Below are 67,610 nucleotides of genomic sequence, written 5' to 3'. Positions count from 1 at the left end.
AATACAAAATTGTTGAAACCGCTTTGTTTCTCAAATCTCTCCACATGATCGCATAACTAAAATGACTATCTAAATAATCTAATCTAAATTTGGATCAAAAAGTCCCAGAAGCAGCGTTATGTGGAAGCAGTCTGTCTGCTTCCTATGAGTCAACAGATGCCAGCCCTTGACTCATTATGAGGAAGAAATGGAATCTAAAAAAAATGGCAGGAAAAACAATTATTCAATTATTATTCAACATTACATGCATAACATTTGAATAACAAAGCAAGATCTAGGAAGCAGTCTCGTCTTGTAATTAGACTAGGATGAAATGTAAGGAATTTAAATGTGGTAACAATATGTCATGGAGTTGTTTTCTAAATTGGGTTAGGTGGATAAAAATCCAAGCAGAAATCATTTGTCTAAATAAAATGCAGAGACCTTTATATGATCACCAGGAGGCTCGGCTCCTGGCTGGAACAGACAAGCTACTGGGGCTGTGTTCTGGGGGGGCCTAAAGCACATAAGAGAAAGTGGATCACAAAAAATGACAGGGCTTTCAGGAAAGCAATCAAACAATGTATTTACAATATTGACTAATGGAAGAAAAAAATATTCTACCGATTGGATAAGTTTCAGAGCTGATATACTCTCTGGTTTCTGTGGGAATATTAAGATCAATTGTTCAGCCTTTGATCGCTCTGGGTATAATTCTTGGAACAATGTATATTGTTTTGTATAATGTAGAATCTGGTCTTACCATCTGTATCTCTGGTGTTTCCTACTGCAGGCAGTCTGCCATTGTTGTCCTCCGCACTGTCCCAGTCTTGCATTTCTCTGCTTTGGCCTGGGGCCAACACACCAATCAACCCATTAACTCTCCTCACCTTTCCTTGGAGATTGGCACCTTGACTGGCACTGTCAATCACTTTGTCTCCGCTTAAACGGATAACTTGTTTTCCTGACAAATTTCCATCCTCCTGAGCAACCACCGTCATTCCTTCCTCACTGTCAAGATCAGTCGGTTCTCTGCTCCCGAGGTCCTGAACCAGTCTTCCTCTCACATCCACTGGCCCCACACTGTCTTTGCCCACTCCTTTTTTCCTCCCTGATGGTGTGTTATCATCCACCATAACTTCGGGAATCCAGATCTCATGACTTTCAAGGCCTTTGTCTGTATATGGGAAGAATAAAAGGCATAACATCTGCATCAATATATGTTATAGCTCAGATTTAAGGTACTGCAGCTCTGCATACACCACTATTTTTTATCAGATACTTCAGGTTCTGAAATATTAACAAAACTTTTAGTTCTATTTATAAGAAAATTAAGATTTTTTTTTCTACATTTGCATGTAAAATAAAGCCCACACACCTGTAAACCCAATGGTGTCAAAACTCTCTGCAGACTTTGCATCTGACATATCTGTGAAAGAGTTTGCTGCTATTTAAAATGAAATCCCACTGATGAAAAACACATACATTGTATGTTTGAGATGCTTAAATGTATATATAACCAGTCCACTACTGTGCACTACCTTACACATTTCTTTCAACAGTATGAAAAAGTATGAAAATGTACCTTCAGAGTCTTTATCTGTCACAGGTTTATTTGTAGGGTTTCTATTTGCTGCAGACATGAGAAAATATGTGTTGATAATCACTGAGGTAGTTCTACATGGTCACAATCAGATACTGTCAAAAATGCTTGCTTCAGTTCACCCTGAAGATTAAGCTAGAAAATAAAGCAACACAAACACACACATACAATGTCTCAGTTCTGTTTTGTGACCTCACATCTCCATTCTTGGGGAACTAAAAGTAATTTGAGGATCTGGTGAGATAAGTTGTCACCTGTCACTGAACCAAATGTATCTCACTATGTTTGACTGATCCATTTTGAATCACAGACCTGTTGCATATGCAGGTGTGGTCATTGCGCCAAGTGCATCTATAACAGTAATGAAAAAAATATGAGATAAAGGTTCACAGTAATGATTTAAACAGTCATTTGTCAGATTTCAAACACCATCACAAGCACTATTTTGCATGTAAGAAAACATTAATTGACATTTAAAAATGACATAAATAATCTCACCATTCAGGAAGCTTATGAAATTTTCTCTTCGATCTTGAAAAGACAGAAAGACAGAAAAGGTGTGATTGCTACTGTCCTATTTAATAAATATTAAACATATACTATAAAAGCCGAGTAAGCTCAAAACAACATTTGATAATTTTTTCTTTCTGCAGATGGGTTTACCTCTGACTGGGGCTGTCAACACCACAGTTGCAAATGGAAGAAGCAGGAGACACCACACGATGCTGAAACAAATAAAATCACAATTCACTCAAGGTTTTGGTGGGAAATTCATGTTCATATCAAATTTATGGCGTTATGTCATTTATAGCTCAGAAATAAAATATATTTCAATGACAGGTGATTGAAAAGACAAATATTTATATGACAAAATATTAAAACTTACAGCTTCATTGTTGACTGCAGGCTCCAGCGGTGTCTGCTGTTTGACAGCAAGAGTGCTGTTTGGCTTTTAAGTACTTCCACTTTATCCTGCTTTTTAACCTTGAATAGGTCTTGCCCTGGTTAATTACAGATTCTGACACTGTGTATCAAATTGAGATTTCATCAAAGGCTATTTCTGTGTGTTCAACAGTCTGTGTCTTGTAGGCAGAGGAGCAACAATTAGGCTAAAGGTCCTAATTAGTTTACAAAGATCTATTCATTATATCACTACAAGATGAAACTAAAATCTCTAAACGTTCAAACGCACAAAAAGAATTACGGTAGTCTGTCTCTCTACTATGTGCTGATTATAGGTGAGCGGTTACTTCAGGAAAATGCCTCTGGCTTTTTTTTCTGACTGAGGTAGCTTTTTAAATGATGCCACAGACCATGTATTGTTTTCTGTCACTATTACACCATTGTCCATTTAACCAGTGTGGCTCTATATTTTGCCTAAACAAAGACCTTTTAAAAAAACAGGCCCCACTGAACATCAGTGTATAGAAATGTCTCTGGGTAGAAATATCCTGAAATGAAGAGCACAACAATTTGAATTGCAGTCTCATGCGTGTCTCTGTAGAGTGAAAGGTGGGGCTGGGGACTGTTATTTTAGGTTAGCAGAGGAATTAATATGTTAAACCCTGACTCTTATAACTGATGTACTCCTACTATTAAAATTGAAATGATGTAGTCATTTATCATAAACATACTAAATCATATCCGGTGTCTGCAGGGCCTGTGATGGTCAAAAGAGCATGTTGCATGTAGAAATTAGCCGTGTGTTTGGGTTAGGATAATACAACGTTATCACACAAAACAGCTGTCTGAGCATACAGACAGATACAGACTGAAGTTTCTGTTTCAATCAGACCTGTTGGTGGCAGAGAGCGCTACGATCTCCCCTCCATGAAAAAGAAAAGGGAGAGCGCCCTCTGCGGGAAAGGCTGTTCGCACTAAGCTCTTGATCCCAAGCATCGCCATATTGACGTCCCAACAGCGCCGAGAGGTAATCGTGTTATTTAACCGTAAATCGTCGTAGGTTTGGAACAGCCGTTTAGTGTTTTACCTGTCAGGGAAAGCTGGGAACAAGTATCACAACAGCCGTGCCGTTCTGCTGCTCGACCACGGTGTTTGTAGGATGTTTTTTCAAGGCGTTGTCAGCCAGTTGCCTCGCCAGCCAGCAGCTATTCACTCCCCTAGCCTGTTAGCTTAGCACTTTTTTAGCTTTAGGAAATATATTTTTCGAAGATAGTTGTTTAGCTCTACGTTAGTAATGGTCGCTGGAATGGTGATTTGACTATTTTTACGCGGACTGTTCGTTTATTTCCGTTACAGGCCCATACTGTGGTCGAGAGCTAGTTGTGACTTTCCAACCGGCTTTTCCCTCTGCTGTTGCCGAGCTAATGCTAACTAGCTAGCAGCCAGCTGCCCGGTTCGCCTCATAGCTAGCTGTTAGCTCCACTGCACTTGTACAGGCCTTGGGCCACAGAAGGTTTCTGCGTACAGTCTTCTTTTCATTAAAGTATTAAGCGGGCAAATTGGGCATAACTGAACGAGTATCTTGTATCAGAGAGACCATTTGTCGATTAAATGCTTCTCATAAATGCAGTAATTTAATGCAGCCTTATTAGCTGTATTGGTTAGCGTACGTTGGCTCACATAGTTCACTCATGTTTGCTTAATTGAGAGCATTGATTTAATCAACCTACTTTCTGTCTCTTTTCAACAGGAGATACTGCCTTGGTGTAGCCCCCAGTGATGACTGTATTGAACCCTGTACCTCCTGATTAGACTGGTTGGATGCCCCCATTTAACATTCAGGTTTCTCCATTTCACAAGCCACCATATTTAGACACGCTAGCCACCAATAATTTAATTTTGTTTGAATTGTTTTTCGTTTAGTTATTATCTGTATTCTTTTTAACACATATGCTGTTGTTTTACTTTTTACCGTACTGTTGCCGCCTTCTCGTAGCACGTGAGAAACATTTGCATTTTCTTTTGAAACGCTCATATTCAGATGAACATCCTGAGAAAGTGGGAAAAACATTTTCAAGTGAAAACTTGTCTAAAGCTATGATTTTCATTTTTCGGTTTTACATATGGCGTTGAAACAATTTTAATGGATGGTCAGTAATTCGCTCTAAGTGTCTTTTTATTTTTGTGTGCCCATGTAGCTTTCTTACCATAAAGGCATCTCAACCACTCCTGTTCCAATTCATCTATCACCAACATCCTGGAGGGATACTCCCAGGTATTGTGTTATCTTATACCTGATTATATACACTATATCACCTATGGTTACCATAAGGATGCTCTGAAACATGATTAATTAGAATATAAAATACTTAAGTACTTATTAATATTTGTAATATCTTTGTCTTCTACTGTGAAATTAAGCTGCTGAAATTTCACTTTTCTCTTTGTTGTTTTTCTTGTCCTGTTATGTTTATAGGAGATTTAGAGAAGATCTTGTGTAGAATATGTCTGGCCCTGTTCCAAGCCGTTCTCGAGTTTACCCTGATGTAAACACACAGAGACCTCGGGAATACTGGGACTATGAGTCCCATGTTGTTGAATGGGGGTAAGGCAAAGGGGAATTGTTGGGGCTTTAGTTGTATTTGTTTTATTTTGCTTTGTTGGGTAAACCATGTCAGGATTGTTAACTGTTTTAATTTTTCCCTTTTTTTTTAGAAACCAAGATGACTATCAGCTAGTCAGAAAACTAGGGAGAGGAAAATATAGCGAAGTGTTTGAAGCCATAAACATCACAAACAATGAAAAGGTGGTCGTCAAAATACTGAAGGTATGGCGATAATCATTTGATTAGCCAGATAATTTGTGTTTTGCCAATGTTTTTTGGTAAAACTCAGTCTATTATTATACTATATTTTGTCACTACAATGGAGATTTTACGTACCTCACAAGACTGTCATTGTTCACAGCCGGTCAAGAAAAAGAAAATCAAGAGAGAAATAAAGATCTTGGAGAATCTGCGGGGTGGCCCAAATATCATCTCACTGTTAGATATCGTCAAGGATCCTGTGGTAATTTTGTTCTCCTTATTGCATTTTAACAATTCAGGACTTGTGTATAAATGCATAAACACGTACATTGTTTTTCTCTCTCTATCTTTTTAGTCACGAACCCCTGCTCTGGTCTTTGAACATGTGAACAACACAGACTTCAAGGTAAAGATCAGGGTTCTTTTGACTTGTAATTTAAGAGAAGCTAATACAAAGTTATTTTTATTCTGATGGCCCATACGTTCTTTGTTTTTACAGCAATTGTACCAAACCCTATCTGACTTTGACATACGGTTCTACATGTACGAAATCTTGAAGGTAAGACACAGTTTTTGATACTTACACTTGATATTTACACTTTATTTTATAGTCCACATTGTTTCTTTTAATATTTGTCAGAGACATTATATCAAACTGTATTTAAATCAGTTGAACAGTCAGAGAATACTTTTAACATATATTTTCCTGGTATCTTGGTAGGCTCTGGATTACTGCCACAGTATGGGGATAATGCACAGAGATGTCAAGCCACACAATGTAATGATTGACCATGAACACAGGAAGGTATGATCTCAATTGGTGAAATTTTCTTCATGTCTTGTCTTTTCCCTTTGACAACAGGTAATTACATTTTGTAATATGTATTCACCTTTTTTTAACTTCCAGCTCCGTCTAATTGATTGGGGTTTGGCAGAATTCTACCACCCAAACCAAGAATACAACGTGAGAGTGGCATCCAGGTACTTCAAAGGACCTGAACTGCTGGTAGACTACCAGGTGAGGCTCTTTTATCCCTACATGTCTAGTCATGCCAGGGTTTTTACAGTCATGAAGTTAGTTAAAACCTTTTCACCTCTCTGTATTATTTGTAGATGTATGACTACAGCTTGGACATGTGGAGTTTGGGTTGCATGCTCGCCAGCATGATCTTCAGAAAGGAACCTTTCTTTCATGGTCATGACAACTACGATCAGGTATGCAGACTTTTTTTTAACACCTTGTACTACATAGTATTGTTGTTTTTACACAGTCAAACCACATTCTTCTGACACTAGACATTAGCAACACAGCAACTCTGCTAGGCCTCATGTGATATGTCTTTCTCAAAGTTGTCTCAACAGTTGTTGTGTGAGGGTAGGCATTTATTAACTTTTTGGCAGTTTAGTGTACTGAATGGAAAAGAAAATGAGTAAAAAAACAAATGTGAGACTGTAGTAGTGGACACAGTCATAACACATTTTACTCCCACGTTCCCTGCCTACACTAGGACATTGACCATACAGCATTCCAGTTGTTTCCATGGCTCATTTGGGCCTATGCAACAGTACTGTTGAATGGTTTCCATTGGTACACAATAACAGATGTTGATTTATTTTTCAGAAAATCATCCTGTACAACATTCACACTGTGCTCAGTGATTGAACTCATAATTATTTCTCTAGAAGTTAGAGATAGTTGTAGTTTATTACTGCTTTACACTGGATATAAAATTGTTTTGCTTCTTAAATGAAGGAAAGTTTACTGTAATCAGAACATCAAAATGAAACAAAATTGAGCTTTATCTTACGATGGATTTATAATGTTTATTTTGCAAAATAGTATAGGTCATTAAATGTGAGTTAACAGTTACAGAGCGAAGCCCATTGGTTCAGTTAGCTTTGATTATTTAAAAAAAAAAAAAAAAACGTTTGCAAACTGTAAATGTACTATACAGATATTTAATGAAACATGCACACTGTTCATATCTGTTTTTAAACACAATAACCACTTTATTGACATCATGTATACATGTCATAAAAAATCCACTACCTAATTGATTATAAATATACTGCAATGGAATCCAGTCCACATTCCTCAGTATGCTTCACAGCCTTTAACAAATGCCTAACTCTATCTTTTAATTGTTGAATTATGTTTCTTCTACCTTGCAGCTTGTGCGGATTGCAAAAGTACTTGGCACCGAGGACCTGTACGACTACATTGACAAGTACAACATTGAATTGGATCCACGGTTCAATGACATTCTGGGAAGGTAAAACATTGCGGCTGTTTGACCTCAATACAGTATTAATATTTTTTCCTAATGAATACACTCAACACTTAATCCCTGGTTTGTTCTCTAGACACTCCCGCAAAAGGTGGGAGAGGTTTGTGCACAGTGAGAACCAGCACCTGGTCAGCACCGAGGCTCTAGACTTCTTGGACAAACTGCTGCGCTATGACCATCAAGCCCGCCTCACGGCCAGAGAGGCCATGGATCATCCCTACTTCTGTAAGATTGCTTTTTTTTTTTTCTTCAAAAAAGCAGAATTTGTGCGCGCTACTTGTGGTGGCTTAATTTTGTCAACACATGTATTTGGTTTATGAGGTGCTCAAATCTGTCCGCAGATCCCATCGTTAAAGATCAGGGAAGGGGGGCCACTCCTGGGGGGATGGCTGCCAGCTCTACACCAGTCAGCTCCTCAAGTATGATGGCCGGTGAGTAATACTTCTTGGAATGAACAACCCTAATCAAAGAAATAGTCTATATTTGCAGATGCCATTTGTTTGGCTGCATATTAGAGGCGTAACTTTCTTTGGAGCCAACAAATAGGCAGATTGCAACAGGGGCATCGGCAAATGGCAGCAAAGAAAGTTATATCTCTAAATTTAGATTGTGGTGACATGTAAATATGAGCATTTCCAAATGATAAATGAGCTCCCTGTCTCTTCTAGGCATCACCTCAATGTCCTCCTCACAGCCACTGGCTAACATTGCTGGATCACCTGTCATCTCTGCCCCCAACACTCTGGCCACACAAGTCCCTGCAGCCACTGGGGCCCAACCCTGAAGCCACTTCCTCACCTGTGTTTATGTGTGCTCATGGCCATGTCCTGCCTAGCTCTCACTGCGGCCCAGGGCCATGGCTCCCCTTTTTATGTTAAAAATAACAAAAGAAGAAGATTTAAATTGCTTTTCACATTCAGTTATATTTTGACACCTGGACTTGACAGAAATGTATTGTTGCACCTGTCAGGATTATTAGAATTAATTTGGGTGTGTTATTTGACAATGCCATTGTCTAGAAATTCTAATAAGATGTAGACATGAAGAGAATGGATAATAAAATTTATTTTGTATGTTCCAAATATACAGTCTTGCTTGAAACTGTTTGATGGGGATCCTGCTGTATTACACTGTGAACCTTACACGACTTCACAAAACAGAGTCAGGAGTCTGGTGTGCCCCAACTAACAGTGCTCGCTGGTTGCACACGATGTAATGTGCAGGAGTTGTTGGTGTTTTGAAGTTGTTAGATGCTATCATTCTTTAATTGGACTTTTGTAGATATTCTACAGTTACTGTCAGGTTGCATGCACCCAATGCTGAATATCACAGGGTCAATAGTTTGCCAATTTTATGTTACTTTCACTTCTGTATGTGTATGTATGTGTTCATGTTTGTTTTTTATGAAGTCTCTTACACATGATTTTGATTACATAGACAATTTTGTAACTTTTTGTTTTATGTTGGGAGGAGTCATCACCTACAAAAAACAACTTCAAAAATAAACAATTTAAACAGGGCTTTGCAGGCACTACATGTTATTGAGTATACCATCTGTTGACTGGTTGCATTGGCAGTTTATAAGTGAATTTAAAACAGAACAGCATAGTCAGATAATCCCACAGGATCATTTTCCTTTGATAAAATGAATGAATTTTGGCACCAAATGACTTACGGTGTGTTTAGAACAAAGTGGATTCCCCAAGTTTGTGTTCATACATTCACAGCCCTATTATTCTGGTCAGCTTGAACAAAGTGAATGTGTGACTAATATGTTTTTTTTCACTATTTGTACAGATGTGTGTAAGGGAGCATGTGGATGAAAATGCATATATCCTTAATCATTTTGGAGGCAAAAAGTGTAAATGTACATATTTCTAGATAGCTTGAAAAAAATAAAAGCTGATTGTGTGAATGAGAAATGAACCACATTCAGAGCACACGTTTCTGTCAGTGTTGGTCAAAATGGGGGTAGCACATGTAGCCTGCACCCCAGGTCATTTCAGGTTCCAGTTAATTACAGTAAAATAAAAGGTGAGTTCATCACTCACATGTATGTGCTCTTTTGAAAATATGAAGGCCAATGCAAGGCAGGCAGTGTTCCCACTTGTAGTGGTTTGACAGAGGTTCAAACTATACACAAAAACGACTCCTGCCATTACATGTGCAAAGGGACCTACGGTGAAGATGTCAATCGTCAATTATGGTACAACCACTCACAGCATCTGATACACACTCATTCACAAGGACGGAACTGCTTGTACAGCTACTAGTCGACAACGACTGAACCTGCAGTGCAATAGAAAAACATCCATCCAACAACCCTCTGCTCACTACCGAGATCAGAATAAATCCATAACTTCCGTGCAGACAATTTAATTTGTGGCATTTCAGCTGTAACTTTTTTCCAGTTAGAGCGGCTCCAACCAATCGGGATCATGCTACATTCGGGTGCTTCTCAAATGTCGGAAATCAAAAACACGAAAAACTTGTCTCGCTTGTACGTGCGTTTAATAGGCCTATGAAATTAAATGTGCTTTGTTTTATCTTATTAATCAAGAGATGAGTAAACAAAGGCGTATATTGTCCTAGAGCTCCAAGAAGAAGAGGTTGAAATCAATCAAGTCCACTGCCGATGTTTACATTGCAAGATGTCGTTGTTCGTAATTAAAGTATTTGTATAAAGATACTAAGACTAGTCTTTTTGTTAATCAACAAAACAAACTTAAGTTGACATAATGTCCGATAGTCTTGAAGGCAGCATTAGTTGCGCCTGCTGTGGCACGCCTCAGCTGCAGGGCTCAGCCGGTTGTGCTGTTTGTAAAGTTTGCCATTTTCGCTTTCCAAATGGGAAAGTTAGGCTTCATCTCACTTGTAATAGCTGCCTTTTCGGCGCTGTTAGGAGAGAGGATTGTCAACTTAAGGTAGTACAGAAAGCAACGCCGTTTGTGTTTAAACAACGAGGCTATGTTTCAGCTTCTGTTTCCTCGTTTTTCTTTAGGAAAAATAAAAGTTCTGTTGTGGCCACCTGCCTCTAAGTGACTTCTGTGTTGAAAACGTTGCAGGAAAAGGACTCTCGCCTCTCGGGAGCTGGTCCAGAATCACCTCCCTAACTGTGTTGCACTTAAAAATTTGGGTGAGTAACGCCAAAACAAAATAAAACTGAAAAATGAACACGAGAGGACATTAGAATTAACTTCGCAACTGTGTGCTTGCAGATTATGGCTCGGAGGATATAACGATCCTTGGAGATGGACTTGCTTTCATCAGCGCTGTGAGTATTTGAGTTGAAGAGCTGCCAAACCTATGCTTCTAAGGTTAAACAAACTTGTAACAACGGTGCAACTAAGAATAAAAGTCCTGTCAATAAAACGTGTCCAGCTTGTCCAACTTGTTTTATGTTTCAGTCAGGGATTTTAATCAGTGGCTAACGCTGTTGTCATGTGAGAAAGAAAACTAACTCAACTCCAAATGAATCCCTCTGGTGGTCTTCAAAGATAAAAATAAATCCGTCTTGATCCTACTTAAAACCATGAACGTTCCATAAAGGTCAATAGCTTATGTGCTTTTCTCTTAAAATGGACTTGACCAGCTTGTCTTAAAATGCAGAAAAGATGTTATTTAGCTACTCTAGAGAAGAAAAACCCTCTTATACAAAGCTTATATGTATCCAATTCTGGGCTATGTACTGGTCCTTTACAATCCACTCTCCCTGATAATTTTTACTTAATGTATGGTGTCATTTTTTTTTGTGCAATATTTTTTATAGTCTGTTAATCTATTTCTAATATCTCAAGGGTCTCAAGTATCCTGGAATGCCATCCTCAGATGTGACGGGGAAGATCTTCTCCCTTGATCTACAAGATTCTCGGATAAAACCAGTGGAGCTGCGCATGCCAAGAAACTTTGATCTGGAGTCATTCAACCCTCATGGCATCAGTGTATACACTGATCCAAGTGGTAAAAGCACTTATCACTTAAGTCACACAAGTCTGCCTGAAAGGGCAAAAACCCTAGTCTAGTGACTTTACTGTTTTCTCAATTTGATCCAGATTTAACATTTCTATTTCTCAACCGATCTGCATTGATAGCACAAAATAAAGTACATTTTGTGATGGAAAAATCAAATCTGACTGTATAACTGCTGAAGATGGTTTATATTTGGTGCTCAGTGTGTGTGTGTGTGTGTGTGTGTGTGTGTGTGTGTGTGTGTGTGTGTGTGTGTGTGTGTGTGTGTGTAGAGTATCTGGACATTTCCCTTTTTAATATGTCAGTGTTAAAAAAGCGAGTAGTGTTTACTTATTTTTTTACAATGCTTTCCTTGTTTCTCATCAGATGACACAATATATCTGTTTGTTGTCAATCATCCTCAACACAAAAGCCAAGTAGAGGTCTTCAGATTTGTTGAAGACGACCACTCCCTGGTGTATCTGAAAACTATAAAGCACGAACTTCTCTACAGGTAGTGTATGGTGACAAATTTAAACTGTACCTACTGTGAACTGCATTTGAGATTTACTGAGTACGGAGCTGTAGTCAGTCTGATAAAGTGTTTGCAAAACTATCCCATGTCCTAAGTTAACATGTTTATGCAAAACATATATATTGTAGTCAATAATAATTATTTTATGTCATTAAAATAATTTGTCATTTGTGGTTTTTCTTTCCAGTGTAAACGATATTGTCGCCGTGGGTGTGGATAGCTTCTATGCAACCAATGATCACTATTTTACCCATGAGATCATTAAAAGTTTGGTGGAGCCTCTTCTCGCTCAGCCTTGGACTAATGTTGTGTACTACAGTCCCAAGGAAGTGAAAATAGTCTCTGAGGGTTACTACTTTGCAAATGGCATCAATATCTCACCAGATAAAAGGTAGGAAGGATCAGCAGGGACATGCATAAGGTCATTCATGCTTCACATGTCTGAATTTCTTCATTGTACCATTGTCTTTCATTTACAGACATATATATGTGGCAGATCTATTTGACCACAATGTGCACGTGTTGGAGCGGAAAGAGGACAATACACTGGCCACTGTGAAGGTGAATGCAACAACATTTCAGTAATATTTTTATATAGAATTTGTTTTTCCATTGATCACTCAGTATGCTTCAACATCAATAATTAAACATATAACTTCTGGAATTATCCTATAACTATTATTTTTGAAGGGAAAAATCTTTATATTTCTAAAATTGTTCATAATTGTAACTTAGATTATGATATTTTTAAGACAATTTACATATAAATGCAGGTGATTCCAAAGGGTTTACTTACTTTTTCTTGCCACCGTAACTACAAAAACAGGTCATGCAAAAATTGCAGTTCAGGGTAATCAAGACACCATGATCACTGTATTATCATAACCTTGTCTATGACGTCTCACCAGTCTGTGGCTGTGGGTTCCCTCTGTGACAACATTGAAGTTGACCCTGAAACAGGTGACCTGTGGCTTGGCTGTCACCCTAATGGATGGAAAGCTTTCATGTTTGACCCCAAAGACCCACCTGGATCAGAGGTTTGTCCATTCACTTTTACCAGATAGTAAATTGTGAGAACCTTGACAAACATCACAAAAACAGACATAAAATATATTATGCTTTATGTGTTGGAATTTTCACACCAATATTGTCTTTACCCAAACAGATGAGCTATCGTTTTAGACTTATTCATTTTGTTATAATTGTCTCTGTCTTGCGATTATGTTTTCTCCAGGTCATCCGCATCCAGAAGATTCATTCTGATCAGCCAGTGGTGACTCAGGTGTACGCGGACGATGGTCATGTGATCATGGGTTCCTCTGTAGCAGCTACCTATGGGGGGAAGTTGCTCATTGGCTCCGTGTTCCATAAAGCCTTGGTCTGTGATCTGAAGTAGGCAATGACTTTGTAAACTATGATTCTCAGTGAGCAGAAAAAAATAATGTTCAATAAAGAAAAAAGAAATCAAGATTTTGCTCTTTGTAAGGGTCTCAATCAGGCACGGCAATGGTGATTTGAACGATGATATACATAGATCTTGCAGCACTTGTGGCCTATGTGAAAAAGTGCAGTTTACCCCATTGAACTAAGCAGGATGTGGTAATAGACCCTCAAGTCTCTCAGGTGGTGTAAGAGTATCCCTCAGGAGCTGGAGGAAGATAGATGCATAGTGTTAACTTGAATTCATAGGAATGAGTAATGAGCACCTTTGAAACCGGTTTAAGACATTGAATTGACTAGATACATGAACCACTGTGAAATAAATGCTTGAATAACTATATTTTCAATCAAACATAAAAAGTTCATGTAGTTGCTTTGCTGTGTATCACAAAAAGAATATTTTTCACTGGTCACCTGAAAATGTGAACTTTTAGATTTTACATGTTCCATTTGCTATTTAAAAAAATGTCACATTTCTCTGTTGTATTTGAAAGGAATAAAACAGAGTCACGCTACAACTCTAGCTTGTCTTGTGCTGTGTTGGTGACAGCATACAAAATGACTGAATATGAGTGAGGATTTTTTATTATGCAGCTTGACAAACAGTATACCAATACTTCCTCCAGTATTTCTTACATAACTCAAGTTACACAAGTCTTATCTTGTTTTTTTTATCAGAAACTCTGGACAGACAGAACTGTCTGTCCAGCCTCCTCCTTATTATTGTGTACCCACTATATTGTGTGGGTACACTGTATTCATATTGCACATAATGTCATATCTGACTTTTTGTACTTATATTTATATGTCAGTTGCTTTTAATGTTTTGTTCTTCTATAGCCCCAATTTTTTTTCCAAGGTGTGTTGACACAATCGCATGAGTGTGATTAAGATCCCTAAATAAATACTGACTTGACTTCTTAAAAAAGTAACCAAAAGAAAGATGCCCCACATCAGTTGCTGGGTGAGAGTTTTTCTTTGGGGTATTTATGATGTCAATCAGGAATAACACATCCAGATTTCCTGAAGTAATGAGGGTAAATCTAATTCTGCTCCTTGGTATAAACACTTTAGCTCCATCTTTGGTGCAGCTATGTAAATGCACTCTGAAAGAGTTCCTGTGTAACCTTTGACTTCTGAACATGGCTGCCATGAGGAAAGTGCTGCTTGCTGCTCTTGTTGCTGCTTTTGCTGCTTTCATTGGACACAGATTTCTTAAACTAAAGTAAGTATTTATTATTCTTAGAGATAAGATAGAGACCATATTTGGATGTAGAGGTTTAGTAAAACAGCTCCTCAATGTTCACATGTGCTGTTTTCTACACTAAGATCAGTACAGTAAAAGATCAAGTCTCAGCATGCATTAAGGCAATAATTTACAAGTTTACAAATATCCAAACACTGCAAATGATATAGTTATAAAATATGGTATAGCTTCTTGCGTTTTGTTTTCTTGTTAAATGTTTACTTTGCTCTGTAGGGAAATGACCCTTGCCTCCAGAGAAGTGGAAGTGAAACACCTCAAATGTCATTATTTAAATAATATTGGTAAGCATTCTTGGATTTATGTTCATGTCACGGTCTTCATTTAGGCATTTACATGGTCAATCATGTTCTGGAGAGTAAACATCTTTTTACACTGATGTCAATTATGTGTAAAGTGTGATCATAACTGAAGAGTTTGAAATCCAGGCAACTGACAGTAGGTCAAGTGTCATCAAATATTTGTCTTGCAATGTTAAGGTGGTAAGATTAAAGAACTAAAAAGGAGTTTCATTCTGTTTTGTTTTGTACAGAATATGGGGCAGAGGATATCACAATACTTAAAGATGGACTGGCCTTCTTGAGCACAGTATGTTATTAATATGACTGCATAGCCACAAATTGCATGAATCTGAATTAATGCATCAGTGTAATTTCATTTATGAATCCTCTATATTAGTTTTAAATTAGTTGTGATTACCAATTAGCTAACTTAAGTGTTTCTGTAATGATCTCAAGTCAAAATCACAGCTCTGTACCAGTGTCTTACTTTCAATGTTTTCCACTCAGGGGCTGAAGTATCCTGGATTGCCTTCATTCTCTGATGATCCAGGGAAAATGTACATTTTAGATCTGCTGCATCCAAAGCCTACTCCAGTGCAGCTACAAATCAAAGGAGAGCTGGACCTCAGCTCTTTCAACCCACATGGCATTAGCGTATACACTGATGAAACAGGTGACCTTCAAATCAGGTTCAACATCTCAACTATAGAAAAAAGAAAAAAAGGCTCTGTGCATAAAATGATTGCAATTATTGTGAAAATATAAAATACTAAAAGTACTAGACACCTTTCATTGGGCCTCGTGAATTGTAATGAATTTAATAAAGTGACAGCTACAGGTACAGCTAAATACTAAAAAAGGTTAACAAAGTTAGAAACATACAAAAACAACCAATTAAAAGTAAGGCATAAACAAATAGAAGTGTAAGGAATGAACAATTATATATGAAGCAAAATATTCTGTTGCTTCATATAAAAATTCTGGACAAACAAACTGGCTTTTATTGCCTCCGGAAACAATGTATTTGTCACAGAGATTAAACCTGATCTCAAACGTAAAACCTCCCAAAACATCAAAAACCATCATTTTCTTTGACCTGTCATGTTAAACCATACATGCTGGTAACCAAGAGTGATGCCAAAATGACTGAAAAGATTAATGATTACAACTTTTAGCAACATGAAAATTTGCAACGGTGTGACAGTGAGACCAGAACATGGGTCAAACACAGACAGAAACTTTTTCATTTTAAGTTCTACCACGCTGTGAGGTGAGAAGGATGACAACGCACGTCACGTTACTCTTTCTTTGCAGATGGCTCTGTATACCTGTTTGTTGTCAATCACCCTCAGCACAAAAGCCAGGTTGAGATCTTCCGTTTTGTTACCGAGGACACACTTGTGCACCTAAAAACTATTACCCACCATCTACTCCACAGGTATGTCCTGTCCAATAAACCCTTAACAGTATTACAGAGTTTACATTTGACAACTTACATATGCTTTTTTAAAAATGATTATTCATCATGTCTTTCAGCGTGAATGACATTGTTGCAGTCGGAGTCGAGAGCTTCTATGCCACTAATGATCACTACTTTATCAATACTGCACTTAACTCTCTGACCGCCATCCTGGGTATGCCCTTGTGCAACGTGGTGTACTACAGTCCAGAGGAAGTTAGGGTGGCAGCCGATGGTATTATGTCCTCAAACGGCATCAACATATCACCTGACAAACGGTTACTATGAGTTCATTTCAACATTCACTAATGGTGTACATGTGCATATTTTTTAAACTGAATACTTCCACAGCGCTGTGTGTTCTAATGCACCAGAACTGCTTTTTTTCCCCTTACAGGTACATTTATGTTTCAGACATCATAGACCATGAGATAAATGTTTTTGAAAGGCAAGAAGGGGAACAACTAGTGTATATTAAGGTATTACTGTGTTTTCTTATTTTCTATCCTCAGAAAAAAAAAAATTAAATTAAACAACTAGTTCAGCATTTTGGGAGGTAAGTCTTCTTGCAGAGCTAGATGCAAGATGTGCGCCACTCTCACATCCATTTATCACGCTATTTATCTTAGCTTAGTATAAAGACTTGAAACTAACCTGCACTTGCTTTAGCTTCATATTTTACATACTGATGCGAACATCAGTCTGAGCATCTAACTATTGGCAAGAAAGCAAATAAGTGTATACATCAAAATGCTGAACTACTACAACTTAATCCTAGACACAATATTTATACATGCTTTACCCTCATTTTGACAGAAACCGATTATCAAGCTTCATTTACTGTGTTCAATGTTTCCAACCAGTCTGTAGCTGTTGGGTCACTTTGTGATAACATCGAAGTGGACCACAAGACAGGTGACATCTGGCTGGGCTGTCATCCAAATGCCATGAAGCTGTCAACATTTGACCTCAAAGATCCACCTGGCTCTGAGGTTTGTGTTCATTATTTTAAAATTATAAAGCTTCATTATTGTTTGAATTTGCCTGACAATTTGCCTTGTCTTTTTGTCTCCCCCAGGTCATCCAGATCAAGAACATTCACTCAGAGCAGCCAGTGGTGAGCCGGGAGTACGTTGATAATGGCCATGTATTAATGGCCTCCAGTGTAGCAGCTCCCTATGAGGGAAAGTTGCTTATTGGCTCTGTTTTCCATAAAGCCCTGTGCTGCGATTTGAAATAATCTATGTATTCTATGTCTATGAGTGCTACTGTTATAGACTAGAAATGTTGTACCAAAAGATCTGGATGCATATGATTATCAAAAAAATAAATAAAATATTTTACCTGATATATACACTGGGTCATTTTGTGCAGCTCATAATTTAAAAGTTGCATAAAATAATAGAACGTTTAATAGTGCAGCCTTAATTTGCATAGTAGTAGTAGTATTTCCATGAAATGCAGTTTGTTCCCTTGATACAGAACAGTATTTAGGATGTTTTAATAGCCTACAAAACTCTAACACAGTCTGACTGGTTCCACTATTTTGGTTAAGGTGAGAGAAGTTTTAGAAAGGATGCTTTACCCATTTTCATCATACTCCATTAAGAAATCTTCATTTACTTTGGATATTTTAAACCTAGTCCCCCCACCATCAGGACGCTTTGCACTTTGTTCCTCTGTAACATCTTTGGCAGGTGCAGTGAAGATGATACCATCTTTTTCTAAATCTAATGCATTACTGTCCTTGTTCTCTACATTTCCTGTCCTCGCACATTCTGCAGGTTCAAGGCCTCCTTTGCTTTCTTGTATTACAGAGCTCTCCTCCTCTTGATCACCTTTGTCCATGTCAGCCTTTGCAGTCATGAACACTTCGCTAATACTCATCATGCGTCTGTGACGTGGCGAGTGATCCAGGGTCAAGATGTCGCTACAACTCTTAGAGCGATTTATGTTGTCTGCAGGTTTTGTTTCTCTTGCTGTGATTCCAATCTCCTTGATGACAGTGCTGTAGTCTTCCTCCTTCTCAGACAGGAAGTTGAAGATGTTGATGACTGACTGCTTCACGTCTGGGTTGGACTTGTCTTCTACAGACGGGGGTTCCTCATCATGTCTGTGCCTGTGTCTCCTTTTCTTTAGCACCTTGTGAGCTGCCACTACCATGTGGACGTTCCAGCTGAAGAACAGAGACAGCCAGGCCAGGCCCATGTAGATCCATAACTCTGCAAATACTCTGTACAGTCTGGGGTATTCTATGTTTGGATTTACACCTGAAATGGGAGTAGATACACGCGCATGACTTTTATAACAAAGGACTTAACCAAACAAAAAATTCAGATGCACAAATAACCTCAGAAAAACATTAACCTTCGATTAACTGACTTACATTGTATGAATTAAACCTACCTGCCACATAATCTCCAAAACCAACCGTTGTAAGTGTGATGAAAGAGAAATAGATCCCTTCCAGGTAGCTCCATCCTTCGAGCGACATGAAGACAAATGGAGGGATCAGTAGGTGCAAGAACAGCCCCCATAACAGGAATAAGGCTGTACAGGTTAACTGCACCTTTTTCTGACAGACGGGAGAAGAGAAACATACACAATAAAATCTTCATGTGATATTACAACTTCATGGAGCTGCCTTACAGTATTCAGATAAATACTAACTCCGCCGTTCAGTCATTTCTTACCACTGAAACACCTTTACGGATCAGAACCTGGGACAGTCGTTTGGCTCTGTCTCCAAAGAATGAACCCAGTTCGCTTATCCATACCAGACACAGGGGGATCCCACACAGACCATACAAGATGCAGAACACACGACCACCTATGGTCTTGGGAGCAACATTGCCATAACCTGTAGACGACAACAATATTTTCATAAACTTTTGTACAAAGTTAACCAATACGAATCAAATCTGGGTTGCCAGGTTGAAAGTAAAAACACTTTACATACAGGGGTATCATTCTCAAGTATTACACATTTTGTCTTTTTAACTTGCTTGGTTATTCATTTTGCAAGACATCCAATGCACAGTTCATTTGCTTGCAAAGAATCTAGTTACAAATATAATAATTAGAAATTAACATTCACTGCACATTTGATGAGTTACCATTATAATCTATCAAGTGTGCAGTTATAGATGTTAAAGATGTTAGTATTTCATCATTCGAGATCATGGTTTTCTCAATTTCTATAGTACGATAACAATCATAATTATAATTAAAATGATTACATAAATCATAGATTACACATGATTACAAGACATTTGTTATTGTGAGACCTATAAGATTAAAAACAATGTAAATCATGTTGATTGAGTGTTATGTTTTATACTGATGTAAATTTAATCCATTATTAAACTCATCTGAAAATATTTCATTAGTGCAGAACTCATACAAACCTATAGTGGTGACAATGGTGGCAGCAAAGATGACAGAGTTCCCCCAGTCCCACGAGTTGCGATGTTTGTCCCCAGTGATGGTCACACCTTGACCTGCAGCCTCTGACACTATCTGTGGAAGACCATTTTAGCAGATAACATCTTAGAGACTTCATTTTTCATGTTAGTATGTTAGCAGAGTTTAAAATTAAGGCTCCTAAATGTGCCATTTAAGAAAATAAATACTTTTTTTCTAGCTATGAAACCAAAAATCGCACGCCACATCACATAGATGGGCATGGCAAGCAACAGGAAGTTGACCCTGTAAGGCATGAATTGAAGGACATGACACTGTAGCTAGTTTTCACCCATAGGTCATAAAATTGTCCTCAAGCATTTTTGTTTTACCTCAAATGTGTCCAATGAATCTTGGACTTCAACCATTTTTTAACCTCAATTTAATGTGTTCATCATTGTGGCAACTGTAACACTGTATGAATTGTGGATGGATTTTTAAACCTCAAGTATAGTATTGTATAGTATAGTATAGTAACAGAAATGAAAAAAAGTCAGGTCTGGACCTTACCCTGTAAAGTGCCATGAGATAATGATTTGGCGCTATACAAATAGCCTAAAATTGAACTGAATTGAACTGAACTGAATATAACTTAAACCATGCAATAGATATGCCTGCTGCTCCAATCTCCCAAATCTTACAAAAAAAAAAAAAGTTTTTGGGTGAGTTTAGGGTAGGCAAGTCTAAATCCACCTTGAAACCTTCTTCCCTCCTCAAATGGATAGGCAACATCTTACCTCATTTAGGCAATGTATAATGTGTATGACTGATATTTTCTTTTTGTTTTTTGTTTTTTTAAGACAAGAAATCTTACAGGGCGGAAATTCAAAAACTGTCCCCAATCACCCTTAACTCGTTCTACTTTTTCGTAACGATACTGATAGCAAACATATTGAATATAAATGATTTATTCTTCTATAAAAACCTCGTGCAGCCATTTAACCGTAACACACCTTATGCAAACGGTCGAATATTTGTGGTTAAGGTGACATGCACCTTCATGTAGGCTACAGCTCACCGCCATGTGTGGATTCAATCATGAATGCTTGAACTTTCTTGTGTTAGATAACAGATGCAGGCATCATATTTAAACAAATTAACATTTTAGTAGCTTAGCTTCACAGCGACCGGGGCCGCCTCAGATAGTTTCAATGGGTATTTTCTGTTCCTGACCAGGAAAAACAAGTTCTGAGGTGTCCTGGCGTTTAGCCCACAGGCGGGGAACTTCTCATCAACTCTCTCTCTCACTATATATGTGGCTTTAATATAGATCTGTGGTTAGACTGTAGTAATACAGTTTAATACAAAGCAATATCTGAACCGTTATTGAATTAATTACTTTTGATTTTATGAGAGTTTATGGGAGCACTTCGGTTGATCCATCTTAAGAGTTACACAGCAGGTTAATGAAAGTTTCCTCCTGTAGGATACACGGAAAACTCTCACAGCCATGGCGTTTGTCTCCCATACTATTAACATTAAGGGCAGATGGGTTCATACCTTCAGAATGTCATCCAGACCCTCTTTTGTTAAGCAGGTATACTTCTTCAAAACGATTTCCTTCTCTAGAATATATTGGTCTTTGGCGTTCATCCAGTTTGGCTCCTCAAGAATCTGGAATATTGCGGCCCCAATCGAGAGGTAGAAAATAATACATGAAGTTAAAAACGGACCTTTATCAGCCATATTAAAGTCATAACTTCAGACTTCAGCCTTAGGACGCAGAGTGGTTCATATTCCCTCAGAGGACTGGCGTTATTCTACCCGCTCTGCTTTCTTCCTGGTAAAACATATAAGTTGCCTCACTGCTCTCTGTGGGGACTGATAGGTACTAACTCATCTCTATTCATTACATGAGTCGCTGTAAAACTTCTTTTTTTTTTTTTTTTTTTAAACCTTGCATCCTTTAATTACGTCGGTATTTAAACCAACGTTACATTTTGGATTAAACTATTAACATAAATTATGCCTTTATTATGATAAATACCAGTGGAAATAAAACAAAAACACTGCAGTTTCACAAAATTCGGTGGTAGAGTAACACTAATATCTTTAACTCAAGTTAAACTACCAAACTAAAAGCACTCATTATGCAGAATGGCCCATTTGTTGTCAACGTTGAAGGATGTTTATTATTGGATTTTAATTATTGATGCATTAATGTGTACATCACTTTAACTTTGCAGCCAGACATCTTATGACTTTCTCCCTGGGGATCAATAAACCTATTTACCTATAACAATAGATCATGATATAAATGTTGATTATATTTTGTACTTAAGTTATCAAATAAAAGAAGTGGAGTTGAAAGAACAATATTTACCTGAAAGGTAGAGGAGTATCTATCTATCTATCTATCTATCTATCTATCTATCTATCTATCTATCTATCTATCTATCTATCTATCTATCCTCTCCATTTCTCTCATGATTGCAGAATAACTGTGTGACGCAGTAAGGGAAACATTCAATAGGGGGCAACAGTATAACTATTCGTGTACATTTGTGAACTGGTGTTTGTTGGTGATGACAGTTACTCTTATCTCTATGTGCGGACATCCAGAGGGTTGGAGTTAAGTGTGTAAAGTTAATCACACTGGGTGGATCCTGGCTGTTCTGCGTGATAATGGATGAGAGGGGTTGTCCACAGTGTGAGAATATTGTACATATGAAAACTGAATGGAAGTCTATCTATCTATCTATCTATCTATCTATCTATCTATCTATCTATCTATCTATCTATCTATCTATCTATCTATCTATCTAACTATAATCAGCCTGTGAAAGATGTTATTGAATTGGGAAGTGTATGGGAGCTTGACCCAATACTACGGCTACTCTGCTGCTTCAGGTTTGAAAGTGCAATACTAAATTGCTGAAGTACACCTTTAAGGCCAGATATATTTGACTAACCTACTGGGACAGTGCCAACACTGGCCATTGGGTTTTAGGTAATACTGAAACAGATGTTCCAGCTGTAGCAGCTGCTGCTAGATTGAAGTCTACGGCACCCTCTGAGATTTCCCTCTTCTTTTTAAGGAGATATTGAAGGTCATCAAATGGAGCCATAGCAAGTATATTTGTGTGTGTCTTATACACTTGGAGCACTACTTTATTGAGGAGACACTAATGGGAAGTGATGGTAAGGTCATTGTGGATTTATAATGCATTCTACCACTTTTGTTGAGGGGACACAAAAATAAAGAGTGATGTGTTTAAAAGGAAGTAATAATTTGTCACATGGTTGCGTGACATCCCTTTTATTTCTAACCAACTAGGAACATGAAGTGACTGATCAGATATAGAGAGCAATTAGTATCAATTATTAATCCTTGGTTCATGTTCAGGTTCAGGAAGTAGTTGTTGCAGTAACAACTGTAAGAAATTAGTTTCTCTCTAGGGTTGCCCATGATCACAGAAATGCGTGTACTTTGATGCACATTGTTTCCTTAAAATAATAGACAGCAACCTCACACACAGCAGCGCCTCTTAGTTGATCCACCAGTGAAGACGTGTGCAGACCACACATGGCTATACATACAGGGGAGGTGGGATGGCTGTGTGACTTTGCTGATATCAGACTTGTTGGTAATGGCTCATGTGAAACTGGCAGAAAAGGTGGAAGCAGTTGAACTGAAGCTTAATGTTTGACCATACATTCCTCTAATGCCCAGGTCCTGATACTGACACGACTCATGTAAATATAGAGCCATGCAGCAGGAAAGCTGCACCTGTTTTGCATTGGGCACTATTCTCTTAACTTCTCCTTAGTCCCTGTCTGTTTTCAGGCAGTTTGGATTCTCCCACTAACGACCACTGCGCTGCAGGAAGTATACTGCACCTGATTCCCCTGTAATGGCAAACAGAAATGCCTTGCTTTGGTGCATCTTGCTTCCTCGGGGGACTACCAGTATCGTTACTTAAATAAAAGAAAGAGTAATCCATGTGATTTTGAAGTAATGCTCCCACCTCTGATCTCCACCCATCACTACTTAGTGCTTCGTCATTGTAGCTGCGTCACCGCCTCCCTCTCCCTCTGTGTGTGGAAACCTGATCGATAGTCTCCAAGTTGCTCTGAAGGGAAACACCGGAACTATGGCATCAAACTAAAGGTGGAGGAAACACACAGAGGAGACATCTGTCTGCTCAGGTATGACTCGCTTACTCTGACACTGTCATTGTCTTTATATCACACACCTTTTTTCCAGCGAGTTTTTTTCTTTCATTTCCCGTTTACACACGGCAGCAGTTCGTTTACAGTTCACTGCGCCGTATTTAGAGGGATTATGTCAAATACGACGAGGTCAGGGATGTTTGTGCTGTTAGCCTACATTGGAAATAAAAGACAGGACTCCTAACCTTCTGCAGTTTTTCGAGTACATGATAAAAACGGTCAGAAATGTCTGCAGAAGGTTTGTTGTAAGGTTGTTTTCTTCAGCACAGAGACTCTGGGCCCCAAACACTTCATAAACCAGATATACCTATGTAGGCAAATTACCCAAAACAAGACTTTCAAAGCCAAACAGCAGTCCTATATGAATTATGTTAGTTGTATAGCTCTGTTTATTATGCAGGTAACGAGTTAGAGCTCTAAAAGAAAACCAGTGGTAATATTAATTGACTTTACTGATTTGGGTCAACTATAACCTTGTTCCATTGTTTTCCCTTTTGCTTTTCTGTTCTCAAAAACATGCTAGCACCATATGCTATACTCTAACATAACTATTCATGTTAACGTTATGTGATTAATTAGTAGTTGTGTATGTGCTCAGGCCACCTTTTCATGACATACAGTGCAGCATAAGTAATTTGTTAATTTGTAATTTGTATGCCAAATAGCCAAATGTTCACCTGAATTCTGTTCATCTCCTTGAGTCCGTGTGCTGTCACCTGCTCAATTGAACTCTCTATTGTGTGTCTTGTTACATAGATAAAATAAGTATTTTACTGCACTGACACACTCTCTTTCTGTCTCTCTGTTTTCCTCTGACCTGGTCACACTGTCCGCGACTGACCATGCATTGTACAATGACCTTCTACATGCACATGACGTGAGTATCAAATACCATTTAAGCTGTATTAAAAAAAGGCATTTGCGCTATTGTTGCAGTAATGATCCCACTGAACTGTTGCATTGCAAGGATTGTTTTGAGGGCATTGCACTGATGTTCTGCATCCAGTACATACAGAGTGACAATTCTTCTTTTGTGCAAACTGGGCCCCTCTTCTTTGTAGACTCCATCTGTATCTTCTTCATGCATGTATTCAATGTAGTTGTGCCTGGTTAAAAAGTGTCTTCTATGATAATCCTTCATTTAACTGTGTGAAAAGATGACTGACATCCTTTTGAATGTTCGGGGTCAAACAGATTCAAAAAAGACATTGTGAAGGAATCCCAATGAGAGCTTGTAGCTGAATTTATGGTACACTGTTTTTTTTTTTTGACCTGCTGGTGCCCACATCAGACTAGTTTTGGGAGGGGTAATGTGACCGTGTCACCCTCAGGCATCTGGACGCAAACACATCTTTATCTCTCGTGAACACATGCTCCCAGCGTGCATTACAGCTCTATGTTAAGTTAGAGTAGGATTGGTGGGGATTCTGTCTCTCACGACAGATAATAAGCTTTCACCATGGATTTTTTTTTGAAATTACATATATTTATATCCAGACTGGACTGTGTAATTGAAAAGTGTCAGTGTAGAGGAAACATTAAAAGTGTAATTGTGGTGCAGTCTTAAACATTTGTAAAGTATAGATATATAACCAGTTTTTACACCAGTCCCACCACAGTGACTTTAGCTGTATGTGAAAAGTTAATTCTTCACCATCTCTCCACCAGGTGGCAGTGTAAACTAATAAAACGTGGCCTTTTACAGTAGCATCAGCTGATAAACCACAGTGCAGCATGTACTTAGGTGGCCTAGAATGTCGGCTACAATTTATTCAATGTGCTGTGAGCTCCAGGGCTTGGTTCAAAGTCTTTTCAAGAGTGCTTTAAGTCTCAGAAGAGATCCCAGTGTTTGCATATTCATGTAAGCATTCCATTTCCAATCTGTGTGACCACTTTGCATTGTTTGTGGATGCAAATGTTTATGACAGTTTTACTAGCTGCAAAAAAATATGAGGATTTTTTTAGGAAAATTGTCCCGTCCTATTCTTTTTGTAGCACAGGATGCATTTAATCTATGAAACATAATGTCCAGACTTTTCCCTTTATAAACATCATTCGTTGTAAATTAAAATCTCTAAGGTGTGAAAGAATTCAAACTTGGCCTAAAACCAGAAGTAGGGGCAGCATGTCTGCTGGCAGAAAAGGGCGGAAACATGGAACATTCCTGGTTCATAAATTCTTAATAACATAATGGTGCATTATGAATATTGATGCCCTGCTACCATCTATCCCATCAGTGGTCTTGAGAGCTCCAATTCTGAGCACAAATAAAAACCACTGCAACCATGCTGCCATTAATGCACTCAAAATTCATATTCAAAGCATTTTCAAAGCTGCACATGTTGTTTTACGTTAAGGAAAGGCGGCACGGTGTGTGTAATGCGTACCCAGATGCAGCACTGAAAGTCAAAGAGAGATGAATTTGATGGAAGTGGTATGGGACATTATGTAATCATTCAGCGATGGAGCCAGAGAGGATAAAGATGTTCCAAACAAACATAACCCCCATGCACTCATCTGGAGTAATGCACTGCACCATCGCATGTGCGTGTCTGCCCATGCTTTTGAACAAATGTGGAAGAGTGGCAGGGGAAACAGAAACTGTGCATCAGTGTTTTGGGCGTGTCTGCTGTGTGAGTGGGTCGTCTCAGAGTCTGTGGTTCCAGTCTGTCGCTGTCTCGAGGGACTGTGGGTCTGTGAGTGCCGCTCCTCTTCTCCTCCCCTCTCTTTTCTGTCTCTCCTCCCTCTCCTGGGTCCAGCTCAACACCTGCTCCTTGCAGTAGGCACAGGGCAGGGCAGGGGTTCCTAAGCAACTGGAGGCAACGCGAGTAGTTACATATAGTCTTTGTTTCTCTCCCTCGCTCTGCCTATGTCTTTTTGACTCTCTCAATCCATCTGAAAGTAAAAAGTCGGATTCTTCCTTTAAATGTGTTATGTTTCAGTCAATGTTTAACACCACCAGGCTGAGCAATGTTGTGCTGCTGATATGTCGTCACTTTGCTCTGCAGGTCAAAGTCTAAAGCAGAAAAAAGGCCATTATGAACTCTTACCATGTTTGAGAGATATTTTCTGTTTCCCTCTCATTTCATGTGGTGTCTCTCATTTTTATTGTTAACTGCTTTGGACTTTATAACAATCTAGATCATCGGATTTGTGGAGTAACCTTTATACTGGTAAGACTGCCTGACAAGAATAGCAGATAAATTGCCAAGAAATGACATGTGACACTGCTGTGCATGCCACATGAACTTGTCTCTGTGAGACAAAGGTGATGGTGCCTTACCCCGTGTGGTTTAGAGAATAATGAACCCCCTTCCCCCCCCCCCCCGTCTGTGAGCCGTATGGCCCTAATGGGGTCAGGCAGATGGGTGGGGACCATGCCTAGGTCCATAAAGACAGCTTGTATGTGTGTGTGTATGTGCACGTGATCATATGCACATGTGAATCTTTGAATTTCTAGAGTTCAATTAAGGTGGTCTGCTGTTGGACATGCCATTTTCAGCTGGTACTTGTGTCCTCGTGAATTTAAAACTGTGCCTCTGTCAGTATGCCGCCAATTGGCTCAGGGTTGTAGTCCTGACACCCTCATACTGTGCAGATGAATGCACCGCGTTGGTGCTTGAAAAGACTGGGCAAGACTCTCAAGAGTATTCCTGTTGCCTCTCTGTCTCCCGCCTCTTTCTGGACATTGTACTGTGTTAATGACTGTACTCTTTGGCATGCCTTCCTCCACGCCTGTTGGGAATTTTTGTAATGAGGCTTTGTGTATTGTTCCAACATAGTGATGAGTTGTGAATGAATGTAATATTTTCCTTGTCAGTAGAAGAAAATATACACAGATGTTGGTCAGAAGTCAGTAATTTATCTGCAGATTTTGACAGTTAATGGGATACTCCTGTGTTTTTCAGTCTTAGATTACTGCTGCACTTTCATCTTAAATATATATTTCTATAACACAGAATTATATTTATAGGCGTGAACAGTTCTGATCAGCATTACATGAAGGCTGTGCCCTTCCCATCCACCTGGGCATGCGGTTGTGAGACATGCTGGTAGGTTCTCAGTTGGTCAACTCAAGTCCAAGCCTCAGTGTGAGACTCCACCCCTTTACGAGCATCGGACACGTTCAGCACAACAAAGCATGTGTGTCTCCGCAACATTGTTTCTCCTCTGAACGTGCGGAATATAAGATTTTGTCGGATTTTGGGCTGTTTGCTTTCCCATTGATGCTAATCCTAGAGTAGGTAAGCCAAATTTAAGATTTCTGTTCCTTGCGCGAAGGGGATGAGTTAGTGTTTATTTGTTTTGTTGTTCATTCGGCGCCATTTTCATACACAGATTGTTTAAATACCCTGGCACGTTGGTCCGATACAGCCCAATACTCTTTAACGGTTTAATTGAAAAAAAAAAAAAGTTTGGAATTGAAGTCGTATTACGCTCTGTTACCATGCAACAGTTAAACAATGATTTGTTAAAGCAAAATTAAAATTGTATAGCCTATGTATTTCCCAATATAAAATAGCGGAGTAGCAGTATAACAACATCCCCGTGAATCAAAAGTGGCCCGTGTTAGCGGAGGCAGCGATGTGTTTTCGTCATGTGTTTCAGTTGTTTTTGTGAAAATGAATGGGCAGGCAAGTTATCACGCTGCTAAAAGAGGGTGCACAGTTTACACATATTGTATGTAAAAGTCACTTTTACAAAATAGTTTGTTTTTGTATCAAGAGTACACAGAGTAAGCGGTATTATTATTATTATTAATAATGATAATGATAATTGTTATTATTATGCAATGTCTAATAAAGTAAGGTAAAGATGATGACTATATGGGGAAAAAGTACATGTTTTCTCTTCAGCCTCAGTGCTTTCTGTCCAGCAATGGCTTATCTTCACATAAAGTACAGTATAGATAACATTCAGTACAAGAGGAAAAAAAATCCTAAATTGAAATTATGAACTGTCAGGAGGTGATACTATTGTCATATTTCATTACCCTAAATCATACATATTGTTCCAGATGATGCATGTGTGTTTCCTTGTGTCAGCATGATATTCCCCGCTATTTCCAAGAATGTGTCAGCTGAGATTCACACATGTTTGTTGCTTTTTTTTTTGTGCAGTTTCAGAGATAGCTCTGCGTTTGGGTTTAATTTTCTGCTTGACATGACTTGCTTTTACCCCAAGAGGAGTGAATGGGTTAAAAATATCCATCTTTGCTGGAGGGCGACATATGTGAATATGTGTCTGTTCCTATGCGCGCACATGCCTGTACTACCCGTAACGCACTTAGGAGAAACTCATCCAATAAGCCTCATATCCATTGATGATACTAATGGATATTTATAGTCAGATAATCTTTTATGAAGCGCTGCAGATATGACGTAGGAAGGATGAGACAGAGGCGGCATTAATGCAGTTGGACTGGCAAGTGCTTGCACGAGCAACAGAAGTAAACATAGAGGTTAAAAAATGGCAGAGATAAGACCTGGGTGCTCTCCTGTACTGCTGAATCAGCAGTGTTGTGAACACAGAGCTGCTGAAGTGATGTTGAAGGGTGTTTTTGGCTCCGCTGTGTGAGAGTGAGGTCACCAAGGTCCCAGAAGAGCTTGCTGGTGTTAATCCTCTTTTGGGAGTTATGATGCATTCGAGCAGTTAGACTACTACTCTGTTGTGTGAGCATTACTAAATAGGCAACGGACTCCACAACAGATTCCTATGCTCTTTTCTTCATGAATGAGAGAATCTGTGAATTTGAATAATTTTAAGACTCAGCCAAAGAAATCAAACTTCCTATTCACACACATAATTCTGAGATCCAATTGCAGAATTATTTTAATTTCTATATCATAAATTGAGTAACAATATAGTACTCCACTTAGAACCTGAAGGAATAAATGAATGAGATCTGGATTTTGTGTGCATCCAACATAAGAAAAGGACACTTTTTTCAATAATGTGCACTGGTGTACAGATAAGGGCTGTGGCTGAGGTGATGTTGGAAGTGGATTCAGAATTGCTTTCAGGGCCATCACAGTAAATCAATGAAGCTACTTCATTCTTTTCCCATGTTGGTTCATGTTACAGCATCAGGCTCAGAGACCATCTGTGTGTATTGATTATTTTAGCATTGGGTTTGGTATAGATTTACACAGAGAACGAGACTCAAATAAACCTAATGCTTTCTGGTTGAGTATCCCCCAGTTCACACAAGAGAGTTGGTGCCACGGATTATAGTGTTTCATTCAAAGTTTGATCACTTTTTTAATTCCCTCTACACATGTTTCTATAATCTTGAAAGGATGCAGTGGTATTTTAGAACATACGATCATTTAAAAAGAAGCGTGTGCTATAATGACTTCAGTGTTTGCCCATTTTGTATGTGTTTGTGATGTTGCTAGGCAGGTTTATGTGTGTTAACTGAAAATATGAACAGCCACACATGTGTTAGTGTGTATGTTGGCATGTGTGTCTGTGTTTACTTAGAGAGGTTAATAGGAGCCACCATGTGGCCAGAGGACTGATATCTTGGCCTTCAGTTCATTTCTGTTGATTTTCAGCCAGGTAGGCGGGGCCCGCATAAAACCATGAATCAGCACAGCTGATTGCCTCTGTCCTTCTGCCAGCTCTTCTCCCTCTCCCACACACAGAGATGCACACAGACTGAGAGACATAGAGAGAGACAGAGAACCAGAGTGGAGGAGACAGTGAGATGGATAGTGTAGGCAGGTAGATAGATGGAGATAATCTTATTTGGTCACTTGGGGGCTGATTAACTCTAAACTCCTTCTAATTCCTTAAGCCTTCTCTCAGTACCCAGGAAACATGCTTTCTTTATGTCCTAGTATTCCTACAAGGTAAACTTATTGTCAAACTCGTGTTACTCATCAGTCAGTCACCAATATTAATTAGGAAGGGGCAGTGAATGGTCTCAAAATAAATGAAATCATTCTCTGTTGTCTTAAAAGCTAGCTTGTAAATGTAGTACTGTGTGTGTTTGTAGCCGTGCACACATGTTTGCACATGTGCATATGCATGTCGCGTGTAGTACACTGTGAACAGAAATAGATATGAGCTTGTCTGTACAGGATAACTAATGAGTCCCTGCATCCTGAGCACATGTAGCTATTTATATACTATAACCTCCTCCTTCTCCTCCTCCTCCTCTGCAAGCTCTTCCCCATTCAGCTCTCTTGTCTCATTTCATTACACACATATACACACACCAACACTCGCACAGCAGCACTGCAGCATCACTGGCAAGCCTTTGGTATCCAGACAAATTCCTGAAAATATCTTTTTAACCCCGATTACTTGGGGTAGTGAGGAGCTCCAATGAGTTTTGGTGTTAGTATTAATTAAGACAATGGGTTAGTTAATCAGTTCAAACGTTTTTTTAATGATTTTAATGAACACTATTAATAAATGCAGCTTCGACTGTTAGTGTTCCTTAAATTTAAGCAATAAAATATTAAATTTAATCAAAATGCAAGTCACTTAGTCCCTCTGAAGTCAATTTAAATGTGTTCTCATCCTCTTTCCCTTGAGTGAAATTCACAGAGTCAAATCAAAGCTCTTCAAATTTCAAATGATCTTCCTGTGGGAACATTAGATTCAATTAAAAGTCTTATAAATAAACTTTAAATCAGATCCTGATTCCACCCCAGCCCCAGCGTTTGCACCTGATCCAGCAGCTCTTCACGAGCTCACTCTTGCTAGAGGGTGGCCTCCTTCATCTATAATTTAGCTCATTAGAGACACTAATTATGGAGTATTGGGGGCAGATTTTTAACAGTACAGCAATATTTCATCTAATTACCTCCACAGTGAAAAAGAAATATGCTTAGTATTATGAGAGATTGATGTTATATTGAGAGATCCTGTGGTGTAGCTGCCGCTGTCTCAATCAGTCATGATGCAGGATGGTCCTGCTCAGCTGGCTGATAGCAGAGATGTTAGATAGGCAACACAAAATGGAGTAGGCAGCAGACACAAGCTCAGCTGGTCCATTAGGAGCATGTCCTTTTCCTGACAATCAGAATTGAGATGACAGAGCATTAAAAGACCCAGAGGAGCCCGTGAGCATCGATGCATACCGGTGTGTGCATATGTGTGTGTGTGGTGACCTAGGGAACAGGCCTATGGGGGGTCTTGTGGGGGGAAGGGTAGGCAGGATTAGTAATAGTGTGCAGCACAGTTATTGGTCACTGGACACAAACAATGGGAGGGCTAAAGAGGATTTGGTCTGTGTGTGTACCCCCTCCTCCTCTCCTGCTGTCCTGCAGTGCCACCGGGAAGTGTATGGTATAGAGAGCCAGGCTGCACCCTTTTGGGCGGCCCTGTACATCTGGAAGATTGGCCTGCCTGTCTGTCTACCACATCCCCTCCCCCACTCTTTACAAGGCAGAGTAGGACTTGAACTACATATGGAAGAGAAAAGCACAGCGACATTAGTCACCAATTAGACGAGGCCTAGTCCAGACAGGATGCGTGTCCGTCTCATTAAAGTTAAGAAACCATTGTTATGTGAGCCACTGGAACTGATAAATCTCACTTGGGAGAGGTGTGTGTGTGTGTGTGTGATTGCATAATACCTGCACTGTCAGTTGTGTGATTTGTTCAGCTGGTTAGAAGTTTCTAAATATACCAGATTAGTCTTCTCGCTGCCACACCATTGACTTAAAGTCGTGTTCCTCAAGCTCAGAGGCCCTTGTAGTGTGACTTTAAAGGCAGATACTGATATCGATATATGCAAGCTTGAAAAAAAAAAAACCATTAACAATATATCGGATGATTTTCATTTTCTAACAAAAACACACCACACCAACAAACATTTTTCAAATCCAACATTACTAACGTGTAAATTAAAAGCAGCAATTCTGTTCTGCAATTCCTTCTTACTGATTTGCCAACATATGTGTCGAAATTGGTATATCAAAGTGAATGATATACTGGCCTAGATTATTAATCAGTCAGGCTCTATTTTCTAATTTTAAATATTGTAAATCATCTGGAAAATCTGTTGCATGCATAAAATAAGCAGGCAGGAAGTTTTGAAATTTTGACTAATCCAACAAGTTACATACACAACGAATTAAGATTCTTCACATCTATGCAAAAATTATTCCTATCATGCAATAAAGCAGTCCCGCTGATTGGTTTTCATCACTGCCCACAATGGCCAAATCCACCCAGAAATATTAATGACGAAGCTACATCCCTATAAACAGTATTGAGAAATCTCTGAGAGTTGACGCTTTATATCTTCTCACCCAGTCCTAGTTCTGTGTGTATGTAGATGCCTGAGATGACAAGGCATGCTTGGCGAGGACGATGCGGGCGGTGCTAATAGGCAGCTCCAGAACAAAATGCCTCCTTTGTGTCAGTGAGATTTAATGAGTCTGTGATAGGCAGTGTTGTGAGCTTGCCCTCAGAACTCCATGTAGACACAGACACTCTTAAACAAGGAAGGCTATTGTGTGGTTAAGTGATGTCTGTGTATGTGTGAGTAAGTGTGTGTGTGTTTGAATTGGAATATAATCTGTCAGTGGCAGTTGGCTTCATGTTTTATGGAATGAGTCTCAGAGCAGGAGGCTAACAATACATTTAAACAGCAATGTAAATTACTTATTGTAGGAACTGCTTAAGGTAAATTGCTCTTGATTAGCGCATCAGCGGAAATGATAAAATACTAAGTGAGAATGATGAAGCAGATGACCCTGTTTGCATGATAAAAGATGATAGCTTCTATTGCATCATTGCTATGTATTGAGAAAAGTGATCAAAAAAGAGTTGTAACTAACTTATTTTCAGTATCAATTAATCTGATTAATCTGATATTGTTTTAATTAATAGATTTATTCTTTGAACTATAAAGTTGTAAAAGAAAATGCCTATCACAGTCCTCAAAATGCTTCTTTTGTCCAGCCAAAAGTCACAAAGTAAAAGAAAGTAATTTACACAATGATATTAAAGAGAAAAGGCAGGAAATTTAATGATATAGAACCAGTACGTTTTTGTTTTTGAACATGAACATTAGTGATTTAGTGACATTATAGTACATTTACCTGCCATTTCCTAAACACAGGCTGATAGTCCAGTGCACCTAATCTTGTTTGTTGTGTTCCAAGTATAGCTGTGCTGTCACATTCTGTGAAGCACCGTGACCTTTCTCCATCTCTGACTCCCTTCTGTTCTCCTTCCCAGTGGCTACCATGACAACAGAGGCAAGTGCAGTGAGTGAGGCAGACACTGAGGGCAAGCAGAAGGCCAGCGGCGCCGAGCCCGAACCAGAACCAGAGAACAAACAGAAGCCAGAGGCGGCAGCGTCTGAGCCGGAGGGGGAGCAGTCGAGCAAGAGGGCCCAGGGGCAGGCCTCTGAGCCTGGGCCAGCTGACATAACTACCTCCCCCGAGGAGGAGCAGCTGAAGCCTCGTACCCGGACCTCTGCTGGCAAAGGCCTGTCTCGCCTCTTCTCATCTTTCCTCAAACGCCGCTCACAGTGCTCCGAGGGAGAGGGGTTTGAGGCAGAGAAAGCTAGGGAGGAAAAGGCAGACAAAGAGGAAAAATCTGACAAGGCGGAAGAGGAGATAGTGGAGGTGGTGAAAAGTGAAGAGAAGGAGGCTAAAGCGGAGGAGGAAAAACCTGAGGTGAAAGAAGTGCAAAAGAAAGAAGAAAAAGTAGAACAAAAGGAGGATAAAAAGAAAGAGGAAGAAAAAGTTGAGAAGAAGGGCAGTAAAAAGAAAAAGAAAGATGCCAAGAAGAAAGTAGAGGAGAAGAATGAGGACAAAGTGAAAAAGGACGAGGAAAAAAAGGAAGAGGAAAAAGTGAAAAAGAAACAGGAGAAGAAAGAGGAGCAAAAAGAGGAGGAGAAAACACAGCATACTGTAGAAAAGAAGGAGGAAACATTGGAGAAGAAGAAAGAAGAGGAAGAAAAGAAGGAGACCACTGAGGTTAAAGAAAAGGGGACAGAGGCTGGAAAGAAAGAGGAGGAAAAAGTAGATAAGAAGGTGGCAAAGAAAAAAGAAAAAGAAGAAAAGGTAAAGAAGAAGGAAGAGGAAAAAGCAAAGAGGAAAGCAGAGGAAGAAGAAAGGGCAAAGAAGAGAGAGGAGGAGAAAACAAAGAAGAAAGAAGAAGAAAAAGCTAAAGAGGCGGAAAAAGCAAAGAAGAAAGAGGAGGAGAAGGGCAAAAAGAAAGAGGAGGAGAAACCGAAAGAGGAGTCAAAAAAGAAAGAAGACGAGAAGGTGAAAGAAGAGGCAAAGAAGAAAGAGAAGGAAAAGGAGGAAGAAAAGACAGAGGAAAAGCAAAAGAAGGAAGAGGAAAAGGGGAAGAAAAAAGAGAAGGGGAAGAACAAAGGAAAGAAGGAGGTGAAAGGGTCAAGTGAGGAGCAGGTGAAAGCACCGATCGCTGCTCCAGAGCCTGAGCTCAAAACTGAGCCAGATACTGAACAGGTTCCTGATCAGCACTCAATAAGCAGCTCAGAGACACAGGTGAGTGACTGACAAAAATTAGCCTTCACTGAATAGATCGGGATTTTGGAAAATAAGATTATTTGCTTTCTTGCTGAGAGGTAAATGAGAGGGTTGAGACCACCCTAATGTAAACCTAAATTATTGTCAGATACTGCAGATACACATGAAAAATAGAGCTCTCCTGCATACAGATTCACACGGCAGATTGAATTGTAGTAGAGGAGCATGTGTTTTTCTTTTCTTTGTAATGAATTTTTAATGTTGTGGACAGCTTGCTCAGCGAAAGTAACTATGCTGGGTCGAGCTGAAAGCTTGGTCTCAAGCCAAAATGATCCATGCTGAGCTATTATCAACAGCAGTATAATTACTGTTTACTTAAGATCTGTAGTTGTTTTAATTATAGTGCTGTCATCATTTAAAACAAAAGTACATTGTGTCCTCCCACATTCTTCTCATCTGTATTTGACATACTTTGCAAATGTCTTGTGTTGACTCTACCAGCCAGCACAGGAGGAACACAAGGAAGAAGCTGCGATAAAGGAGGAGCCTGAAGTAGTGGAAGAAGTAAAGAAGGAGGACACAGAGGAAAAGGAGGAAGAACCAGCAGAAGAGGAGAAAGAAGTCAAAGGAGAGGAAAAGGCAGAGGAGGAGGTGAAGAAGGAGAAGCCTTCTAAAGAAAAGAAGACAGAGAACAAGACAGAAGAGGCTAAAGGCTCCAAACGTCAGAAAACCATGCAATGCAAAGTTACCTTACTGGATGACACTCAGTTTGAGTGTGAGCTTGATGTAAGTGACAAATTACAGTATGTTCTCCTGTGTTTGCGTAATGGCTGCCTCTCCAGTTAATCATTAAATTGTTGAGGACTGAATAATACTGAATAATACATCTCACCCACTGTGTGGCTTTCTGCTTGTTGTGTCTCTCTTCATCATTTAGAAACATGCTAAAGGCCAGGAACTATTGACAAAGGTATTGGACCATGTCAACCTGCTGGAGAAAGATTACTTTGGCCTCGCTAACTGGGAAACCCCAACCAGCAAGGTAGGCTGTGTTTTCTCCTCTGGTTTTATATCAAGCACAACCAGGTATTTTACATGACACTGACAAGAAACTGGGTGTAAGCAGTTGATAATTTTTTTCCCTCATTTTCCACAGACATGGTTGGAACCCACAAAAGAGATCCGGAAACAGGTTTCAGGCGCTGTCTATGAGTTTACACTCAACGTGAAGTTCTACCCTCCTGATCCAGCTCAGCTTACCGAAGACCTCACCAGGTGAATGTCTTAGGTGTTAAAGGAATAGTTTGACATTTTGCAAAATCTGTTGATTCCCTTTCTTGCTGAGATTCAGATGAGAAGATTGATACCACTCTCATGTCGGCTTGTGAAATATAAAGCTTGAGCCAACAGCTGGTTAGCTCAGCATTAAGAAATTGGCCTCTACAGCTCAGTAATGTTGTATCTTGTTTGTTTAATCCGTATCAAAGCTGAAATGTAAAAACAAAAAGTTGTGGATTTGTGGTTGTCTCTTGGCTGGCAACCTCGCAGGGATGACAAGACTTTGGGAAGTTACTGCCTCTGGCTGTTTTCACCAAGTAATAGTTACAGCATGTGGCCCTGTCACTTTTCATCTTTACATTTAATTTTTTTTTTGTAAAGATAAAGCAACTGACATATAACATGTTAGTGAGTCCGTTCCCTCCCGCTCTTTATGCTTAGCTAAGCTGGCCACTTGTTTGACTTTAGCTTTGTATTTGGCATGCAGACATGAGAGCTGTCTCGTCCTTCTTACTCTCAAGAAAGGGCATATTTCCAAAAATGTTGTTACTACAATGAAATGTTGTATTATCTCAGAATAAAGTATTTCTGTCATTCTTTCATAAGTTTTCTTATTTCTTCATTCACATCTCCTCCAGGTACTTTCTGTGTCTCCAGCTGAGGAAGGACATTATGCTTGGTGTTCTTCCCTGTTCCTTTGTCACACTATCCTTGCTGGGCTCCTACGCAGCCCAGTCAGAGCTTGGGGAGTATGACCCAGAAGTACATGGAACAGAATATGTTAAAGACCTCAATCTGGCACCTGGACAAACCAAAGAGCTGGAGGACAAAGTGATGGAGCTGCATCGCACATACAGGTAATCAAAAGGGATGGGCATTGAATGGCGCAATATAGCAATGGCAAGTTAACACATAACTTTCATCAAGTTTGAGTAAGCACAATTCAACAGACAGAAACTGTTCAGGGCCTCTGCATCTTCAGTGCTTTGACAAGTCCTTCAAATAATCTTGACAGTAAAATATGTCCTGTAAAAGACTGCCCATCTGTGCTTCCAGGTCAATGAGTCCAGCCCAAGCAGACATGTTGTTTCTGGAAAATGCCAAGAAACTTGCCATGTATGGAGTTGACCTTCACCAAGCCAAGGTATGGTGTTTTTTTAATTATGATTTTTTTTTATTTTTTTTTAATTTTTTTTTATTAATCTTTAGTTTTTCATCTAAAGTCCTCTGTTCAAATATGTATTGACTTCCTTTCATTTTTAAATTGCATGTCAACATTTTGCTGCAGCATGCTTGTCTTACATAAGAAGCATCCAAATTTTAATTACAAAATTGATGTCAGCCTCCTTTCAGAAAAAATTAGAGATTAATAACATTTCGAACTCCATGACCTCAAACTCCATGGCCTCCTACTGTGAGAAAGTCTGCCCCCCAGTGACCGCTTACTGGAAGTGCGGGCTACTGGTTACGATGTGCAGTGATACAATGTCACATCTTTTTTTGTGTATGCAGGATCTGGATGGTGTTGACATTACACTTGGGGTTTGCTCCAGTGGTCTGATGGTTTACAAGGACAAGCTGAGGATCAACCGTTTCCCTTGGCCCAAAGTGCTTAAGATCTCTTACAAACGCAGCAGCTTCTTTATCAAGATCCGGCCATCAGAGGTAAATCTGAACTTAATTTTGACATTCTGTTTTTTTTTTATTTTTTTTTTATATATCTTGTCTTTCTACCTCATCCAGACTCCATATTGCATCCACTGACATTTAGTCCTCAGTCTTAACCCCCTTATTTTACCCCCCTTGGAATGGTGTGAAGAATTTACTTCTACTAAATCCCTAAAGATTACTGTTGGATTTGCTCATGAACGGTCTTTCAAATTTGACGATTTAAAGTTCCCAACTCTGGTTTATTCATTATGTTTTCATGCTGCATGGCAGAATAATGTCTTCAACATAAGATCATTGTATTCCGCTTTGACCTTATATTTGTTTCTTCACCTACAGCAAGAGCAGTATGAAAGCACAATTGGCTTCAAACTGCCCAACTACAAAGCCTCAAAGAAGCTGTGGAAAGTTTGTGTTGAACACCATACCTTCTTCAGGTAAGAGCAGGTCGTTCTCGCCTCATTCTGAATGACACTACCCTGCCTGGCAACAGAGGTCATTCTCAGGTTCTGCCTATCCCCTAGATAATTGGCTAACAGGTCTCTGAAGCTTAATCCCTACACCGGCTCCGTGGCAGTGTAAGCACAGAGGAAGCTACATACCCATGAATTTCCCGAAGGGGATAAATTAAGTATCTATCTATCTATCTAGTCCTGAGTTTAGAAGTAAACCCAAAAATTGTTGTCTTTTTAATAAGATCAAGGTCAAACTTGTTGCTAAGCTTTTTACACAACTATGCCAATTTGTAGGGAATGCAAAATCTTGTGATGTGATATTAATATAATTTGTATTTGCACCCCAGGTATGTGAGTCTGTCACTTTGATGAAATCGTCAGATTGATTAAATGTTGGGTGGATGAAAATGAAATTACTATAACTGTCCCTCAGGGTTTCGACAGTGGAGCCACCCTCATCACGTCGCTTCCTCGTCTTGGGCTCAAAGTTCCGGTACAGCGGGCGAACTCAGGCCCAGACCCGCCAGGCGAGCTCCATGATTGACCGCCCAGCACCTCGCTTCACACGCTCTGCGAGCAAGAGGCTGTCCCGTAACTTAGATGGAGGTATGTGTGTGAAGTGTGTGAACCACTCTTGGTTTCACTGTATATGCATCTCATAATAAACACAACCCTCTGACTTGTTTCACTGTTGCAGCTGGAGATGACACTCTCCAGTTTCTGCAACAGCTCTCAGCATCAACCAGATCTGAGGCTGATGATTGGTCATTGATGCTGGAATCTGACAAACCTCAGCCTTCATCTGAATTCCCAGGTACCAGGAACTGTGTGGAAGTGCGCCGCCACTTTTTGGCACATTTGCTGCATTTATTTTATTCTTGCTCACAAACATCCTTATCGCATCAATTAACATTCCCGTCCTTTCTGGATCATTTGCTTTCTTGCCCGTAAACCTTTGAAGACATTACCCCTCAGCTTTGGCACGAATGGTTTAGTTGTCAGGAAGGTGACCTAATCTGACATGCGGATGATGACACCCACCTTGTACTTTCCCTGGCATGATCCCAGGGTAATTTTGGTCACTGTGAACTCTACAGAAAAAAAAGAGTTTCCTCAAATGTTTAACTGCACAGAGGCATTTCCAGTCTTGAAGCTACTGTTCCTCTTTCTTTTTGGCATTTTCAGAAGTTGCTGCTTGATGTGTGTTGCACAACAACTACTTGCATTTGCTTCTGGCTTGTATCTTTATGTTCAACATCATAACTGACTGACTCACTCATTGCAACTCCAGTGGCTGTCATTAAAACAGGATAAAGTTGGAACTGTAAACGCTCAACATTTATGGCCAGTTTTTTTTTTTATCTGTTCTTGTTCTGAAGAATGAGAGGCATCTTTCATTCAGCTTTGTACTAACCATAGTCAAAAACACGCTTGAAGCACTGTGAAACGTTCACAGCGGCCGTCATCTCCCAAGCAAAACATTACATAACTGCTATCACCTCGTCATCTCTTCACAGCCAGAGGGGAGTCCAAGCAGACTTTCACTCAGTCACGGGAGGAGGGCCAGTCTGTTCAGACGGTCACAGTGACCTGGCAGGACACTGAGACCGGGCAGAATGGCTCTCAAACCATCACCCAGACAGTCAGTCAGCCATGGCAGGAGCTGCCATCTGATGAGCAGCAGCAGTGGAGAAAGCAAGACGAGTGGTCTGCCCTGTTGTATCGCCATCCTCCTTTTCCCTTTATCCCACCCTTTGATTTCGTGAAACAGCCAGGTATCTTCACACATCTGCCACTATATGTATGCTGCATTATTCCCCAAGGCTTTCATATAAACCACACATGTAGCGCTGTTCTGCCTTTTATTTTCAGCTGTTTGCAATTTGAGATTTGGTTGTTTTTTTTCTCATTTGCTGTGAAAGTGCTGAGCATTGCTTCTCTGATTTTTGTCAGCTGAGCTCAGCTTGACAGAAATGAACTCTATGGACAGGCTCTTGCAACCACTGCTGAAACAGCAAGATGATTGGTTCTTGTACTTTGACCGAATCTTCACCCTGTCTTCGCTTGAGAGTGTTGAAAAACCATGTGAGTTTCTTTGTGTGGAAGTATGACAAACATTTATGGAATTCAAATGCAGTTAGTAAAATATGGTAACAGCCTGCATTATGAACCAATTTTTGGTTTGTTTCATGTGTCACCCCTGCTCCTCCCAGTCTCTCCCCTAGCTCAGCTCCAGCTCCAGGAGAAGGAAGAACAGGAACTGACCACAGAGGAGGTCATTGACAGGCTTCAGGAATCAGTGACCTTGGTAGACAAACTGATAGAGGCGGAGGTTTTGGAAAGGAGACTGAGGGAAGTGAAAGATTTGGAGGAAAGGCTTCAAGAAATGGATGAGGTGGCAGAAAGACTTCAAGAAGTGATAGAGGATGAATTGGGGAAGGAGGAAGTAGACAAGTTAAGAGAAGAAGAAGAAGAAGAATTGGAGAGGGAAAAACAAATGCACATGGAAGGTAGAACAGTAAGAGTGGGGAAGAAATCTGTGAGGATGATAGAAACAAAAGAGGAGGATGAAGTGGATGAACTGGAAGAGCAAATAAAGCAGGTGTTTTTAAAAGGCTTGTTGCCTGAGGAGGAAGAGGTTGAGGTGAAGCAGGAGAGTGAAAAAGAGGTGACAGCCGAGACTCTGTTAGATGATAGTTTGAGAGAGAAGCTACGCCAGATAGAAAAAGAATGGAAAAATGAGGTGGAGGAAAAGCTTGGCTCTCCAGACGTCGCTGGCACCACTTCTTTAATTACAGTTCAGAGGGCGGAGCGTAGGACTATGAAGAGAGTGACTATTGTAGATGAGAGAGGGCAACAACTGGGAGATGTAGACGACATGCAGGAACAGGCTGGTGTTATATCAGACGAGAGGTTAGAAAAACAAGAGTTGTGGCGTAAGACGGATCTACTGGTAGAGAGAACTCTGAGAGAGGTCACAAAGGAGCTTCAGGCTGAGGGTCAGTCTCAGGTGGAAGATAAAGATGTCTGGTTCATAGTTTTTGACCGGCCTCCACACAAAGCTGTTTCCAAACCACCAGGTACAGTATGTCATTGTGCAAACAGCTTTAGACCACAACTAATCTCTATAATATTTTAATATCACTACAATTTCCCTTATTTTTTGGTCCATCTGTCCATAAAATCCTCTTTAGATTCAATAGACATCATCTGAAGTTAAAGGAGAATTCAACAGGCTGGTTCCTGTCTTATTGTGATGGCTCTTCACTTTTGCTTATAAATAGAATGGGACATTTATGAAAGGGCTGTCAGTGCTGGGTATAGGTTTGGGTTACATTCAGGTGAACCCAGTGTAGTGGAAGTAATGACAGTAAAGCTGACATAAAACATTTGGTTGATTATAGCTCAATAATAGATAGATCCTAATGGGGCAAAAGCGGGAAAATATGGATATCAAAGGCTCAGAAATGGCTACAGCCTTCATTTACTCAAGTATGCGAGAGAGTTTAAACAATAAAACAAACATTACTAACATATTAACCAACTAGGTTTTTCTTCTTTTCTTGGTATTGTTATTGTGATAGCTGCTACAATGAGGTGCTTGAGATGTTTGACTTTGAATTTGCAGTATATACAGTATATATATATATATACCTAGATGGTATAGTTAGTATAGTTTCTTGCAAGTCAGAATTCATATAAGCTTTTTATCACTGCAAGTTTGCTCCCACATTGAAAGACTCTATGTCTTTACTCTCATCATTAGTTACCACTGTGGAACATGCTCAAGTGGATAAAGGCGAGTATGTCATCTCAAAGCCTGAGATTACAACAGTTGAGGAGAAAACAGAGATTATAGTAGAAGAGAGAAAAATAAGAGAAGAGGAAGCCTGGCATGCACCAGAGATCCCGCCACCACAGGCCATCACAGAAAGAGATGATGGCTGGTTTGTGTTGCTGGATGTTGTTCCCGGAGAGACATCATATGTACCACCAGGTACTGCTAAAATCCCATTGCGCCTTACATTAAGCTTTGTATTGTGCTTGCTACTTGTGTTAAAACTGTTTCTGTTCATATCAGTTATCTTGAAGGAACGAGACCAGATGGAGGCAGAAAGTGTTGTCTCTGTGGTTGGATCTGCAGTATATGAGGAGATTAGAGAAGTAGTTGTTGAAGAGAGAAAGATAATACACGAGGCACCAAGACATCCACAAGAAATCCTTCTACAGCCAGTGACGGACAGAGATGATGACTGGTTTGTGTTGCTGGATGTTGTTCCTAGAGAGACATCCTATGTACCACCAGGTATTGCTAAAATCCCCATGAGCCTTTATTATGCCTCACATTGTGCTTGCTACTTACGTTAAAACTGTTTCTGTTCGTATCAGTTATCTTGAAGGGACGAGACCAGGTGGATGCAGAAAGTTTTGTCTCTGTGATTGGAGCCCCAGCAGTTCAGGAGATTAGAGAAATAATTGTTGAAGAGAGAAAGATAATAGAAGAGGCACCAAGACGTCCACAAGAGATCCCACTACAGCCAGTGATGGATAGAGATGATGACTGGTTTGTGTTGCTGGATGTTGTTCCCAGAGAGACATCATATGTACCACCAGGTATTGCTGAAATCCCCTGCACTGCTTTGCAGCTTTATAAAAGCAAGCAATCATTCAGAGCTTTGCAGAGGTTATACTTATTCTTAAAAAAGAGAGTACTGTCTGAGGATTTTTATCTCTTTTGTCATAGTTGCTGTCGTGGAGCGTGTTCAAGTGTCACCAGAAGAATTTGTCTCTGTGATTCAAGTAGCAACCACTGAGCAGAGGGAAAAAAAAGTGGAGGTTGTAGTTGAAGACGCAGAAATAAAACAAAAGCTGAGTGAAAAGCGAGAAGTTGCATTGCCACAGGCTGTGAGAGAAATAGAAGATGACTGGTTTATGCTATTGGATCGTCCCGTTAGAGAACCATCATTTGTGCCACCAGGTATTGCCAACTTTCTCTTATGCTCCTCCTCAGTCCCTCCTTATGGACTTAAATGCTCAATTTGTCACCTCTTTGGCTTAAGTGTCTCACAGTGCTCCTTCATTCTCTTTGTCATTAGTTACCATGGCCGAGTATGTTCAGGTTTATCGTGAAGAAGGCATTTCTGCTGTGCCTGAAACAATAGCTGTGCAGTCCAAGAAGGAGGTTGTAGTTGAAGTGACTGTGGTGCAGGAGGAAGAAAAGAAGCTTCCCATGCAAATTATTCCAGAGATGAAAATATCCCAGCCTGTGAGAGAGAGAGATGACGACTGGTTTCTGCTGCTGGATGTTGTTCCCAGAGAAACTTCATATGTGGCTCCAGGTACACACAGCCTTCAAATGCTTTTCTTTTCACACATATTGCACCAAAGGAGACTTAAAAATGAACGGCACATCAAGCTACCGGATGATTCACGTTAACTTGCATGGATGAACTTTTACTGAAGGGAGGCTCCAAAAAGCGCATGGATGCTAGCTAACCTGAATCACCTGGTAGTGCGATTCCACAGTCCCATAACAACCCCATCCCCTCGCTTTTTTTCCCGACACAATCTCATGCATGGCCTCACTGGAATCCAATTGACTGAGAATCCCTGAAGCTATCCAGAAATGATTTCTGTTTTACAGTTATAAGGCTTCTGTCAGATTCTCTGTGGCTGGAGCAAAAGTTTAAATTCTGTTTGTTTTCAGTCTCTCTGACAGTGCCCAGCCAAATTTATCCAAGTGTTGAACGTCAAACGGAAGTGAAAAGCATAGAGAGGAAGTCGCAACAGATTGCTCTTGACCAGATTAGACCACAGCCTTCCCATCCACTACCAGAGAGAGATGATGACTGGTTTGTGTTGTTTGATGCTATTCGTGAAGAAGCAGTCATACTACCATCAGGTATTCACTTAATGTATTTTTGCACCCCGTCACTGTGAAACATTATATTTTATGACATTTACTCTGCAAATTGTTGCATTTCAGCAGCTTCTAACTAGCTTCTAAACATTGTGCAGTGGTTTACTAGGGTTACTCAGTTCCTTTGACTCTGTCTGTTTGTACCAGTTGCCCCTGTTGAAATAATTCGGGATATGAGGAAGACGTTTGAGGTTGAGGTGACAAGCACAGAGACTAGAACATGGAAGAAGACGATAATTGGTGTGGACAGAAGGCAAGATGAGACACGTTTTTCTGAAATGAGACAAATCCAAATTGCACCTCCGTCAGAGAGAGAAGGAGGTGATGACTGGTTCATCTTGTTCGACATCATCCGAGAAAAGCCTGTTATCACACGATCAGGTACCTCATGTTGCCAAAGCATCTGCATACACTGTGCTAAAAGGCCAGACCTAACTCCATCAAAAAATACACAATTATATAAATTTGCATCTGATTTATTTATCTTTATGTAAAGAAAATGGTGGATATGGTGGAAAATAATTGGTTTATTCTTGTATATTTGTAATGTAAATGATTTAGTTTGTATGCATACAAACATGTCTATTTTAGTATGTTTTGCAATGCACAGTTAGTCTTTGACATTTGATCTGCCCTCTTATGAGTGCACCTGCTGTGTCTCAACACTATAGGTAGCCATTTCATTTGTAATTTGCAGTAAGCACAGTACAGTACAGTTCAGTAAATCATTTGTACTTTATTTCGACAACAATACCTGATTGTATTTTTGTATTAGTTGCTGTCCCTCAACGTATCCAGTTCCCACCAGAGGTCAGAGTTCCAACTGCCATGGATAAAACAAGGATTGCTATTTCCGAAACAAGACCACTGTTTGAGAAACGGATCCTGGAGGAAAGACGTCCACTTACACACACACATGTCAATGATGATTGGTTTGTTCTACTAGATGTTGGCCTCAAAGAGTCAGGTATTTTTATTTGACCTGTTTTGATTTGTAGTTTTGCGGATGAACAGCTCACACATGGTCGCGCTTTCTTTGCTCCATGAAACGCTTATTAACATTCACAGCCTGCTTACAGGACGCACGGTCCACAGTTGGCAGTGCACATTCACTGTTATTCAAGGACCTCTAACCGTGCTATGTTTTGCAGAGTGAAGAAATAATGTCTTCTTAATCTCAGCATTTCACCAGTTCACCTTCATTGAGCTTTTTAGCTCTTTGCAGCCTAACATCATCTGCCTTTGCATCCATCATTGGATCATAACAAGAACTAAACTGTGCTTTTGCTCTTTGTGAACATTCGCTTCTGGCCCGCCTCTGGTTCTGAAAACGTGCTTGTCCTTTATAAAAGGGAGTCAACGAAGAATTTAAGGTACAGTATACCCCTGCAGTGTGCGCATGTACCTCATCATAGAGGCTTGAGAGTGTAAGTATGATGTGGATCTTTGCATAGATGCGCTATTGTGTGTTTCTGTATTTGTATGTTTGTACCTGTTTCAATGTGCATTGTACTCTCTGAGAGGATTTGATCATGTTGAATGTGAATAGAATCTTATCTTAAATCAATATTAATAATAATCCCTTTGTAACACATTGTGCTAAAACATATTTCGATTTATTCACATTTCCATTTGGTCTCTATTGTGTCCAGTGGTGAGCACACAAAGGGGCACCCGTCCTGTCAGTGCTCCGGTCTTCTCCCAGGCTGCTCTGGCTGAAGCAGGAATCCCCATGGCCCCTTTCGACCAGCCCCAGACCTCCACTCCAATCAAGACCATCCGCCAGGAGGAAAGAAAGCTGGAAGTCACGGTAGAAGCTGTGGAGCCCTCAAAGATCGAGGCTGCGTCTGAAGTCAAGGTATTCAATTTATGTGATCACTGTTTTTCACGTTGGTGATGTCATTTTAGCAGAAGTCTTAAAGTTTATTTGTAGGATAAAAAGTTAGCATCACATGCTGTATGTATGTAAACCATGTATGTCTAACAGGACACTGGTGGCAGTGAGAGATGAACAAATTATTTATGATGTGTCCTCATAGGTACTATGATTGTAAATAATACTTTAAGAACTTTTTTTATTGTAGATACTTGTTAGTCTTAAATAATGAAAGATGCTAGCAAGCAGAGATTGCTCTCTGTGTTTGAGTGTGAACTGTGTCTCTCTTGCTGCTGTAGCCAGCAGTGTGGAGGGACCAGGGAGCAATAGACTCTTCACTGCTATCTACCATCAATGGGGACATCCAGGTTAGTGTCAGACACTGGCCTCTTGCATGTCATCCCATAGAAGATATGTTTCCACTATGGCTGATGTCTTGAGTGTTACAGCCAACAAAAGCAGGGAATCTTAACATGTGTTCCTTTCTCCTCCCTGGGGTAGCACGGGTCTGAGGTGACAAGCACGGAGGTGGTGCGAATGCGAAAGGTCAGATTTTGAGCCACGTATATGTTTCCGTAGCCATTTCTCCACCTCCATTCTGATGATATCAAGCTTCTCATCCAAAAGACTAATTTCACCCTCTTCTCATGTTGTGCTTCCATACGGCTAGGTCTTAAATGAAAACCACATCAGGTTCGATTCACGTACAATATATTTAAAGAGGTAGAAAAATGCACAAATAGATAGAATATGTTAACAGTGAGTAACCGTAACTTTAATATGAAGAGATCATGCTTGTCTAAAAGTATGTTTTACACATATAAACTGTTTAAAAGTTAAGAAGGCATTCATTTCTTCTCATTGCTTGTTGTTGTCGTAAACCCTGGAATGTACACATGCATGATTATAGCTTAAATGCACTTTACTAAAAAGGGGCATGATAAATGGTGTTTTATCACATTTCTGTCTTTCCACCATTCTTTATTTCTTTGCTCATTATAAAAAGTTTCATCTTAAATGAGTCCTCTAGAACCTTAAGTTCTTTGCTTTGTAAGTACATTACAGTTTGGCCCCTATGGCCACTTGTCCCCAAACAGTTTTGCATGCAGGCTCCTCACAACTCCTCTTGTCTGTTGTGTTAACACTTTAGTAAACTTCATTGTATGCATGTCCGAGGTATGGCAGTTTGATGCCAGCTTACAGAGAAACTGAAACAAACCCACACTTTTTTGTTCTTTTCATTTTTCACAGAAAAGAGCTAAGAAAATTGAGGATGACTCAATTTATATCAGGCATAGCCTTTTAATGTTGGAGGTTTGTATCCCTTCTGGAGATGCCAGTCTTTGGCTGTATTTTCTTGCTCTTTGGCACACTGGCTGTTATTTTGATATCACGCTTGCATGTGGCATGATTCACACTTTTTGCATCAGCTGTTAACGATTGGCTGTAGATTACATGATAAATGTGTGTAGATGTGTGGCAACGTAATTCTAATCCGGTTGTATCAGGAGAGTGCTGTTGAGTTTACAACAATTAAGTATTGGGATATGGTCAGGATTCTTACGCTTGCATAATCTTGTTAAGGATGCTGTACTCCTTAGCGTCCTTAAACTGTACCCAATGACCAGCCCTGGGATGTGGTCGATTATCGAAGGTCTAATCACAGACAGCGAGAGCTTTTCTAAGTTTTAGTTTCTCAAGCCAGGATTCACAAGCTGCTCCATTTGTATATATCATTTTTTTCCCCAGATCATCAGTATTCTCCTGTTCCTGCTTCTGCTTTTTGTACCTCCATCTCACTTTCTAACTTGCCAGTAATGCATTGCACTTTCTCAGCAATTATGCAAATGAAATCTTTTGACCATAGAAATGAAAATCAAAATAATTATACATTTTTGCTGTTATGTATGAAAGGAATGATGCTTGGAGAAACAATTATCATTAAGTTGCTCTTAAGTACCACAATAAGTCATGATTGATAGCTAACAAAGACTTCTGGTCATGAACTAGAACAACCGTCTGCAGTATGTTTGGTGGGATTGCTGTCAATATCTAGCAGTGGTCCATAAAGATCAACTTAATGATAAATGTTGCCAAATCCGTAATGCTACTGTTGCTTTTGTTCATTTGTGTTAAATGAACAGGTTTCCATTTATACCGAGGCTTCATCTCTGACAACTTGTACCATGTCTGCTACCCTCACCTTTCCTGCTCGTTGATTTGCAGCCTGTTTTCACGATGTGTTTCACTGCAAGCCTAATGCTATGAAATAGACCCTTAATGTGCTGTGTTGTGTAGTTAATAGCTTCTACCCAACCAGAACACCAAGTATTAATCGACTTTGATACATCATAGCACGGCCTCCTCTGAACCTCTCCTTTAATCAGCTGAGAGACTTAATTTACATTTTGAAAAGGAGCCGCTGATAATCTAAATAACTCCACATAATATGATCATCTAGATTAATTGGCCCTTTTAATTTATGTTTCTTTAGAATCACTAAGTAACCTTGCTTCTGCTTATTTATTTAATCAGTAATAAGTCAACAGAAATTGTACAGAAGAAACAGAAACGATATGTAATCTGACTCTTTTTTTCCCTTTTTCTTTATTCTCTCCCGTTTGTTAATCTCTCCCTCTCTCCCAACTACGAACATATCCTTCATCTCTTTCCCTCCCCATCCAACTTTCACTACCTAACCTCACAACATCCCTTTGTTGTTTCCTTGCTCCACTTGTCTCTCTGTCAAATTTCCTGTCCTATCCTCTTCCTACACCCCACTGCCATCTCCTCCATGTAGGAGTTCAATAAGCCTCAGGAGGACCTGCTTAGGCATCATGCCAGTATCAGTAAGCTGAAGAAGAACTTCATGGAAGCCGTCCCTGAGCCCAGGCCCAGTGAGTGGGACAAGCGCCTGTCCACACACTCTCCGTTCCGCACCCTGGGTATCAATGGTCAGCCTCTGCCCAGTGCGGATGGGGTAAGTCCTTCACAAAAAAAAACCCCAGCTGCCAAATACTCTATTTTAGCTGGAGTCTGTCAGTTCGGGAATTGAAGGAAATTGTGCAAATATATACATTTTCAACTGTTTAAGATTATCAGTTCCTGAACTGACCTGGTTGAAGTTGCATAAGTTTTCCATGGTTCTGCGTCTTCAGAGATGATTGTACTTGATTGGAAAACATCACTGCACTAATGTGAGCATTGTGCATGGATTTGTAATGGGATAGAAGAACCTGAAATTCTAGCTAACATCTTATCATGTTGGAGTAATTTTTAGGTTTTTGTAATTTTAATCATTGAACATTAAGATTCTATTCTTTTTTTTACATGATGAATATATTCAATCAAAAGACACTGATACAGACAAGATCAGGCTCTTCTAGTTGTCATTCTTGGTTCCCTGATGGAGAATAATGGATTATGTGTGCATGTACAGACCTATTCAAGAGAGTAGCATGTGGTATGTAACACATGCATGTGAATGAAGAATGCAGTCTGACTTGTTGAATAGGGTCTGTACTTTTGTTCTTTCACAGACTGATGTGGATGAGGCAGTTTGAGTCACGTTTAATACTCTGAGCGCTCACTTTAGTTCATCTTACCTGAAGTGAAGGACTCTGAACCCTGACACGTCGGTGTTGCATGACTGACAGACCGGACTTGTACTGCATGACTCAGAGATGACCACTCTCTTGAAAATTTGCATGTTCTGACACTGAACAGAATTTACTTTTCCCCCTCTCCTCTGTCCTTCCTTCATTGTTGACCTTTCTTTCTGCATTTAATACTTTTTACTTTGCACACTTTCTTTTCAAGCTGCTTTCACCTTTTGTTTTGGCTGCTGCTTTCTCCAAGCCTTGGTTGTTTTTCCATGAAGAGACAAGGCCTCATTCACAGTTGTATCAGCAGTTTTCCCTCCACTCTCCCTATAGTAAATGGTAATAAGGATTCCATTATGAATGTAATGTAATTGTACTATTACTGGCATTAATAGTTGTATTGCAGTTAAAATAATTACATGAAAACTTTTATGAGGACCAGAAACACAACACCAATCTAGTTGAGCTGTTTTCACATGAATAAAAAAGTGTAATCTATTGAGGTTCATTTTGTTAGCGAGACATTCATTCAAGTGCATTATCATTGCTTGGATATAAACCACTTTATTACTTGGAGATTAATCCCCCCCCAAGGGTATCATATTGTCAGGATGCATTAGAGTTGCGATGAAATCAAAGTAAAGCAAACCTGACAATTTACAGCCTGCAGTGAGGAAATGAATCAGAGCAAACGTACAGTGTTTGATGGAAGCTGTTGAGAATATGGCAATGGTCAAATATTGTCTGCCTAGTGGAGAAGACAGACAAACATTGTTTATTCTCAGTCTGTTGTTCTGCTTAACTTTCAATGAGTAAATGTGAATTATAGAACTAAGACTAAGACTCCTACTGTGAGGAAGGTAAATAATATTACAGGCAGCAGCAGAATTGGTCCCACTAGAGCTAATTGGCTAAAATGGTGGAGGTAATTAATATACACTGCAGTTGGTTGTATAGATACTACAGGCTTATGTTTTTCAGACACATCACCACACAGGGCATCTGCACCAATTTAACATCCTCAGATGAGATGCCTGTGCTCATTGTGGCTAGACTGATTCAGTTGAATGTAGCCTCTCTCAAAAACTATAAAATACTTTGATCATTACAAGTGTGGATGACTTTCTGTCTTTTCAGTCTGAAGTGGAATGTAGGACATGGAAATAAATCTTTAAAAAATGCATGTTAAAATGCATGTGCCGATAACATTTCCATGCTCTGGGCAGCAAACGTTGCTATTAAATCACATTTCTGTTAAAATAAACACTTCTGTTATTGTTGTTAGCTCATGAATTTTTTATTCTAAAAAAACTATTATTGCCCACCTCTGGCTTTTACCCTGTCGGTCATTGCAGACATTTCAAAATTCCTCCCTCTCATCTCTCTTCCCTCCTCCTCCTCCTCCTCCTCCCCCCTCCCTCAGTTTGTCATCCGCCTACCACGCGGCCCCCTGCTAGACTTCTACTCCAAACGCAGCTGAGGGGCCGTCTCGACCCTGCGGAAACCCCACACAGGTGTGAGTGTGAGCCGTGGAGACCGCACCTAGTCCATCTACCCATCAACCTCTAGCTTTCTCTTCTCCTCCTCCTCCTCCTTCCTTCGCCTCCTCTGCAACATCACTGTAGCATTTTTCATCTCTCATCCTCTGCTCCACTTGAGAAGCTTTTTTTTTTCTGGCCTCTGAGGAAAAAGACTTTCATTCCTTCTATTTCCCACTGCAGCACAATTCCCATGGTTTCTCCAGTCAGAAACAGACTCCAAAGACTGATAAGGACTGAAATGACAATCAACCCACGACCCTTTTGCATTTTCCGTGAAATTGTTTGGATTTTAAAGATACAAACCAATCAACCAGTATGACCTAAGAACTGACTTTTATCTGTTTTTTTTAATGTGTGACCATATCACTTTGAGCCTGCTTTTTTTTTTACACATTTCTAGGTGCATTTATATTGTCAGTTGTCTTAGGATATTATATTGAGATGAGCTGATCACTGTGATGTTTTTGGGACATATATATACACCTTTTTCCAGAACACACATGAAATAAGCACGAGAAAATATGAATCAAAGACTTGGATTTTACTCTGGTTACTTACTCTTTGTCACAGTATAGTGTTTCCTGTGATAGGAGACCTTGAGGCAGCTTAATTGTAATACTTATTAACCTCTTTGTCCTTCACCAGTGTTTTGCGAGGCAGGATGTAGCAACTTCAAGAGATTTCTTGTTGCATGACTTTTTGACAATCAACTTTGACCAGAGAATAAAAGGCATTGCTTATACAGTACAAATGACTAGTGTAGATTTTGTCATTTAAAGTTTCAGATTCTCTTTGAGTTCAGGTATATTGTGTGTAAGTCCATGGCTCTACTGATAGTGTATGTCATTTTTGTCATCACTCCCTCTTGAATGACGATTTAAACAAAAGGAAAATCCATTTCATTCTGACACACATTAAATTATATTCCCTGATGAAATATACAGTACGCAACTAAACCTGTATTCAGTATCCATTTTATTTGGTCACCTACTGTAGCATGTGTCGTGTGGAAAAGGGTGGATTTGGCCATTGTGATGCCTGCAATATGTTTTCTTAAGCTGTAGCACTAAAACAGTGTTAATTAGACCACCACCGTTTTCCTGTACATGTGTAGTGCCTCATAAAATGGATACTGTGTGTACATCATCTTTAGAGAGTTGCATATTTGTTAACTTGCATGCATACATGTTTATAATCTTTGTTAATTTGGCTTGTTATGCCAGCCATGTCAGTAGGAAATACTTCACCTACCCATGATCACATAGTGACTATGTTTTGTCTTTTTTAGAGTGTGTGCATTAGTTCCCTAAGCAATGGTTCAGAGACAAAGGCTACACATGAGGAAACCAGCAGCAGTTTGGGCTTGTCAGGCACACCCTGGCCCACTGCGTGCCACAAGAGTGAGACTGATAGTGTCGAAGCCCACGGTGGTCCTACTGAGGAAGAGTCATGTGATCAAGACGGGGTTGTAGTTTTTGAGACCTCCTTGGTGCCCATCGTAGAGGTGGAGATGGCGCAGTTGCCTCCCTCCCTCGAACCCCACTGTAAGGCTTTAGATGAGACCCAGGAGGAAGAAGGATCATATCCCGGTGTGTCGGAGTGCTCTAGGAGGATAGTCGGATCTTCCCCAGCCTCCTATTTCAGGAGTGATGGTCCACAGGTCATACGCTGCTTCCAGGTAGCCTGCTGACTCCCTCAGGGTGATGCTGATTCTGTCTCTGCTTGGCCTCTGTATCATTTCAAGCCTGCCACACTTGCTCACTCCTTTGCAGCAACATTAAATTAACGTCAAATCTGTAAAGGGAGTAGTGCGGTGTGAATTATGCTTGCCATAGTTAAATGTATCAGATTGCTGCAGATGTGTTGCACAGTGGTGTGCTAAGTTCTCAACTATGGTGATGGGTCGTTTTAACACTAGCACATTCTTCTCTGCCACAAAATGTTTCTGAGGTATTGACTTTACTTTCATCATCTTTCCAACCCACTTATGGCTTCATATTTTCTGTTTCTGTTTCTATTCTGTAATAGTTGGTGGTGGGAAGTGGATTAACAAGGTTGTTGCTTCCAAAAATCTTAATGGAAACAAATTTGGTGAGAAGAAAGGGCTGTTGCGGTGAAAATCGATCCACACAGCAAAGGCTCAGAAGGGAATGCATGGGGGTCAAATAAAATGGTTGCCGTGAGATTCGAAGTGTCTGGTTAAACAGCCACTCATGGGGCTATGCTCCCATCCACAGCCCCCTCTGGTGCAGACCCAGACAGTCACCATCACAGCTGTCTCCAACTCCTTACCCACTGGCATCTCCACCACAGAAGTCCCTATCGTGCCGACCAAGACCTTCACCTATGAGTCTTCAAAGGTAGGAGCTCCAGCACCTGCTCAGCCCAGATCTGTCTCAGCTTTATTGCATGGATAGCCACACAAGCTGACTATATGCAGGTCTGGGAGGACCAGGCCAGGGGCTCCAAAAAGAGCATGAGGCAGCACAGCCCCTTCCCTGGCTTGAAGCTCAGGGTCACAAAATGTAAAACCATTATTCAGTCTACCTTTCCTTTGATGTTTTTCTCAGGTGACAGTTGATGGGACAGACGAGGACAAAGATGGCACAACTGTGTCCAGCTCCAAGACTGTTACCTCAGAGACCACGAGTGGCACCACAGTCACCACCACTACCACTCACATCTCAAAGGTCAGCAGGACAAATCTTGCTCTTGCCTTTTCAATTTTATATTTTATTTTATTTGGCACTCAGTTGTATTTTTTCTTCCCTCTACCAGGTAGTGAAAAGTGGATCTTCAGAGACTCGTGTGGAGAAGAGGATTGTCATAACTGCAGACTCTGACATTGACCAAGATAAGGTATAAACGTCTACCCATGACACAAAACACTACTGGAAAAAAATATATACTGGACAAAATATACAAGCTAAGTATATAGATCTCAATGTTCTCATCGAACTCTTGGCAAGGAAGTGTATTTCCCAAATTGGCTAACTATTCCAGTAAGAACCATTTAATGAAGATGATGATAATAACTGATTCAAGCAAATACAATTACACATAATGTCTTTCTTGCAGGAAAAACATGGCGGAGCATCAGCATTGTAACTGAATCATCACCTTCGTTTATTTCCTTGACTCTACACCTCCGACATCAACTTCATCAGAGTGCAGCAATCAACACACACTGACCAGCTCTATCTACACACACACGTATCCAAAAAGAAATATCTCATAAATCAGCACCTACAATTATCGATGAACTGAGTAGATAAATGTTAGGAGATCTTCATTTTATTTTTTTTATTTTTTCAGTTGAGCTGTTCGTTGTAGGTAGAGGAGGGCTGCACAGATCTCAAGTTTTGATTAAATGCTTATCTCATTCTGGTGTTTGAAAAGCTTAGCGGATACATTTTTATTGGTTAAAAAACAGCATTTTCAGTTGAGTGATCTCAGTTATGTTTGCTTTTGAATGCTTTTATTTTCCTAGTGGTTTTTACATTGTTAATTTTATACAAATGCACTGTTTCCATTCTAGTTTAGACACCATTATCAGCATTTATTCCCTTGGTGCTGCTAGGGGAACGTTAAGACTACATTCAAGGGAACGCTTATTTTTGTTATTGTTTACTTGTCTATTTAATTCAGGAGAGACATTTTTTTTAATGTAATGACATACCTCACATCAATATGTGAACAAAGATATTCTGTGCTCAAATTTGGAGTTTGTTTGGCTTTGTTCACTGCTCAGGTACAAAAACAAAAAACCTAAAATCTTTTCTTCCCCAACCAGCCAAAAACCGGTAGCCTACACATTATTGTAAAGTTTGAATTAAAAATTGATCTATTTTGAAATATTTCTCTATTTTATAGAATTAATGCTTTTATAGTATTTGTACAAATTGAGGTTTTTAAGTTATTCATATCCACCTGATCATGAAATTGTAGGTTACCATTGTGCTGTGAACTGAATTTCGAGGTCTCTCTTTTAGACCTCCTTACCTGTCTTGCCTGACACCCTGAATCATTCTTATTCGTTTCCTCTTGTAGTCCACCAAGTTTATCAAACTTTTCTCAATTTACATATGACAATGGAGTGCTTCCTTCAGCCCTATGTTTTATTCAGTAGAATAGAAGCCATAATTGCTTTGAATATATTTGGTTGATAAGAAACGTCTTACAAGCTTTGGTCTGTTTATCTCAGGTTTTGATATTCTTTTTAAGACTACAGACCTCCATATGATTGTATGAGGAATGTCCATATATGTATATCCATCCTACTTTAAATGTACGTTTATGTTCAGCCAAGTGAGGTTGATTAATGTAAAAGCTCGTCTGTCACAGTAACCACTCGTGTAAGAGGTGAAGGCAGCTGTCCGAGTATATGTGGCTTTTCTCTCATAGGAGCACAAGTTGTCTTTTTTACATGTTCTACTATACAGTAATTTATTTGTAAAGTAGGGAATGTTTCATGTGATTTGATGTACTGTGATGTTTCAACACAAGCTGGTTTCCAGGCTTCCACTAAAGATGTCACAATGTTAAATATTGCATTCATTATCAACCAAGTTTGTAAAGCCTTTTTACCATATAGTCTAAGTAGATTGCTTTCTCACTTGCTGTTTATCCGTGTACCTTTCCATAGAGAAGAAAATACTTAAAATATATGATCCCCTTTTAGATAGCATGTTTGTTAGCAAACTCTTTAACCCAAAAAGAAGCCATTGGTATTTTAGCTACATGGATGACAACAGCAAACTCCCCTGGAAGAAAACGTAGAATTCCACATGAAGAAAAATAGGTTTTAGACAATGGAAAATATTGTTGCTTTGTGACTTATCCCTGTCTTTTTATGAAAAAATAAAATATGCATTATTTTGCATTTTGGTGCGCAGTGTATATGTGAAGCATACACGAATGAGATTTTCATAAGAAATAAATATTTAATGCCATTCACTTGTTTCATAGTGGATGTTGCCGCATGTTCAATCAACACCAAACGCTCGAGGGGAAAAAAGTGGCTAGATTGTAATACCATAATGTAAACAAGATGAAACCTCAAATACGCAATTATCAGGAAAATATTGTTACAGTTGCCTAAACAGTCAAGCACAAACATAACCACTGAATTCAAATGAAACAGATCAGTGTAAAAATAAAAACTTAAATTGAGAATAGTTCCATTTTAAAGATGAGCTCTTTCTTTCTGCCTCTAATTTCGTATTAACCATTTCTTGGAAATAGCACCCAATCACATTTATGAATATTGCTGTTTTCAAATAAAATCCATCACCTTAACACAATAAAATCTTGTGCACATTCCAACATTTGTTCTGCAGCACAAGTTAATATGATTTGATGCAATTTAGTGTTAACTTTAAGTCAAGTATTGATTGACCATATCACTTATAAGGCAAATCTGTCAGCAGCTGGTGGCAAGATTTCCTGTTACATTCAATCACCTGCAATTGAGCCACAACACAAACTAGCCTTCATTAAAGCCATGTTTCTGTTTTAGAGAAACAACCCTAAAATATGAAAAGATCAATTGACATCAATTAAGGATCAATCAAGCGACTGAGCTTTTGGGAATAATAACATGTTCAATACAGAAAAAACTAACTTTCTCCACTGTAACATTGTTTCACTAAATGAGCAATAATGGTTGAATCTGGAGAACTGTACAGGCATTTATTGGGAATATATAATCCATCGCTTCAAATAAGTAGTAAACGACAAAGTCTTTGAGTCCAGCGTCTTTGTCAAAGCGGGGTTCTAGCGAATTGTCTTGACTGGACTCTTGAAACTTGATGCAGCCTGAAGTTGAAGTTGATAAGCCATTGGATGAATCTTGAAACCATATAGCCTAAACAAGAAAAAAAAATATGATTACGTCCTGGATACAAAGAAATTTCTTTTCAATCCCCTGAGGTCAGAGACTGGGAAATGATTGAAATTTCTTATACTCATGCCAGTACAATAACCTTAGTCTAAAATTATGATTTAGATGAGTAAATAACTTATTCAAGAAAGAGTAAAATCTGAGCAGGTGTCAAATCCCAACTTTTTTTGTACTTGGCAGTTTTATCAAGACGAACAAACCTTGGCACAAACTGGTTGGCTGGTCGCTTTGGACGATACTCTGGGTGCACCATGAACAGCATGTGGGGGAACCCTGTGCCAAAATAGGCTCCATCTGTGTGGTGGTGTCTTGAAGATTTAGGGGTATAAACATCCATGCACTTTGGGCAATAAAGCTTCACCATTGCTTCCCCTGGGATGTCTGACAAACCTACATCAGACAGGAGATAAATGGTGAGGGATTTGTCTTCATAGCCACTTACAAAGTCACAGGTGCAGCACGGTTCTTGTGTTAAATGTGGAGTTTAAGAAAAGTCAGACTTACCAATAGGAAGCATTGGCTGATTCTCACAATAGACTCTGGGGCAATAGCCAAAATCCCCTTGTTGATACTTTTCCAACTACAGAAAACAACAAATTTGGAAATCACTGCTGATTCTTGTCATAGGGCATGTAAGAATTTGAAGTTATTAAGTAAAAGCTTACCATCTGTGCAATGCCTCTGTTTGTGAGGATGTAACGTGCATGTATAAGCCCGTAGAGCATTTCTGCTGCCTGCTCTATCAAGTCACTCTGGTTCGGGTTATCTTCAAGCTCCTCATCTGTCAATTCAAAGCAACACAGGCAGCTAAAATCACTGTCACTGCTTTACCTCATTTCACACGGCTAATTCCTTGACAGTCTCACCTGGCTCCAGGTCGAGAATCATGTCCAGGGCCTGGCGATAGTGAGGAACCTGCTCATTTAAACCTGTCAGGTTAAATTTGTCTTGTATGTAATCCTCATCAACCTGTAACACAGCAGTAGAAGACAACAAATGGCAATTAATTGCATTAATTACTGTTGCAACAGCAGATTGCCACAGCACACTGATGTGGCAGCATTATGTAAGAGTTTAACAGGATTACTTAGATGCTACCAGTGAAAAAGGCAAGGAGTTAAAATTAGAGTTGGAGTGTGTGACACACTGATGCCAACACTAACAACACTATTCCTAGTATTTTTATTTCAAGTTTTTTTCCTTTCACACGTCTCCCTTGGGTACTTTATGAGTGAGCAGATTTCATGTGCTTCAGTGGAACAAATTAGCTGCAACAGGCAACTCTGAACTATAAGTGTCAAAGTAAGACCACCAAAGTGACACATGATTACGAACTAAAAGAAAACATTACTTCTATGAAACTTAGTTGCCATATCCAGGTATGTGTTAGACATTATAAGAGTGAGATGTACTGTTAGAAAGGAAGAGTAAGCCCAAGCAAGAATATTTGTCATTTCAGCCACAAAGATACAGCTGAAATGAACCATTGTTTCCCCTGGACCAAGCAAAAAAATCAAAATGCATAAAAACAATAAAAGCCCATGGGTGCATCAAAAAACCTGTCTTCAACAAAATATGTTAGTTTTAACTGAAAGTGCACAGAGCTTAGATAAACTAACATATAGTATACACTCATAGGGCTGCAACTAACAATTAGTTTTTCATTTTTTGCTGATTATTTTCTTGATCAACCACTTCATCATTAGGTGTATAAAATGTAAGAAAATCATGAAAAACTGTCTCCAAAATTCTCCAAAACATCCAAAAAGTATGTATGCAAATGTTTGCAAATGACATATTTTGTTTTCTTTTTTTTGAAGTGGAAAAAAGTAAATACAACCCCTTCAAACAGACATTAAAAAAAAAAAAAAAAGTTTAAATGTTGATACATTGTCTCTTTATCTTTCATGAACTTAACTTGAAATATAATGCGCTGAGTAGGCAGTACGTTTTATTATAGCCAGCAAAGAACATTTCTGTTCTTGAATTAGGAATTTCCACCTACTTTTCACTGTACATAACTTAAAGTTCTGAGATATTTTTAGGCAATCTTGTCTAATGTTACGTTAACCCACCGGTTTTCAATGATGTTCCAAGTCAAGTGATTGTGCACAATCTTCTACGTGCAACTATATACAGTTTACTATCATGCAATGTAGAGAAACGCAGTAAATCCTCCTATATGAGAAGTTGTACCCAGCAAATGTTCGACATTTCTAAACTGATGCTAGATTATCAAAATTGCTTGTCAATAAACCTCCTATCCAGTGACTAATTGCTGCATCTCCATACACAATAAAAACCTATGTAATGTTCAAATGTAAAAATAGGTTTGTGTTGGCGGAGGTGGCTGCAAGGCGTTCAGCGGTTTGACTGCATGTGGAAGAGGCTGTTGCAAGAATCCCCTTTAATCCCAGTTTAAGAAAGAAGTAATCCTGGACACTAACCTCACAGAAGAACTCATTCCCTCTCAGTCCACAGAACCAAGATATCCAGGACACCTCCTCTGAGCTGCTCATCCTCCTGACAAACCAAAACAGAGGACCAGGATTAATTTTACAGGCTCACTGGTTGGCTAAAAGCTAAGCACCGGCAGCTCAAATTCTTGCGATGTAGACTTCATAAACACAGATATAACACGTTTTCACATAATAGATGCAACAAGCTTAAACAGTTTTTTCTGGGACATTTAACAAACATGTGATTGTATTGTCTATAATCTTCAATTTGCCTTTTGAGTTTGCGTCTCTAACCTGCTACCTACGTTAGCCCTTGATTTAAACGCTAGCTTGGTAGCAATCGTTGGTTAGCGCTAACACGTCTAACGTATAGTGGGGAGATTATTTATTGTAACGGCAACATGTATTCAGAAGAACTGTCTTTGCATATTTATAACAGTTTGCAGAAAGTCACTTTTACTCACCTTTTTTTTTTAAATTCGTTAACACATTAACTTGCGGGCTTTGCTGGTTTGTCCTTGCTTCCTGGATGACAAATACGTTTTCCGGTCATCCGGATTTTTCAAAATAAAGTTACTCATGACGCATATTTCATAGGCAACAGTAATGTAAGGAAATGTAGCAATGTTGATTCATATATACCCATTTTAGAAAGATACGATTTTCTATTCGCTGTATAATGGATTTTCCAACAAAGCTACAACAGTATAGAATTTCTGATTGTTTTATTATGTTGATGTTTTTGTGTGTGTTCAAATTTGAACTTGTGAAATGTTTTCACCTGTATTCACCTATACATAAAACATCACAAAGCTATGTTTTGTATTTAACTAAGCAGCATGACATAACATTAGACCACGGTACAATAGCATTTACAAAGAAGTTAGTTGCCTATAATGTGGGAAATCTGTACTGCAGTCATAATCACAAAGGGCCGATGCACAAACATTTTATGCAGATTCCAGTGTTTAATAAAAATTACACTTTTTACAATAAGTTTTTTTCCTTCTGACATGAATTTGGAAGCACTTAGATGATTTTTAAATCTGAAAAAAGTCATAATGACATTCAGTCCAATTTAGGATGGAGAGCACTTTCAGGGCAGGTCTGAAAAGGTTTTGCGACTAGGTGGTCCAGCATCTTTCTGCTCCTGTTCCTTTCCCATGCCTTCAAACATCAAGATCCTTTAATGAAGAAAATTACATGTCAGCTGCTATACAAGACATTAGTGTAAACTTTAGACAGATTTGGACAATATCTTTACTTAAAGTACTTCTCACATTAAACCAATTTTTTTTATCAACAATTTTTTTTGCTATCAAACTTGTAATTTAATCATACAGATTTAGGCTTAAGGCCATCAACTAACCAGTAACTTCATACAAATTTATGAATTCTCAAAATTTTGCATCTACTATTTGTTTTTTTTTTGTTTTTTTTTTGTTTTTTTTACAATTTGGGGACTTAATCTCCTGTTAACCCTAATCCTCCTGTGACTCAACTTTAAGTCTCCATCCACTCTTTTTTTATTACCCAGTATTTCATACTCACAGTTTTAGTATTGCATTTCTTTTTCCCAGCATCATATCCAGGAAGTCATTGTAGCTGATAGTGTCTTTTGATGTTCCTCCAACCACCTCTGACATCATCTTTTTCAGCTCTAAGTGAGTCTTGGCCAATCCAAGTTTCTCCAGCATTCGTTTTAACCCCATTATATCTATAAAAATGATAATTCACAGACAGCAAATAAAAAAAGGTCCTCATATCTATAACCTGTGAAGACATCTTTGTTGTGAGTCATTGCTGAAAGCAGCAGTTGCTCAATGTAACAAAAAATATTTCAGGGCTGTAAGACTGGTGCAGTTTTACCTATTTCTCCTTTGTCATTCAGATCAAACTCCATGTACTTTTCTGTAATACAAACAAATATAGTCTCATTCTGAAATGTATGACACTACGGTAAATTAATAAAACAATTCACTTAATGAATGATCACCCTTTAATACTTACTTTTAAACATTTCAAGTTTTGAGGCAAGGTCTTCCTCTTCTGCATATTGGGGATCTGAGAGAAAAGCCTAGAGGAGTGATAAATACATGATAAAAAAATGTATTATACATATTATTATTAGTATCACACTGGTGTCATGTTTTTGTGTTCCAGCCCCTGTCTGTAGCAAACACATGTCTCTAATGTAACCTGATGACTTTGCCTAAAGATATCAATTATCAGTTCAACACACCTCATTGATAGAGCTCAGCTTATCTTCCTGCTGAGACTTGAGAAAACCATATGCTTTCCCGCCTGTAAGAAACCAACACCCAATTCACTGAAGTCTTACAAATTATCCATTAAAATACATACAGAAAATATTCTTAACTACACTGATTAAATTGGCTGTAAGACTAGTAAAATGACAAATGGAGACATAGCCGAAAAAAGTCAAACTAACCTTGAAGACTGTCCATTTCTTTGCACAGTGCTGAGAGACTGTGACAAATGCACTGAGAGTGTGAAAAGTTACGATGGCGTTTCTATAAATCGAGCCAGAAGAGGAAGTGGTGTCAAAGTTTCAGTTTGTATTAGTGAAGTTCCTACATAGAATTTAAGGTTGTAACAAATAGAGGTAAACAGGAGGATGCAAAACATAACATTCACAGTTAGTCTGACTGTGTAATGGTCAGGATGGGCTTATTCAAATGTATAACTACGCTCTCACACAGTATATGTGCTCAACAATAAGTTGAAATTTCAATTAAAGAAGGAAGAATGATACAGCAAGTTGTTGAAGTTTTTTTGCAAACAGAAGGAAATACACATTACACTGCAGAAATGTTTAGCTTATGAGGCATGTTTGGAGAACATTGTAAAGTTTTTATTAGTCTGGAAAGTTTCACTGAGGGTGCAGTTCTCTTTTTCAGGAACATTCCATCTGCACTCATGCATTTACACACATTCACACCTGAAAGCAGCCCAGTACAAGCAGTCAGATCTGCTGACCACTGTGCAGCTCCACTGGAATAATTTTGGTTTAAATGCATTAATGCTACTCTATAACTTTCACTGCTCACATTTAAACACGAGTGAGCCCAGGAGATAAGTTGACAAAAACATGTGCTCTTATTGAACATGATGTAATTTTTTATCGTGCTAGCCTACATGGTGGTACCATTAGCCACATAAATACATAAACAGAAAAAAACCTAAGGTTTGACTGTTAATTTCCAGATGAGAAGTTAGTATTTCTGTTGATAGTCATATCAAAATGCAGAGGTCATAGGTCACTGGATAATCAGAGTGAATCAGTAAATATCATAAATGTATATTTCCCACTCATGTATCAAACTCATGGGGACACAAGACAGATGTCTCGACTGAAACATTTCAGCTCATTAATGTTTACACATTTGAATTTTTATGTGTATTGCCTTTTTTAATGTGAATCTGTTGTGTGTGAATATGTAAAGTATTTATGTTTGTGATAAGTGCGTCACTGCTCCTCACTCTGCTCCTCAGTTCCCCTCAGCACCTGTCTCCAGTCCTACTCACTTCTCCCAGGCCATGTTTTTCCCCTTCATTTCCCAAGACCTGCCATTCTCCATTTGTCCACTAGATGTCCCCAGACATTCTTTTTGTCTTCATATCCACCAGTTGATGCCATCAACCAAACAGTTTATTAATATATAATATCTGAACTTACATTCAGGAATGCCCACACACAAAGGTAATATATGGACATGTATTCAATTTCCATATATGAAATATAGGTACGTATGAAGTTAAATCATATATGTATTTAAAGTATAGCCTATATATGTAAAAATGACATATGATACCTTCTCAAAATTGGAACAATATCATATACTAATGACATATATGTCTAGCTAATATAAGTATATGTATTTTAGAATGTCTGTTTATATTAGAGACATATTTGACATAAATATATATCCATCCCAAAGCTAGTCAGTATATGTTCATATTATATATGTTTAAATATAAAAGATAGGCATGTATAATGATATATGACACATATGGTAACATCATTCTTGATATAGGGACATACTGTATATGTTATATATATGTCATAAGTCATATTATAAAAAGGCATAAAAAGTCATAGTATAGTAAGTCATTAGTCTCTCCTGATTAGTTTCCCTAGTGTTTCAGTTTTGTTCCTGGGTTTTGCTCATTTTGGATTTTGAGTTCTGTAAGTAGTCAGTTTTTTGTTATTAAAAGACCTTTTCCCACCAACCCCCTTTTCGTGGTCTGCGTTTGGGTTCAGTTTTTCCCTCAAACGACGGTAGAGAAAAGCAGGAGCAAAACATAAGCAAAAACAGAAAATCCAAACACACCAGAAACATAGGAGCAAGAGCCATGAAAATGAGACCAACTGACACAGACAAAGGGGAACACAGAGATTAAATAGACACAAGGGAGACAAGGGTGATTGGACACAGGTGAAACACATTAGGGCAGGGCAGACAATCAACAAGGAGGGAAACAGGACAAAGACAGGAAGTCAAAATACCAAGAGACACACAAGGAAACTAACTACAAAATAAAACAGGAAACGACCAAACTCAAACATAATTTGTCCGTCATTGCAACCCATGACCGTAAGGCATGAAAATTTGATAGTACAGTAAGGCATAAAAACGTCATAATATAGTAAGGCATAAAAACATCATAGTATACGGTATAAAAATTCATAGTACAATAAGGCATAAAAGGTCATAATAAAATAAGGTATAAAAACGTCATAGTATATATCATAAAAAGTCATAAAAATGTCATAGTATGTAGTAAGGCATAAAAAGTAAAAAACAAAACAAAAAAAACAACCAAAAACGTAATATAGTACGGCATGAAATGTCATAAAAATGTCAGAGTATAGTAAGGCATAAAACGTCATATAGTGAGGCATGAAAAAAAGGCTATAGTATAATAAGGCATAGAAAGCAATGCCGGATTTAGATAGCGGCGACATGGGCATCCGCCCATGTTGTCGGGGGCACTCGTAAAAAAAAAAGGAAATGTTACATTTGTACATGTCACTGTAAATCAGAGCAGGCGCCCTTTCTAGTTTGTGCAGCTTGTGATGAGAATGTCTCCTCTTAGAGGTGGTGGTAGATGGGGAGGGGACGGGCGGAATCTAGCGCACTTCGAACTCCTTACAGAACTAATGCAATTAGTAAAATTAGTCACATCAGGAAAAACTACTAAATCAACCGCAATTCATTCATAATACTGAAAATCGTTAATAATCATTTGTGTGTGTTTTAAGGTGCATTCGCATCTTTTCAGCTTCGTGCTTAGCCTACAGAATGTTACAGTGTGAATTCTACGCAAGGCATGAGGCCCCTTGGTTTCCTCCTCTGTCAGCCTAGCCACACCTGCTGCAGGTGAGTCACGTTCACAGTCTAAGAGTCGCTCAGCGCTGAAGCTGGTTCACACGGGAAGGACAACGACTTTCCAACTGGAGGCACGGGATCAAACCTGAGTTCGGATGACCTAAGGTACATCAAACAGGTGTATGTGTGTATGTGTATGTGTATATGTGTGAAAAAACAAACCTAACAACTAAAACCAACCAAAAAAAACCTAACAAACTGCACTGTAAAACAAATAACAAACAATAAAAACTTCAAACAAAAAGGACAAAAACTTCAAAGTTCACAAAAAGCGCTTCGATTTCTCGTGCGGCCGTCCACGATTTCCACCGAGGAGCCATAAGGATTACATTTACAGTAAAGGTAAGCCCTGGGGTCCAGCTAGCTAAGCAGAGCTAGCTGGATGGGCACTTTGGCTGCTTTTGTTTTAACTTGACATACTCTGAGTTTCTGATATGGAAATAAAATGTCTGTTGATTAGATTAGATTAGATTAAAAGAAAACCAAAAAAGGTGCACTTGCGAGATGGGTTTCTATCGCTCATTTGCACATTAAATCAATAACCACCGTGTCGGATTTGGCACCATTTATACTTTCTCCTTCCTCACTCTCAGAGGTGGTGGTAGATGGGGAGAGGGCTGGAGGAGTTTGAACAACTACTAAAATCAGTCACAGCAGGAAAAGCTGCCAAACAAGCGAAATAATACTGTGAAATTATTTGGAATAATAGAGTACTCTGCGCATCACCACACGTGTGAGTCTTGATATGGGTATCTATACACATAGATAAAAAGTCATTAAAACGTCATAGTGTAGTTAGGCATAAATAGTACGAAAAATGACATACTATACTATGACGATTTTATGACTTTTTATGCCATATAATGATGTTTTTATGACTTTTTATATCTGACCATACAAAGACATTTTTCTGCATTCTTAGGTGGTGTTCATGTACCGTGACGTTTACTATATTATGACATTTTGATGACATTTTTATGCCTTACTATACTATGAAGTTTTCATGCCATTTTATGCCTCACTATACAATGACGTTTTTATGACTTACTATCATATGATGTTTTTATGCCGTACTATAGTACGACTTTTTATGCCTTCTTATTGTATAACGTTTTTTCCCCTTTTTGCATCACTATACTATGTGGTATGACGTTTTTATGACTTTTCATGTCTTACAATACCATGAAGTTTTTTTTTGCATTTTTATGCCCTACAATACTATGATGCAATTATGCCTCTCTATACTATAATTTCTTTATGCGTTGTTGTATGTTGTGGAATGATGGAGCAATGGATAAAACAGGGGGCCTCATACTGAGAAGATTGTAGTATTGAATCCCAGGCCTTGCTCCTTTCTGTGTGAAGTTTGCATTGTCTCCCATAATCCAAAGACATTGAATTAATTGGTAATTCTAATGCTATGACTTCTTCATGCCTTACTATACTTTTATGTTTTTTTTTATGTTTTTATGCCTTACTATACGATGACATTTTATGGTATTTTTAAGCCTTACTAAACTATGAAATTTTTTTGACATTTTAATACCTTACTATACTATGACATGTTTTGACGTTTTTATGCCTTACTATACTGTAACGTTTTGTGACGTTTTTATGCTTTAATATACTATGATGTTTATATGCATTTTTATGCTTTAATATTCTTTGACCCTTTAGGCCATTTGTAGGTCTCAGTATACTATGACGTTTTTTGATGTTTTTCTACCTTACTATACAATGACATTTTATGCCATTTTACGCCTTACTATACTATAACATTTTTTGCATTTCTATGCCTTACTATACATGACATTTCATGCCATTTTTATGCCTTACTATACTATGACATTTCATGCCATTTTTATGCCTTACTATAATATTACATT

The 67,610-nt window shown here is 39.1% G+C and overlaps 8 protein-coding genes across 20 annotated transcripts in view; 4 read left to right on the top strand and 4 right to left on the bottom strand.

Moving 5' to 3' along the window:
* LOC111664943 (uncharacterized) overlaps window positions 1-3,877 on the bottom strand; it is a 4,099-nt gene extending 222 nt beyond the window's left edge. The window contains exons 1-11 of one of the 3 annotated variants that reach the window (XM_023419755.2): window positions 3,573-3,877; window positions 2,469-2,583; window positions 2,246-2,307; window positions 2,081-2,113; window positions 1,895-1,933; window positions 1,565-1,612; window positions 1,358-1,408; window positions 743-1,156; window positions 604-642; window positions 424-496; window positions 1-194 (exon numbers count right to left, since the gene is read on the bottom strand). The exon at window positions 1-194 is cut by the window's left edge and continues 222 nt beyond it. In XM_023419755.2, coding sequence (XP_023275523.2) covers window positions 471-496; window positions 604-642; window positions 743-1,156; window positions 1,358-1,408; window positions 1,565-1,612; window positions 1,895-1,933; window positions 2,081-2,113; window positions 2,246-2,307; window positions 2,469-2,476 — 720 coding nt within the window. In that variant the 5' untranslated portion in view covers window positions 2,477-2,583; window positions 3,573-3,877 and the 3' untranslated portion in view covers window positions 1-194; window positions 424-470. Of the gene's footprint in view, window positions 195-423; window positions 497-603; window positions 643-742; window positions 1,157-1,357; window positions 1,409-1,564; window positions 1,613-1,894; window positions 1,934-2,080; window positions 2,114-2,245; window positions 2,308-2,468; window positions 3,401-3,572 lie in introns of those variants that run through there. The other 2 variants (XM_087177516.1, XM_087177517.1) reach the window with 2 other exon arrangements.
* Window positions 3,385-9,099, top strand: LOC111664942 (casein kinase II subunit alpha-like). The gene is made up of 15 exons (XM_023419754.2): window positions 3,385-3,512; window positions 4,236-4,327; window positions 4,684-4,760; window positions 4,962-5,090; window positions 5,201-5,312; window positions 5,452-5,553; window positions 5,647-5,697; window positions 5,791-5,850; window positions 6,013-6,096; window positions 6,199-6,309; window positions 6,405-6,506; window positions 7,464-7,564; window positions 7,656-7,804; window positions 7,921-8,010; window positions 8,248-9,099. The coding sequence occupies exons 4-15, from the start codon at window positions 4,990-4,992 to the stop codon at window positions 8,361-8,363; spliced, it is 1,179 nt and encodes a 392-aa protein (XP_023275522.1). The 5' UTR covers window positions 3,385-3,512; window positions 4,236-4,327; window positions 4,684-4,760; window positions 4,962-4,989; the 3' UTR covers window positions 8,364-9,099.
* Window positions 9,100-10,353: 1,254 nt separating this feature from the next.
* LOC111664937 (serum paraoxonase/arylesterase 2-like) lies at window positions 10,354-13,530 on the top strand. Its single transcript, XM_023419748.2, has 9 exons — window positions 10,354-10,503; window positions 10,645-10,715; window positions 10,798-10,853; window positions 11,377-11,539; window positions 11,915-12,041; window positions 12,250-12,453; window positions 12,542-12,623; window positions 12,971-13,099; window positions 13,297-13,530. Exons 1-9 carry the CDS (start codon window positions 10,427-10,429, stop codon window positions 13,456-13,458), a joined length of 1,071 nt encoding a protein of 356 aa, XP_023275516.1. The 5' UTR covers window positions 10,354-10,426; the 3' UTR covers window positions 13,459-13,530.
* Window positions 13,531-13,672: 142 nt separating this feature from the next.
* LOC111664938 (serum paraoxonase/arylesterase 2-like) lies at window positions 13,673-17,854 on the top strand. Its single transcript, XM_023419750.2, has 9 exons — window positions 13,673-14,727; window positions 14,983-15,050; window positions 15,299-15,354; window positions 15,555-15,720; window positions 16,362-16,485; window positions 16,584-16,784; window positions 16,904-16,985; window positions 17,370-17,498; window positions 17,585-17,854. Exons 1-9 carry the CDS (start codon window positions 14,645-14,647, stop codon window positions 17,744-17,746), a joined length of 1,071 nt encoding a protein of 356 aa, XP_023275518.1. The 5' UTR covers window positions 13,673-14,644; the 3' UTR covers window positions 17,747-17,854.
* Window positions 15,850-21,758, bottom strand: LOC111664936 (potassium channel subfamily K member 5-like). Its single transcript, XM_023419747.2, has 5 exons — window positions 21,469-21,758; window positions 19,914-20,025; window positions 19,200-19,366; window positions 18,913-19,081; window positions 15,850-18,776 (listed from the first exon to the last, which is right to left on the bottom strand). Exons 1-5 carry the CDS (start codon window positions 21,652-21,654, stop codon window positions 18,088-18,090), a joined length of 1,323 nt encoding a protein of 440 aa, XP_023275515.1. The 5' UTR covers window positions 21,655-21,758; the 3' UTR covers window positions 15,850-18,087.
* A 3,134-nt stretch (window positions 21,759-24,892) lies between these two features.
* Window positions 24,893-56,831, top strand: LOC111664930 (uncharacterized). Of its 11 annotated transcripts, none has more exons than XM_087177553.1 (32): window positions 24,893-25,018; window positions 34,345-35,627; window positions 36,111-36,395; window positions 36,547-36,651; window positions 36,766-36,884; window positions 37,526-37,744; window positions 37,944-38,031; window positions 38,400-38,552; window positions 38,895-38,992; window positions 39,444-39,616; window positions 39,708-39,824; window positions 40,528-40,785; window positions 40,964-41,095; window positions 41,224-42,090; window positions 42,777-43,007; window positions 43,092-43,316; window positions 43,400-43,624; window positions 43,755-43,988; window positions 44,107-44,349; window positions 44,718-44,912; window positions 45,078-45,311; window positions 45,706-45,897; window positions 46,583-46,788; window positions 47,106-47,174; window positions 47,308-47,352; window positions 48,058-48,120; window positions 49,607-49,786; window positions 53,238-53,627; window positions 54,187-54,309; window positions 54,520-54,639; window positions 54,728-54,808; window positions 55,028-56,831. In XM_087177553.1, exons 2-32 carry the CDS (start codon window positions 34,353-34,355, stop codon window positions 55,055-55,057), a joined length of 6,975 nt encoding a protein of 2,324 aa, XP_087033679.1. In that variant the 5' UTR covers window positions 24,893-25,018; window positions 34,345-34,352; the 3' UTR covers window positions 55,058-56,831. The 11 variants fall into 11 exon arrangements, with proteins under 11 accessions (XP_087033679.1, XP_087033682.1, XP_087033672.1 ...); XM_087177550.1 differs by lacking the exon at window positions 24,893-25,018 and adding an exon at window positions 26,693-26,837; XM_023419734.2 differs by lacking the exon at window positions 24,893-25,018 and adding an exon at window positions 28,231-28,385.
* Window positions 56,832-56,872: 41 nt separating this feature from the next.
* Window positions 56,873-60,872, bottom strand: LOC111664932 (casein kinase II subunit beta). Its single transcript, XM_023419739.2, has 7 exons — window positions 60,775-60,872; window positions 60,299-60,374; window positions 58,718-58,820; window positions 58,517-58,632; window positions 58,356-58,431; window positions 58,052-58,241; window positions 56,873-57,815 (listed from the first exon to the last, which is right to left on the bottom strand). Exons 2-7 carry the CDS (start codon window positions 60,368-60,370, stop codon window positions 57,725-57,727), a joined length of 648 nt encoding a protein of 215 aa, XP_023275507.1. The 5' UTR covers window positions 60,371-60,374; window positions 60,775-60,872; the 3' UTR covers window positions 56,873-57,724.
* Window positions 60,873-61,258: 386 nt separating this feature from the next.
* Window positions 61,259-62,866, bottom strand: LOC111664973 (allograft inflammatory factor 1-like). The gene is made up of 6 exons (XM_023419806.2): window positions 62,763-62,866; window positions 62,553-62,614; window positions 62,321-62,387; window positions 62,180-62,221; window positions 61,862-62,027; window positions 61,259-61,494 (listed from the first exon to the last, which is right to left on the bottom strand). The coding sequence occupies exons 1-6, from the start codon at window positions 62,776-62,778 to the stop codon at window positions 61,407-61,409; spliced, it is 441 nt and encodes a 146-aa protein (XP_023275574.1). The 5' UTR covers window positions 62,779-62,866; the 3' UTR covers window positions 61,259-61,406.
* Between the last annotated feature and the right edge of the window lie 4,744 nt (window positions 62,867-67,610).

This window comes from Seriola lalandi, unplaced genomic scaffold (assembly GCF_002814215.2).
Source record: "Seriola lalandi dorsalis isolate HSWRI2012SDOR001 ecotype SW California unplaced genomic scaffold, Sedor1 jcf7180002054609, whole genome shotgun sequence".
NCBI lineage: Eukaryota > Metazoa > Chordata > Actinopteri > Carangiformes > Carangidae > Seriola > Seriola lalandi.
Note: the sequence above shows the minus strand (reverse complement) of the source record. Positions and strands in the feature narration are given on the sequence as shown.

What these genes read in the sequence shown, in the direction of transcription:
- LOC111664942 (XM_023419754.2), top strand. Translation starts at nt 4,990, where the DNA reads ATGTCTGGCCCTGTTCCAAGCCGTTCTCGAGTTTACCCTGATGTAAAC. An exon ending in ATATCGTCAAGGATCCTGTG is followed by an intron (nt 5,554 to 5,646) that starts GTAATTTTGTTC and finishes CTATCTTTTTAG; the next exon opens with TCACGAACCCCTGCTCTGGT. An exon ending in TGAACAACACAGACTTCAAG is followed by an intron (nt 5,698 to 5,790) that starts GTAAAGATCAGG and finishes TTGTTTTTACAG; the next exon opens with CAATTGTACCAAACCCTATC.
- LOC111664936 (XM_023419747.2), bottom strand. Translation starts at nt 21,654, where the DNA reads ATGGCTGATAAAGGTCCGTTTTTAACTTCATGTATTATTTTCTACCTC. An exon ending in TCCGTAAAGGTGTTTCAGTG is followed by an intron (nt 19,082 to 19,199) that starts GTAAGAAATGAC and finishes CCCGTCTGTCAG; the next exon opens with AAAAAGGTGCAGTTAACCTG. An exon ending in TTTTGGAGATTATGTGGCAG is followed by an intron (nt 18,777 to 18,912) that starts GTAGGTTTAATT and finishes CTCCCATTTCAG; the next exon opens with GTGTAAATCCAAACATAGAA.
- LOC111664937 (XM_023419748.2), top strand. Translation starts at nt 10,427, where the DNA reads ATGGGAAAGTTAGGCTTCATCTCACTTGTAATAGCTGCCTTTTCGGCG. An exon ending in TGTTGCACTTAAAAATTTGG is followed by an intron (nt 10,716 to 10,797) that starts GTGAGTAACGCC and finishes GTGTGCTTGCAG; the next exon opens with ATTATGGCTCGGAGGATATA. An exon ending in AATATCTCACCAGATAAAAG is followed by an intron (nt 12,454 to 12,541) that starts GTAGGAAGGATC and finishes TTTCATTTACAG; the next exon opens with ACATATATATGTGGCAGATC.
- LOC111664973 (XM_023419806.2), bottom strand. An exon ending in AGCTGAGCTCTATCAATGAG is followed by an intron (nt 62,388 to 62,552) that starts GTGTGTTGAACT and finishes TCACTCCTCTAG; the next exon opens with GCTTTTCTCTCAGATCCCCA. An exon ending in AAAACTTGAAATGTTTAAAA is followed by an intron (nt 62,222 to 62,320) that starts GTAAGTATTAAA and finishes TTTGTATTACAG; the next exon opens with AAAAGTACATGGAGTTTGAT.
- LOC111664938 (XM_023419750.2), top strand. Translation starts at nt 14,645, where the DNA reads ATGGCTGCCATGAGGAAAGTGCTGCTTGCTGCTCTTGTTGCTGCTTTT. An exon ending in ACCCACCATCTACTCCACAG is followed by an intron (nt 16,486 to 16,583) that starts GTATGTCCTGTC and finishes CATGTCTTTCAG; the next exon opens with CGTGAATGACATTGTTGCAG. An exon ending in AAGATCCACCTGGCTCTGAG is followed by an intron (nt 17,499 to 17,584) that starts GTTTGTGTTCAT and finishes TGTCTCCCCCAG; the next exon opens with GTCATCCAGATCAAGAACAT.
- LOC111664932 (XM_023419739.2), bottom strand. Translation starts at nt 60,370, where the DNA reads ATGAGCAGCTCAGAGGAGGTGTCCTGGATATCTTGGTTCTGTGGACTG. An exon ending in GATTCTCGACCTGGAGCCAG is followed by an intron (nt 58,633 to 58,717) that starts GTGAGACTGTCA and finishes TTGAATTGACAG; the next exon opens with ATGAGGAGCTTGAAGATAAC. An exon ending in TCAGCCAATGCTTCCTATTG is followed by an intron (nt 58,242 to 58,355) that starts GTAAGTCTGACT and finishes TGTCTGATGTAG; the next exon opens with GTTTGTCAGACATCCCAGGG.
- LOC111664930 (XM_087177546.1), top strand. Translation starts at nt 26,714, where the DNA reads ATGTGGAAGAGTGGCAGGGGAAACAGAAACTGTGCATCAGTGTTTTGG. An exon ending in GACATCCTATGTACCACCAG is followed by an intron (nt 43,317 to 43,399) that starts GTATTGCTAAAA and finishes TGTTCGTATCAG; the next exon opens with TTATCTTGAAGGGACGAGAC. An exon ending in ACCATCATTTGTGCCACCAG is followed by an intron (nt 43,989 to 44,106) that starts GTATTGCCAACT and finishes CTTTGTCATTAG; the next exon opens with TTACCATGGCCGAGTATGTT.